This window comes from Brachionichthys hirsutus, chromosome 15 (assembly GCF_040956055.1).
Source record: "Brachionichthys hirsutus isolate HB-005 chromosome 15, CSIRO-AGI_Bhir_v1, whole genome shotgun sequence".
Lineage (NCBI taxonomy): Eukaryota > Metazoa > Chordata > Actinopteri > Lophiiformes > Brachionichthyidae > Brachionichthys > Brachionichthys hirsutus.
In genome coordinates this window covers 11,047,440-11,117,321 of record NC_090911.1, presented here as the reverse complement: position 1 = coordinate 11,117,321, position 69,882 = coordinate 11,047,440, and the positions used below count along the sequence as shown (strand labels likewise).

The 69,882-nt window shown below is 47.4% G+C and overlaps 5 protein-coding genes across 5 annotated transcripts in view; 3 read left to right on the top strand and 2 right to left on the bottom strand.

Moving 5' to 3' along the window:
* The window catches only part of rgs5b (regulator of G protein signaling 5b), a 1,356-nt gene extending 172 nt beyond the window's left edge, over positions 1-1,184 (bottom strand). Inside the window, exons 1-5 of the mRNA XM_068748578.1 lie at positions 1,131-1,184; positions 918-1,007; positions 766-827; positions 519-682; positions 1-434 (exon numbers count right to left, since the gene is read on the bottom strand). The exon at positions 1-434 is cut by the window's left edge and continues 172 nt beyond it. Of these exons, the coding sequence (XP_068604679.1) occupies positions 258-434; positions 519-682; positions 766-827; positions 918-1,007; positions 1,131-1,174 (537 nt within the window). The 5' untranslated portion in view covers positions 1,175-1,184 and the 3' untranslated portion in view covers positions 1-257. The remainder of the gene's footprint in view (positions 435-518; positions 683-765; positions 828-917; positions 1,008-1,130) is intronic.
* Positions 1,185-17,492: 16,308 nt separating this feature from the next.
* LOC137904528 (BMP/retinoic acid-inducible neural-specific protein 3-like) lies at positions 17,493-28,028 on the bottom strand. Its single transcript, XM_068748718.1, has 7 exons — positions 27,778-28,028; positions 25,320-25,522; positions 22,795-23,015; positions 21,336-21,441; positions 20,630-20,866; positions 19,482-19,704; positions 17,493-18,624 (listed from the first exon to the last, which is right to left on the bottom strand). Exons 1-7 carry the CDS (start codon positions 28,026-28,028, stop codon positions 17,493-17,495), a joined length of 2,373 nt encoding a protein of 790 aa, XP_068604819.1.
* Positions 28,029-55,329: 27,301 nt separating this feature from the next.
* rgs18 (regulator of G protein signaling 18) lies at positions 55,330-58,299 on the top strand. Its single transcript, XM_068749295.1, has 5 exons — positions 55,330-55,451; positions 55,862-55,954; positions 56,115-56,176; positions 56,763-56,929; positions 57,392-58,299. Exons 1-5 carry the CDS (start codon positions 55,330-55,332, stop codon positions 57,629-57,631), a joined length of 684 nt encoding a protein of 227 aa, XP_068605396.1. The 3' UTR covers positions 57,632-58,299.
* Positions 58,300-61,804: 3,505 nt separating this feature from the next.
* Positions 61,805-63,054, top strand: LOC137904750 (regulator of G-protein signaling 21-like; the record flags this gene model as incomplete). The annotated part of the gene is made up of 4 exons (XM_068748953.1): positions 61,805-61,873; positions 62,184-62,268; positions 62,345-62,511; positions 62,587-63,054. Coding segments are annotated over 4 exons (498 nt in total), but the record flags the coding sequence as incomplete, so codon positions are not given.
* Positions 63,055-65,379: 2,325 nt separating this feature from the next.
* LOC137904395 (regulator of G-protein signaling 13-like) lies at positions 65,380-66,634 on the top strand. Its single transcript, XM_068748574.1, has 5 exons — positions 65,380-65,505; positions 65,611-65,664; positions 65,735-65,796; positions 65,879-66,045; positions 66,134-66,634. Exons 1-5 carry the CDS (start codon positions 65,423-65,425, stop codon positions 66,317-66,319), a joined length of 552 nt encoding a protein of 183 aa, XP_068604675.1. The 5' UTR covers positions 65,380-65,422; the 3' UTR covers positions 66,320-66,634.
* Positions 66,635-69,882: the final 3,248 nt, after the last annotated feature.

The window sequence follows — 69,882 nt, the reverse complement described above, 5'->3', positions numbered from 1 at the left end:
CTGTTAATTCTTCGTTTGCCGCCCGTGCAGCCTTCTACGTGCAGTGCAGATGCGTCCGACGTCACCTGCAGCTCAGCCAGCATCCGTCTCTCCCTGCAGCTTCATGCTCTCTTGCTTCCTGATCAAATCCTCGAAATGAACTCCATCGCCCTGCAAGTGTCTCGGACTGAGGTATATGTTCTGTGCAAAAGCTCCCAGGCCCCGCCGTGCGTCAGTAAGCGTGCGCCCCTTTGGAGGACGGTCTTTAAAGACGTCTTTTAGCCTGTCTTGGCTTGCCTGCTGACCTCGAGGTACGTGGGCGACTTGAGGAAGCGAGGATAGCAGTCTTTCTCCATCAAGGTGTAGATTTTGGCTTGGGCCAGCTCAAAACTGGAGTCTTTTGGATTCTCCATGTTCTCCCTTGTGATGGCTTTGGTCGCATGGTCCAGATTTACCTGCATGAGGAAGGAGATAGTTTAGAGAAACCAGACGAGCGACAGAGGATCCGCTCTCGCCTGTGGTGGCTGCTGAGTATTCACCTCACGTGGCGCATCGGCGCCGATGAACTTGTCGTATATCTTCTTTGCTTTGGCGGCCAGTTTGGAAGGCTTGGTTGCCTTGTAGTCCTCGCAAGCCAAGTAGAAGGCGATGTTCTCCTCGCTGAACTCGGAGACCAGGAAGGCTCTGAACAGGCACAGCCCATCTGGAATAAAGGAAGGGAGTTAGCATCTGGAAAAGCGTGAGACGATTGGAATACTCGGCGGACTCGAAGGCAGGAGGACTCACTTTGACTCGTCAGCAGCTGGTCAAACGACTCCTTCCACTTTATAGGCTCGTCCACGTTCAACCTGCATCAGACAGCACCAGGAAGAGTTAGAAAAATCACACCCGAATGTGAACCGATGTGCTTGAAGAGAGAATTTGAACGCAGGCCTTACTTCCGTTGGTCGTTTTTCTTGGACTGGCCGGTCATGCTCTGGTCGGACTTTTGCAACAAGCTCCCAAACAGCGCTTTTAACTCCTTCGCCCTGAGGAGGAAAGCAAAGAAAGGAACGTTGAAAGCAGGAAATTCAGATCAGCCCCCATATTCTAAATGTAGAAGGAGACTTATGGCGTCTCAGGGAGATAATAAGAAGACGAGCAGGCCTCACCTCTCCAGGCAGGTGGCGGGCAGCGAGTCCAGTCCTCTGCACATGATGAGGTTCTCGTGGTATTTCCAAAGAATCAGACCGGTGCTTGTTTTCTTGCGGGAGACGGAGAGCTGTCTGGCTCGCGAGCGAGGGAGTCTCAGCTGGTCTGCTGTCTGAGCTGGAGAATGACCTTTTATAGGACAGCCCACTCGTGACATCACGCCTCTCAGCCAATGAAAACAGACAGTGGCAGAGGACGAGACTCTTCGACTGTGGTAACATGTATGCTGTTTTAGAGTGATAGCAGGAGTGTGTGTGTGTGTGTGTGTGTGTGTGTGTGTGCGTGATACATTTCAGTGCTTGTTAGGAAAAGCCTTAGAAGTAGGAACGTCGACAATCCTGTCCTTCAAGAGAAGACACGTTTAGTCGCAGAACTTGGGAAAGTGTTGAGGGGGGGATTCCTGTTGCTGCCAGTTTTCTGATGATCCATTATTCAGATAATCCAAAATTCAGATGATTAATACACTTAAACCAACGTTCCCTAAACAGCTAATTTTACATGGTTTTCATTGGACGACAATGTTAAGATGATTAAAAGTACTAAAAGATTATCAACTAAATTCAAAGTGCAAACAAATAGAATGTATTATTTATATTAATGGACAACAGAAAAGGACATTTATTATATATTCTATATATTAATAATGTACCTGCTTAAGAAAGCGCTCTATCTACTGCCAAGGGGGTGTTATAACTCATCATAGATTAACTGAATATCACCTCTTTGGGCTTAAAGTCACATTTTCTTTCTTCCTTTTGATTTATTATCTTCCATATTGTCCTGGAGTTTTTAGAAATCTTTCGAGATCCGTCTTCACTGGAACGGTCGTTTACTTCCTGTATGTGTCATCAGGAGTTTGCATCATCCCTGTCTGGATCATTATTGTCCCCAGGCTCAGAAAACTATTTGTCCACTAAATAAAAATAAAACCACAATCTGTATTTGGACGAGACAGAAAGGCAGCTGAGATTAATTTCCATCATTAGGTCCTTTCACGGGAAAACGCTCAGGATGGGAAAACCAGGCTGCCGGATGGAAAGACAGAGAACTTGTCTGAGTTAACTTCCTCCTCTAGCAGCCTTGAACAATGCGTTCATTTAGCGGACACACGGTTCGGCGTGTCAGCGGCGGGTCAGCTCACCCAGAAACAACGAGGGGGGGGGGGCCGTGGGAGGATGAAAGCACTTGCTGCTGTGTGTTGTGATATTGTTGGGACGAGGCGGGAAGTTCATTGGAATAGGTGAGGAAGAACCTCTTTAGACTTCTTGCAAATTGATCTGAAGCACATACAAGGAAAACGCCATTGTCTCAATGATTCCTCGACCCCGGGACATTCCTCTCTGTATCATCACTAGTTTATGATCTATAGACCAGATCAGAGCCACTCATAATTTGATGCAACATTTCAGATCAATTTCAAGATGATATTTCAACCCAAATCATCATCTCAGATGCCCCCCCCCCCCCCCCCCCCCCCCGCCACACCTTGGGAAGAAAGGGGACACAAGCATAACCCTCCGTATTAATGCCCGTCATTATCAATTTAGATTCAATGTAGCCTGTGAAGTCCAGTGAAGTCTCACTGGACTTTCCTGACCACGGCAGGTCAGCAGGTTGCTTTCGGCTCTTGCTTCCATCAACATGCAGAGATGCTATTTCTATCGAGCAGCTGAGCTTTGGAGGAGGTCAAATCCAAAGCCCATCATTAACGAGTGTGCCGAACTTTATTCAGCTCAAAAACTCAAGGTCGGCTCTATTGACCCAGTTTAAAAAGAATCCATTTTAGCAAATCACAGTTTTACAGGATCTTATGTGAACTCCAAGCTGTGAATTAAAAATAAAATAAAAGAATCATAAAAATCACTATCTTCATATACACTTGGGACTGACACCACTTCCTGCCCCTCTCGCTGGCCCCGGATGAGTTCCGTCTACTCAGCGTCTGGATTCTGGAAGGGTCTTTAGGATTTGGGAAGGACAGAGCAGCTTGGAATTCCCAGAGAGTCTGCCCAGTTCCCAGCTGACGTGACCCCCCCCCCCCCCCCCCACTTATAACTGGAATAGTAAAAAAAAAAAAAACCCCAGCAGTTTCTGCTATCAAAGTTTGGTCTCCTCCTTCCCTTCCTCCACTGAAGCTCACGTGTTTGGATTTGATCCTTCAAGCTTTAGCATCTTTAGCATCTACTAAATCCTTTCTAACTTTGGCAAAAGTATATTAGAATATTTTACGTCTACTGGATGATCATTGTTCTGCTTGTATGTTGGACTTTGCTTGACTCTGGCGGCAGACCGTTTGAATGGTACCATCTGGCAGCAGACAGAGAAGCTCTGATCTGCATATTAACTCGGGTTCCTATCTGATGGAGCAGGTGGAGCTTTATCTAATGCATCCCAACTAAGAAGCTCCTCTAATGGCCGCCAGTGGCGCACATTAACCTTTCTATGTTTTATCAAATGTCATCTGGCCATTGAACGCAAGAAGACACGGCACAATGAAGGAGCTCAATATTAAGTAGCCTTAGCTTCTGTGGAATATCAACGATTGTGCTACATGAAAGAAAGCTGCAGATGATCCTGCGACTTCGTATTCAGCATCTTACTGTACCTGCCAATGGGGCTGAATGCATTTTTAATTCAAGATATTATTCTTTGAATAGTTACAGGGTGTAGCTGGAAAAAAAAAGTGATTTCCTTTTTCCAAAGAATATACCCAGCAGGAAGCTAATACGTTTGCACCCATTAGCACCAAAACAAATACGCAACCAGCACCAGGGCAGCGGCACCCCAGCAGGACACGGAATGCACACATAATTGGGTACATTGCCAGGAATCCAGCAGCAAAACAGCTTGAATCTGCTTTATAGGAAATAATCAGGGATACGAATGTGTCTCCTCTTATTCTGTAATAAAGCTGTTCAGCAAGACAACAGCGGGAGGGGGAACGGAGGGTTAATGAGGTGCTTGCAAACCCGATGGATGTCACCGGTGGTGTGAGGGCGCTGCTGTCTTCTTCATATAGATCCATTATTACAGTTACTCGCAGGGTCAGCATGTCCTTCAGCAATAAATAAACTAGAAACATTAAAATCGATGACAACGTAATGAAGATGAGACGATTACGAGCGTCTTGTTTCCAAGAAGATGAATGAATGAATGGATGGACCAGATGTGGCCATCTAACCGGATGGGGGGGGGGGGGGGGGGCTTCTGGCACCGAGTTCCTCCTGGAGGACCCTTCCAGAATCCATAGTCCTTCCTTTTCAGATATCTCTTTTGATCTCCCACATCAGGATCAGGATCAGGATCCGGAGCAAAAGCCAAGTGCTCGTAATGGTGGAACAGTATTGGATGCAAAACCAATACCTGACAAACTCTGATATTTTATAATTACATTTGTGATCAATTTCAAATAAATTCAGTTTTTTTGAGGATTTGCAACACATTTTAAAGTTTGAATAAAGGCTGCTGAACATTTAGAAGCTGCCTCTTTCAGTTCCTTTTTTGCACATCGGTTCCACAACGGATCACCTACATGCCCTGCAAAGGAGTGCAAGGGAACGTTAGATCTGTCTCATTGCCATGCAGCACGGAGCCGGAACAGGCTTGCGTCTAATTACGATTACAGCTAACTTGAAGAAACAAAAAAAAAGGGACGGGGATGTTCTGGAATAGTAAAAGATGAAAATGCCAAAGTTTCCCAATCGGGTGGCGTCTACCGATGTCTGGGTTGAGTGACTTTCTATTTGCATAGCTACGGCTTTTGTTATTTTCATGCATGAGTGCATAATAAAGGTGCTTAGTCCTAAATGTAGACAGTAAAAGCCGCCGGACTAACGGCGGGGCGTGTTCCTGCTCAAGCTGACCGATGCACAGGTAAACAAAGCTGACCTTTAAACATCCATCCTGCAGCGGAGGCTGATTAAACGCGAAGCCACAACAACCCCCCCCCCCCCCCCCGCCTGATCCTTCAGTTTCTGAACCTCATCGGCGAACCTGTTGCCTCGTGTTCCGAAGGCCCGAGGAAAGCAACCAAGGGATCCCATTGAGGGTCGTTTTTTTTACAGTGCATTCTGAATTTTCCACATATGCAGTGAAACAAGTTGGATTTTTTCATAACAGAACTTCTTTTAAATTTGTACAAAATACAAATAATAAATAATAATGTTTTGGGCCGTGCACAGAACAAAACCAATCATCATAGGGTCCATCCGGTTCTGCGTTTGAACTCAGATTCCGATGGATGGAATCCGATGGATCGGATGAAATATTTTTACTCTACTACATTAAAGCTTTGAGAGGCCGACAGCATTTTGTTTTGGGGCCCTTTTGCCATTCGGCTGAGAAAAACGATCACCGAATTTCCCTTATTGCCACATTCCAGCCTCACTGCTGTTTCACGGAACGCCACAGTCATGTGTGGGAATGCTGCTGTCCCTGTGGGAGCGAGGCTGTGCATCACTTGATGAGACAAAGCATTTGATCAGACCGATAAAGACTTATGAAAATCATATCCGGCTTTCATCAGCAGTGAGCCCCACGCTGGTTTCCCCTTTGATGACGGAACATTCCTGACTGAAACCAGAACAGCTTCATATCCAAATGCAGATTATCTATCTATCTATCTATCTATCTATGTTCCTATTTAAATTTCTGCAGAGCGCTTAGTAAAAATCCAATGAAGGGTAATTTACCGTAAGAACATGTCGACTGACCATCAATAGAAAATAATTAAAACGTTTTTTTTTTCTGTAATCCTGCTGGCAAACAAACCAACTAACCAACCAGAATGGACCGACTCACTCACACTAAACCGGTGATACATCCTAAACCCTCATGCTCTGACCTGCAGGCGTTAAAAATACGCACCACCGTGCTTCACCACCTTCCCACCAGGTGGCAGCAGAGCCACGCGTCTGCCGCGCCGCGCGCAGCCTTTTCATCCTTGACAGTCCTGCAGCGGCTCTCATTAAAACGCCACTTCACACCTTCCACTTAGCGCGCGCGCACGCGCGCGCACAGCAACAACAACAGCCTGTCAGCGCCATTCAGCCGCTCAAGGCTCCGGGAGGAAGAAAAGACACACGAAAAGCTCTGATCTTCTGTGGAAACTAACTTTTGCCGTTGACACACAGACTCACCGGGAAATTTCTTTCAAATCTAACAGAGGACTTCTTTGAAATACGCAGAGCAGAGATGCATCAGGCACAAAACGCACCGGGACGATTACATTCAATGCCTTTACTGCAGGCTTTGTGCCATGAATAACAGGATTCTCTTACAGCTGCAAGGATAATTATGTATTATTTTAGGTCACAAATGTCTGCAGAGATGAGAGAGGAATGAAAACAGGCTGTTCTTCCTGATTGGTTTCCTTAGCCTGGCCTATACTGTGTTGAATGAACCCTAACCCAACCCCCCCCCCCTCCTCAAGGGCCACATTACCTTGCATATCTCTGCTGCATAAATGTTTTTTTTTAAATGCTTTCATGAGTGGGGATGTGTGTTTTTCTACCACACATGTAGCTTTAAATTAATTCAAGAGTCTGACCGAAAGTCAACGGGGGGGGGGGGTTATGTGCTCATATGAATCCAGTTCAGCGAGGCACGTTTAACATTAATGCACGTCTACTTTTCTGCGGCCTCCCGCCCGCCCAACCTTATTTTGTCTGGCAGGATCAGCTAGTGATTGAAACCTAATGTGAATGGATGACGGCCACGAGAGCACCTGTCTGAAGACGATGGCTCCAATCAGTATTCCCCCCCACGCTGACAAGTGGAAATAGGGGCTGCAGTTAAGGCAATAGTGATGTCTATCCCCTGCTCTGTGAAATGGCTCCGTCTCCCTGACCGCCACACTGTTTGATTTTTATAAATCTTTTGGGAATCCCATTATCTTGGCACACTCATTACCGGCGATTGTGATTCCGAGGCAGTGAAAAAGGACGGCTTATTTTCAAAACTTCTGAGGTAATGATTTTCAGGTTCTGCTGTGTTTTGCAAGTCATTTGTAAAGTATCTTTTATATATAGGCCTCATAAGCAGTTTGGAGGTGACAGGATTTTGGAACCCGAGGTCGTTGCCGCAGGCTTGAAGCCGGACGGCGGAACGCAAAAATCTTATGTCGTGATGTTTAACCCAAGATGGTTCAGTCCTTTGCAGACAGGAAGTGAAAAACCGTGTGCACGCTGGAACGGGTGGAGGAAAGTATCAGGTGTGCTCTGTGATAGGAGAGTGTCAGCGAGGATGAAGGGAAAGGTCTACGAGACGGTGGTGAGGACAGCCATGATGGACGGCTGAGAGACGGTGGCTCTGAGGAAAAGACAGGAGGCGGAGCTAGAAGTGGCGGAGATGTAGACGCTGAGGTTCTCCTTGGGAGTGACCAGGTTGGACAGGATTAGAAATGAGACAATAAGGGGGACAGTGAAGGTTAGACGTTTTGGAGACGAGGTCAGAGAGGACAGACTTTGATGGTTTGGACATGTCCAGAGGAGAGACGGGGACTGTATTGGTAGAAGGATGCTGAGGATGGAGCTGTCAGGGAACAGGGTTAGAGGTCGACCAGGAGAAGATGCATGGATGTAGTGAGGGAGGACACGAGAGCAGCTGGTGTTGGGGAGGACGATGCAAAGGACAGGGTGAAGCGGAGAAGGTTGATTTGCTGTGGCGAAAGGCTAAAGAGCTAACAGGCTAGCAGGCTAACAGAAAACTGTCAAATACATATACCGTAATTGCTGAACTATTATGCGCACCTGTGAAAAAGCCGCACCCACTGAATTAAAAAATATATATATATTGTACTAAAATAAGCCGCACATATTCGTAAGCCGCAAGTGCATTGAGACAAATGATATTTAACGGAACACGGCTCGTAACGATATCCGCAGCAGGTCTCCAAGGTGAACAGCCTCTGGCATGTTAGAATAAGGGAAGTCGGCAAATCAGATCCGTAACTTCGGGATAAGGATTGGCTCTAAGGGCTGGGTCGGTCGGGCTGGGGTGCGAAGCGGGGCCGGGCTCGAGCCGCGGCTGGGGGAGCAGTCGCCCCGTCGCCCTCCCCTCTCCGCCCGTCGGAGACTGCGCGGCGCGCGCGCGCGCCTGGCGGGGTGTCCCCGTCCCCCTTGCCCCCGTGCCCCTCATCCTCCGTCCGCGGGAGCGTGGTGCGGCAGGGGTGGGGATGCCCGGGAGGTCGAGGGGGTGGGTTCCTTCCCCGCTACGCGGCGCGTCCGACGCCGCGTAGCGGATGGCGGACAGGCGGCGGGGACCGGGTACGGCGGTCCGGCGGCGGCGACTCTGGACGCGCGCCGGGCCCTTCTCGCGGATCTCCCCAGCTCCGCGCAAGCGGGGCTTTCCCTCCGGGCGGGCGGGCGTTAATTTTGTAACGAAAATAAATAGGCTTTAACGAAACACGGCTCGTAAAGAAAGTGGGAAAATATACGCAAATTTGCCGCGTCGTTGCAAAATATTGGAAAAAAGTAGCGGCTTGTACACCGGGAATTACGGTACAAAGACATTGAAAACATGGCGCTGTGTTTATATTCTAATCTGTTTGGGTAGTTTGTGTCACATGACTACAACAAGGCCTCCTGCATGCTCGTAGGGCGCAGGAAGCAGGAAGTTACTTAAACATTGTGAAGAAGCGCATTAAAAAAATAAACTGCCTCTAAATATAAATCTACAACAACTTCTAATAGAGAAAAACTATTTTACAAATCATCCATTTAAATTTAATTTGGTTTTATCCAACACTGCCAATAAGTTTTATTCTTCTCTGTAGATGATTTTCGTGACCCGACTTTTATAAATAGCTAAAAGTGCTGCCTGTTATTTAAGGCTAAATATTTTAATGTCAATTAAAGGAAGAATTATCAAACAATATTAGAACAAAATTATAATTTCGCTCCACATTGGGCAGAATGAAAATAAACTCTTTTCCACTTTCCGTTTTAAATTCATCCGAGCACTTAGGCTAAAAGGGTAATTTCAGAATGAAGGGATTTGTCAGCCTTCTAAAGGAATTTTGATGAAATGATTACAGCTCCCTGTGTTTTCATGAAAGCTGCATCGGTTTGTTAAGAAGTCCAATAACCCTAAAAAAGCTTTTTCTATCATTAGCGGTGCGGCGGCGATGCAGAAACGGACGGCGAGCGTCGGAGGAGGTACAACATTCAGGGTCGTGCTGCTGTCGTGGAAGCAGAAAACGTAACGAGCCGTTCTAATTACAAACTTTAAATGTTTTAAGAAGAATACAGACGAGTCAGGATTTGCTTATATACATAACAACACTTTAAATGTATATTTTATATGTTAATTCTGAGATTCTGTCTTTATGATGCCTTTGAATAGTTTTCTCTCCGTCCAGACGCGTCCGTTGTTACGTTATTCGTCTCCGTCCGCCCATCTCTGGCTGGAGTTCTTGTAATTTTGATCCTTATAAAATATTTTATCATTATCGAGGCTCATTTAAGCGTCTGCCACAGCGGTGATAAAACTCGCATACAAGTCCGCGCCTTCGCGTGCCAAATTAGCATATGGGCGCTCCTATCGGAGGCCCCCCTTCCCAAAATGTGAGCCGGTTAATTGCCACGCGGCTTAAAACGTCGTGCCTGTTGAGGCCGGAGCGAGGCGAACCCTCCGGAGGGCCGTGGCGTCCGCGTCAGTGATTTTAATATACCGGTATGTTCCCCCCCCCGGCTCGCCGTGGCGTCTCGCCCCGGTGAGGATGGACTCCCGAGGACGAGCAAGGGCGAAGGATGCCCCCCCCCCCCCCCCCCTCCACTCATGTTAGCTCCCACTTCACCCAGAGGAGCTCTTAAGGCGTATCGAGTCTAAAGTGAAGACTTCGCCGGCGCTGATCAAGTTTAATTAAGAAAGGCCTCCTCTTGCGTGATGCGGCGCTAACAGAGGATAACGTGTCTAATAGGATCGGGGTCGTCTTGGGGATACGTCTCGCGACGGCGCTCCATAAATAAGAGCCTCGTCCTGATGTGGCGCCCGAAGGCGAAGGCGAGGAGCAGGTAATCATAAAAGTCCCGTCTTCATCGCATTCAATTATATCAAATACGTTCGTCTTTGAGTGAAGAACGGTCTGCGAGGGTTTTTGGGGACGTGGTCACATGTTGATCTGCACTTCCTTTCCTTTCCCTCCATTCCCAGTTGATCCTCCTGCTCCTGTGTTTTCCGGCCGGCGCACGGGAGGCGATGCCGGAGGAGGATTCAGGGGATTCATCCTCCGCGGGGCACAGATCTGTAGAAGCGCCATGGCAACCGTTTGAGAGGTTCGGTCTGTGGAAAGCGCGAGCTAACGTTAGCTGTGCTTTTAGCTCTCGCCGATCACAACGTACCTCGAGTTAAGTTCGCCTCCTCGGATCCGTCAGCCGGTAAACGCAGGCCAGAGGATTCGGAACGCCGTCCCCGAATCTCTCAATCGTCTTCCTGAGGATTTATGAGGACGGCGTCTCTGATCAGACGCCCCCCCGCGGGCCTTCGGTGCTTTACGATCCGTGAAATAGATCCTTGCAGATGTTAGTCTTTTGAGAGCCGGCGCTGCCCCCCCCCCCCCCCCCCCCCCCCCGTTTTCCCTCTGTTCTCCCTTTCTTTCCTGGCAGTGAACGGAGGCACTTGAGGAGCATGGCCGGTGACAGATTGAGACGAGATGAGGCCATCGAGTCTGTCAGACGCTCAGTCGGGATGAGTAACGGCGTAACAACGGCAGGTTAGCCCCGTCGCGCAGACTCTCGTTCCTGAGCCTCGTTTGTTTGTCTGTAATTTGTTTTCGCTATCCGTCACGTTGTCGGCGTGGCAACAATGCGCCGCACAGATGGAGAACGGGCATCCATCTATTGTCCCGATTCATCCGCCGTTCATTACCCAGATCCGCCTTTAGTCTGCCTCAGACTAAATATCGCATGCGGCCCCTCAGTTATGAGCACTCGAACGCGTCGCGACGGTTGTTAGAAGATCCGATTCATTCATCAAGGAAAGCTGCCCGAGAGAACCCTGCGGAGACGCACCGACCTCGTTCTGATGAAGAGCCGGTAAATAAAGAAGCAAAATAGAAAACACAGGAAAAACCAAGACAACACACGGAGAAAGGAAAGACCTCGGCACAGCTGACCCGGCAGGGCCTTTTGGAATGCCACTGATGGGAAGGAAAACGCTTTCCGTGTCATTAGACAGACGCGACCTTCATTTTTATACGGGTGAACATCTTACGAAGTTTTAATTTGTCAGATGTTGAGGCCGAGATTCCCTGCAAGGATTCCGGACGCTGCAACTCGGCGGTATTCCAACCCCCCCCCTCTGTGAAATCCAGCCAATTTGTCTCAATTTCCCCATCAAAGTTCTCCGAGCATCATTGCGGTCCTGCTTGGCGGGTGAAGACGTCTCCGGCGAGCTGTGGAAACGGGATCCGACAGCCGAGCATGGTGGGGGGGGGGGTTTGTATCGCGTCGGGCGAGAGCACAATAATGGAGGGAAGCAACACGGAGGAGGAGGAGAGGAGCGCGGATGAAACACCTGAATTGAGAGTAATGAATCCGCGGAGGAAGACCGACGTGTCTTTCATCTTCACGCAGACTCGAAGCGCTCTTTCATCATCATCGTCGGAAAAATGCGCGCGCTCACGGCGCCGCCGCCTTTACCTGCAGGGCGGGAAGGCACACTTTCAAAGAGAGAAACTCTCCCGCTTCCTTTCTAGTTATTGCTTTTCAGGTCCTGCAGCGTTTGGAGGCGAAGTCGGGAGTCAATAAAGACACGATGCACTTTCAGCGAGAGGCGGGTGACGATGATTTACGCTGAAATACGCCTTGTTACTTTCGTCCGATGAATGCATGCGGGGATCGGGAGCGAATGCCTGGAACGTCAGCGTCCACAAGTCGCGATTCCTCGAGTTTAAAGGCCGACAGGAAGGGAGGACGGCTTACTTCCTGTCCGGCTTGTTTGTTTGTCTGTTGGCAAGATAATTCAAGAAGTCATCTGGATGAAGCTCGGTGGCCTCTATCGAACCGGATTTCCCACGACCTAGTTAAGTGAGCTCCGCCCCCGCCGCCGCCTTTCAGACGACCTGGCTTCGCCTTACTAAACTCCCTCTTAATCGAGGCGACAGCTCGGCGAGGGAAGGCGCAGCAGCTTTCAAAGAGCATTTAGGCTGGTGGCTTATTTCCACTGGAGGTGTGCTGAGTCACCGTCTGACTCATCCGTCCATTCCCTTCCACTCCAGGAGCGCCGGACTGGGAATCAGCGGCCCCCCCAGTACGACGGGATGAACACACTCATCCGGCTGAGTTTTCCGGAGCGGTCTTCCGGTTACCTCCCACTTTCGGGGCCTGTGAGATTGCCGTTTGTCCAGTTGTGGCAGCTTCTGCTTTTCCAAAGTTCCCCACGGGCAGAAAGTGCTGATCCAAAGTGGTTTTAAAAAAAAACCCACGACGTCCCTCTTAATCGCAAAAATGGTCTCCGGGTGCCTCCCCGCCTAATTTTTCTTTTTGCAAGTCAGCCCCTGTTTGATTAATGCGATTGGGGAGCGTTGGAAAGGCTGCCGGGCCCGGAGGCGTCGCCCCGCGCTGCTGAATAAATGAACAGAACTAATTGTTTGTTTATCATTTGAAATATTAAAAGCATTAAAAATATGAGAGGCCGTCAGCTGAAATCAGCATTTGGGGGGAAACGTGCGGCGTGGCTGATGTAGCGGCTCGTCGCCGTAGCGTTGAGGCTACGTTAGCCGGACTTTGATGTAATCGTATTTATTCCCTCCGGGAACGACGGCTGTGTCTATTTATAATTTAAGAGGCTTATATAATACTTTCATAATGTTTTGGGGGACATTTTGAGGGGTAAACATTTGAAGGGGGGGGGGGGACAACCCGGAGATGGAAGCTACGATAGCGGCTTCTGCTAATGAGCTGATGAAATATCCTCCAACGGCTTACTGCACATTTCACATCCGCCTCGCCTTCCTTTGTGTCAGTCACCGAGAAAAACAGAAAGAAGCGCCACCGCCGCCGTTTTCTACCGCCGCAGGGACCTTGGATTCAAGCGAAAGCGGCCTTGACAATTATCAAGTCTGATTGCACTTCAAGGACCCTCAAGTTCCAGGCTGACGCCGACAACCATTGATTAATGCGACTGTTACGGAGTGTGTTCTGCCGGATCCACTTAGAGAACGCATCAGGGTTCCCACAGGCGGCGGCGGCGGCTAATGAGCGCACGGACAGCGTGGAGCTTCTGCTCCGGTCCTGGAAACCCAAATGGAGCGCTCCCCAATCAAGTGTTTCAGTTTGGAGCTCTGGTGGGCTTCATTAGGATTTCTGTTCCCCGGCTTTCTAAACGTCGTGAGGTTAAAGAGGGCGACGCAGAGTCTGGAGACTTAATCCCCCCCCCGACGGTGGAAACCCCGGGCAGGCTTTGTTTACACTGAGTTTTATCAGCGATCTGGGAAGCATCGTAAAAGCCTTTGCATCTCCTCTTTCATCTCCTACGTCATTAGCGCTGCGGCGATGGACAGAAAGCGGGTGCACAAATGCAACCTCCTGGTGTGTGTGTGTGTGTTTGCGTGTGTGCTCGGAGGTGGGCGGGTTCACCGGTGCTCATTACAGAAACACCTTGTGCCTATCTAATAGCTGCTGCTTTCATTTGTGTGAAGTTTATTCTCCTTTTTTATTACAGTAATTCTTTTATGTCGTACAAACTATTTCGGCGCAGTGAAATTTGCTTGCAGATTTACAGGTTGATTCATTTATCGATAATTTAATCTTTCATCGTCTTTGACTTGAGAGTTTCATCACCGGCCTCGCCTCAAATTCTCCAGAGCACGAAAGCTGCTTCTCACAACGCAGGTGAGACGTCGCTCCCGATTTAAACGTTTCTAACTCTGGACCGGTGACACGATTCCGTCGCCGCGTCGCTGTGGATTATCGCGCGTCACCTGGCCTGTAGTTCCGGGCGATTGAGAGACAAAATACTGGATTAGACATTCAATATTTGATGCGTTTAACATGAAAATGTCCACATTTGACACTGTGATCTTTTTTTCTATGAAGGAAATGCTTTTATTCCTCATCGAGAGCTGCTCTATCATCAAATAAAGGCGTGTCACGTCTCGTTTCATTTGCAAATGTCACATAACATTTCCGAATCGTTGTCAAACTGCCCGACGTCGAGCCGCCGCTCCGTCTTTCATCAGGACCCTCATTACTGCCGGCAGAACATAACTCCATTTGTAATTTCCTAAATGAACCCGCCCTTATGCTAATTGAATTGGGCGGTAATGGGCTCTCAGTCGACGGTGGGTAGAGTGAAACCGGCATTAGGAATGCCCCCGTCGCTCCTGCTGGAAGGAGGTTCTTTATTCAAGGCTGGCGGCGTCCGTGGCGGTCCTAGCGGGACGCCAAGACGGCAAACGGCAGCAGGAATATCTGCAACTTGCCATGCCAAAGAAATATGCTTTAATGAGTCCAACTTAAAGACGAGACGGATGCACGTGACCTTAAATTGAAAAAAGGCAGCGATCAATGAGATGTTTACCGATCCCTTGGCGGGTTCTGCTTCTCCCGCCGGCGCCCATAAAGGAGCGACGGCCCCTTGTGGCTTTTACAGCGAGCTGCCTCGCCGTTCTGACACGTCGCCGGCTATTATTCCTGATGCCTCCCGTGGGCGCGTCCTCTCCATAAACGTTTCCCCTTCATTGAGCCACAGCCTCTCATCACCAGCACGCTTGTTAAGCACACATTAGCGGATGTCGGCTCCATGTGCGTTTACACTGTATGTGCAGCCGCTCTTCATCCCTGCAGCATCCGGCTCACCTTCCGGGTCGGATCCGTTGGTTCTGAACCGACGCAGGTTTGACCCTCGATCCTTCAGCAGGGCAGCAAAAGTGAGTGTAAACAGAAACATCCCAGTGAAGAGGAATTCTATTCAAACCCAAATGTATTCAGGCGTAGCGGCACTGAAAGGCATTCCGTCTTTGACGCTTTAAATATGTGCAGGTCAAGTGGCGCTCGGCGCCAAAGGCGTCGATGCGTCGGCACAATCCTCAAACGCATCGAGACGGGGTGCGTTCAAGGATGCCGTGCAAGCCAGCCACCAGAAACAGAACAAACGCTTTTAAATCCAGTTCAGTCTGAAGGATTTTCTCATTGACTTCTTCATTATTTCTGGTGCAGGTGGAACTGCAAGTTATTTAGAAATCAGCTCTTGCTATTCTTTTTGAATAGGAATGCATTCCTGCTTTGAACAAAGAGGATTTATTTTATTCATTAGTTTTGACTTGCTGCAATTTAATAAGTTCAATAAAAACTATGCGGGAGCTGAATTAGTCTCTTTAAAGAAGACAAATACCACAAATCTGCTTGAAATCAGCTAGCATATAGCTTAAAAACAAGAGGAATAGATTCTTCATATTCTATTTGTTTACTTCCTACAAAAGCCAAAATGAGAAAATGTCACATTCGATAAATATTTCTGCTATCCTAACTATGAGCCGGCTAGTTTTTGTTTTTACAGACGTGTTAGACTTGAAAGTGTTTTTTTTTAGAGGCTGTAAACGTAACTTTTTTAATATTTCTTTTTTTACCGGCGCGGCTTAAAGGTTTGCTTCCTTTTAGCGCTTGCCGGTCTTCTGTTAATGAAACCCTTTTATGGATGTAAAACTTTTACCTATATTGTATCATAATGTGTAGGGTTATCGCGTTCTGCTCGAATATGCAAATTTAGCATCCACTTTCATTTAAATAGTTCCATCGTAAAAACCTCTCCAAGTTTTCAAGGAATTAACCTCAGAGAGAAATTCAGCGTAGAAAAAAGAAGTCCTCTTCATCAAATTGATGGTGAGGAGAAGGTGTGTGTGCCTCATAACACACACGTTCCCCCTTGGAGGTCGTTAAACTGGACGGCTTCCAGTAACGATGCGCCACATTTTCACACCCAGATGCCAGAATATTTGTTTATTAAAAATGTTTAAGCAACACACCAGATGCTCTCTTTTTGTTTTTAACCAACGGGCGCTAACCCTGTGCTAGGATGCGATCCAGCCACAATCATCTCTTCAACGCGCACCAACAATAATATATTTGTTACATTTCTAGCAGCTCACCAAAAGAAACCTGATGGTGTGCGTCCCATAATTGGTTTCTTCCTTTAGCTTATTTTCTGTTTACATTTTTAGACATATTTGCTCCGTCATTCTGATTTTATTTATAGAAATGGCGATCCATCAACATCAGCACGGATTCAGCTTTTTTCCAGCAGCGGCGGCGGCTTTTGCGTCCTTGAGTTTTCTCGTCTTGAATGAAAGCGGTGAAGCACGACCTTCAAAAGGTCACGCAGTTTGTTTAAGTATCATCGCAGCCAAATGCAGATAGCATAGCTGCTAGGTGAATTATTTTTATTAAAACACACCAGATGCTTTTGATCCACAGGTTCGAAGTCTTTTGCTGCAAAACTCTTTGGATGCTAGTCTAATAGAAGCCGCATCATGGCGTTGGCCTGCAGCGGCGGCGCCGCCGCCGCCGCGGATAGCCTTTGGCAGATTAAATGCTGATTTCCCTTTTGGTTGGATTCACCCCTGCGAGGGCCCAGATCTCCCCGCTTGTCACTGATACCTTGTTTACTGTCGTTTGATGCTGGGGACGTCTCGGCGGCGCCCCCGGCTCATCCATCACGGTAACTGTGAATGGCGGACAGGGGGCGGACGGGGGACGGGGGGGGGGGGGGGGGGGAGAGGAAGGCTGCTCAGACCCTCCCTTCTCTCGCTATAGACTTAGCAATCAGTGCCAAGGCTGTTCCCTCAATTGAGAATAGAGACCTTGTGTTCGGGGGCTCCAGATGGGCAAAAGCTACCCAGCAGGCACCAGAACGACTCCCCAGTGGGGTGACTGGGTAGAAACGATTAAAAATGATCAAAAATATTAAGGCTCCGTCATTTCCTTCGCTTGTCGTTTCCACCAAGGTCGGACAAGTTCCGGATAGCTCTACATTTATGGGTTGTGCTGTGATGCTAAGCTACTGCTAACGGTGACGCAACATTTGAGTCAGAGCACGACAGCAAGTCGATGAGACGATCGGGAATAAACGGAACGCGTTTATCCAAGTGAATATTCAAAGTCAAAAAGTATTTAAGATTTGAAAACAGGTTTTTAGGGTCTTTAATCCACCAAACTTCACTTCAGATGCTAAAAAAAAAAACTTAAAACTGAATCGCACATCGTGTATGCACAACAACGCCGGCACACCACAACCACACACTGAACACGATGGATCCAGCCGACAGAAGATGCAGGCCCGTCTGCGGCTCGGAAAAAACGGTACGAAACATCAAGCGGCGGCTCTTAGCTGCACAGTTTGTTCGCCTCGTACTCCACATTGTTCGGCTGTCTGGTGCCGAAAGCTTGCAGCGCGGCGAGTATCCTGGTCACGTCCGCGGCGGACAGCTTGAGTCTGTGGCGGAGCAGACAGGCGAACAGATCCACGTGGGGGGACCCCGGCGGGGAGAGGCGGTTGACCCTGTAGCGCAGCTCCACCAGCTGCAGCAGGGCGGAGTCCTGCGACCCCTGAGTGTACGGGTAGTCGATCTGCAGAATCAGGTCCTGGATCGCTTCGGGGTCAAAGTGCACGCTGTATCCGAACAGCTGCATGCTGTTCACTTTCATGTAGCCGACGTTGCTCGGCGGCTCGGCGGCCTCCAGGGGCTCGTTGTACGCCGCGGCGCTCTTGTTCCCTCCCGTCGCCCCCGCGTCCCGGATGCGACTCCTCAGATAGAAATGAACCGTCTCGAAAAAGCTCTTCCATCTGTTTCCCAGCGTCAACGTCCAGTTGTAGCAGTCCAAGGGGATACCCAGCCTGGTCCGCTCCCAGTCCGGGTACCCGTGCTGGCCCACAGGCATGGTCCAGCTTTCCGAGTGGCTGCCGCCGAAGGGGTTCACAAACAGAGCCAGTGCCGGCTCCAGGGTGCTGTTCCTGGTGAGGCAGAACTGGAGGCTGAGCCCGAGGAGCATGTGCACGCGGTTGGACTTAACCCGGTTGCTCTTGAGGGTGATCAGCATCCTCTTCCTCCAGGACGGATCGAACCACGTGTTGACGCGCACGTCGTTGCTCACGAACACGCCGTGCAGGGCGATGCGGGGGTCGCGCCGCTGGAGCAGGTAGCGCAGCTCCAGGTCCTGCAGGTCCCGGTCGCTTTCCATGCCCAGGTAGGGGTCTGTAGGGTCGGGCACGGTCGGCCTGCACGCTCCCTGGGTCAGGGTGAAGCCCGGGTTGCAGCCGGAGCACCGCGTGCGGTTTTCCGTGGCGCAGGAGGCGCAGCGGGGGCCGTCGCCCACGGAGCAGGGGACGAGGCCCTGGCAGGGCGGGCGGCCGTAGGGGCAGGAGCAGCTGCGGCTGCCGTCGCTGTACACGCCCACCTGGTTGCTCTCGCTGCAGTACAAGACGGAGAGGGCGAAGCTCAGCCAGAAGCTCAGAGGCCTGAGGAAGAGACGACACCTTAAACACGACACGTTCACGGCGGCGCCGTTACACGACAGCACGGGTTCTTTGGTTCCGTTCACAGCATCCAAACGTTTGCTGAATTCCCCTCCGTAATGCAGATAAATGACGGCGACACGTGCAAATAGAGGAAGTTAATCCAGCCTGCTAAAACTCCTACGGTGAACTGAATCCAGCGACAACGGCAGACTTATAAAATCCTCAAACACTTTCCGGAAAACCAGACTTTCCCCTTGACCCTCAACTGCTATAGAAATTTTTATCATTTTGTGTGTGTGTGTTTTTTTTTTTTACAAGCAGAAAGGGTGCGATAAAGACGTGTAATTGGATTGTGGACTCGTGAGCTGATTGATCGGGCCCATCTACTTAATTTCCCTGCCAGACATCAACGGAGTGTTCACAAGAGAGGCATAAATCTGACAGGGCCGTTATGGCCGCTTCCCTGAAGCAGGTGGGAGCGGCTGCTGAAACAAACGGCTGCAGTCGCCCCGCTTTAGTGTTAAAAGCGACGATTCCCATTAAAGGTGAGATGCTGAATCGATGAAGCAGCTGAAACCTGCAGACGGCGAAATGTCCAAACTCCATCCGGTTTATCCCCCCGCCCCCAGAAACAGAGGAGCAGCTTTTGCTTCCCGTCAGCACTTTTCACCTCAATCCACAACTCCTTCTCCTCAAGTGCCTTCTAATAAGTGCTGTCCCGCTCCGCTGCTTCCCTCCGGCGCCTGGCACATAAATCATTTCCATAATTATGCGTTTTTGGCGGGGGGGGGGGCGCTTTTGAGCCAGCAGACAGCGGTGTAAATATTCCTCCCTCTTGCTCCCGTCTCGCCTCCTACCTCGGCCTCTGCAGGACTATCCTGGGCTGCTTCCTGCACCGCTTGCTGAGGCTGAAGAGCTTGTTGGCGGTGCGGCGAGCCTTGGCGAGAAGCTGGCCGCCGGCGGCCTCCAGCTGCCTGTAGCGCTGCGGCAGGCCGGAGTCGGTCCGCCACAGGTGTTCCACGACGGACGCGTTCACGGCGTGATGGGTCGGCAGCTTCCGGACGAAGCTTTGGAACTCCTCTGAAAGGAAGAAGGAGAAGAAGAAGAAGACCGTGAACTCAAAAAGCCTGTTTGTGTTGTTATGATTTTCTTCAGAGGGAGGATTCCTGATCCGATCAGAGGACAAACTTCTTTCATATCCCGTTTCTGTGAAATGTGTTAATCGCCACCTGTTGCTGTCCATGCAGCGCGACGGGTCTCCAAGGCAACCGGTAATCTGTTCTCTGAAAGCACAAATGCAGTTTCCACCCTGAACAATATCAAAAGAAGCCGAGTTGGCCGGGTTTGCTGTGATCGCTGGCGTCAAACGAAAAACAATTCCTTGACTTTTGCTTTTTGTGTTTTGGATGTAGGAGGGGAAACTTTTCCGACTGCGGCGCATTTTCATTTGAAATGATATTTGTGGGTAGTTGTGCACAGCAGGGTGCGCGCTGCCACGCGGGCCTTTAAAGGCGGAAACAGGCTGAAGCAGGCTGAAGCAGACATCACAGGTGTCTGAGTCAAAGGCGCGCTCGAGTTCAGCATCATTACCGTCTGGATGCTGCAGCTTCATCATAGCCTAACCCCGGCTGCAGGTTCTTCCTTCCGGTTGGTGCCAGGAAACAATCACGTTCTCCTCAGATGCTTGGAATGCCGTGTAAATAGTCCGCTCATCCTCTTCACGACGGATTTTAGCTTTAGCATAAAGGCTATAAAGAGGAGTACCTCTATAAAGCGCGCTTTAAATTAGAATGTCACGACTGTGTTTGGATTATTTTACACTCGAGGCTGCTAAAATTGTAATTCATGCCTTCAAATAAAAAAATTATTTGGTGACAACAAATGTATTTTTAGTCCGAATTCCAAGGAAGCTTTTTCTTTAAACCCCGTGCCCCCCCCCCCTGTGGATTCCCGAAAGCACTCGTGCTGACATTTCAAATAACGGCAAAATGTAAACACCGCTCACCAGATTCCTCAAACTCCTGGTTGGTGAGTCTCCAGTTGTCTCTGATGCGCCGCAGGTTGCGTTCCAGAGTGTGCAGGTCGGAGCGGGGGCAGTTACACTCAGGAAAGCCCACGCCGCATTCGCACCAGCAGTCGCCGCTCCGGCAAACGAACCGACCTTCGGATTTACAGCCAACGTAGTCCAGAGCCGCCTGGATGAAGAGGTTCTGCAGGTATCCCGGCAGGATCACCTGCAGCCCTTCAGAGGGTCAAAGACAAGCGTCCACGTGAGAAAGATATTAAAGGTCAGCGATGTCTTTATTGCTGCCGGTGAAGCAATAACCCCCCCCCCCCCCCCCCACACACACACACAGTAATATCATCATGGAGGATGTGATAGGAGGCTTCTTGGGTATAGGATCCAGAAATGACCATATTAGGACAGGAGGAGGGAGATGTATAGAAATGTAAAGTCAAACGTTAATGTATTCATCCACGGCTGAAAATAGTCCCAAACAAAAGCAGCATTCGCTCCTTTTATAGATTAGCAAACTATAATCATCACAAACATTTTATATTTAATTTAGGAGCGCCTGTGTTGCAGCTGCAGCTTCAGATTTACATGAATCGCATTCCTCTGAAGACCAACCTCTTCTTCGTCCTCTCTTCAGAGTCATTGAGTCGATGCCGGACTAAGACGAAGACGAAGATGAAGATGAAGCCTTTACCTTGTAGTTGGACCTTGTTCTCTGGACTGTGAACCAGAACAGAGCTGACGGTGTCCAGATTGTCGTAGTTGCTGCATCCGAGGGGCCCGGTTCTGGTTTCCGTCACCTGCCAGCAAAATCAGGGAAAGAATGTTCAAATGTTAAAAAACAAATCCTACATATTTTACACAAATAAAAATGGAAAGCACTGATGACTTCATCGAATAAATTTCCCGTCTGACTGAAGGACTTTTATTCCCTTCTGTTTACGCGACTCGGCGTGTAAACAGTAATTTATCTTGATGTCTAAATTAGGCCACTTCGCTTTCCATTCACACACAGAAACACAAACACACACGCATAACTTTCAGCTCATTAGGGTCAATTTATGCTCGGAATCCATCTCGGTTCTGGAGAAACTCGAACGGCGGACATGATTTAATGGAAATCGGAGCACGTCACAGGTGCTTCACGTGCACGCCCATAAAATGTACCCCCCCCCCCCCCCCCCCGGCTTCCCTCCCTCTCCAGCACGCCTTCCCTCGCCCCGATAGTCAATCTGCTCCAGACACGCGGCTGCAATGCAAGGTGGCAAATGAATGTTACTCAGCCGGGCTGGAAATTAATGGAATGATATGTTTAATCCATCAAGCTGATGCAGAACCGAAGGAACACATTCTCTGTTTGCGAGGGCGCGGGGGGGGGCACTTGTCTTCATCAGTGGCTACTCACTTTAGCATCCGCATTTGCCCCTCGGGCTGATGAATGCATACACCCTAATAGCCACTTCAGACAGTAAAACGGATGATTGGTAGAACGAAAAACGGGAACGCCGCTCTGTTCCGTCTCTCTTTCCTCTCCAACACTGGGGGGGGGGGATCTGGCGGGTCTGGCTGCGCCCCCGGCGGCTATAACAGGTGAATTCTGCTCGAGTCAGGCCAAATCTGTAAATAAGCATGTGCTCTTAATCCAACCTGATTAAATAAAATGTGGAAATGAATTCCTTGAGCTGGATTTAAAGGATTTGTTGCTGCATGTTATCTTAAAGCTGAGCTGCTAAAGTGCCATGAATTTAAAACGTCCCCGTCAGTAAGGGCTAAGTGAACTTAAGTGCAATTCTGACTTGCTTGTACTTTACTTGAGTATAAAAGTCGGATGCTACTTAAAGCTTCTACTCCTCTCCTTCTGCCAGTGAGTTTTAATTATTCTAAGTTTGTAGTACCTGGTAACTTTTAGATATATTATTACCTCCGTTAAGAAGGTTGTGTTTTTGACAGCGTTTGTCTGTCTGTTAGCAGGATTACAGAAAAACTGCTGGATGGATCTTGATGGAGAAAAACTATTCTAAAGATGGGTCTTGGTCTATCTTAGATCCCATTAAATTTTGAGAGCGATCCGGAAACCCCTCTGGATACAAAAAAAGAAAAGAAACGGGGTGTTTGATTCGCTCACAGGCTTCTGCGGCTGACTTTCCACGTACCCGTATGGCAGTGGATGCGATCTGCAGGTGGTGCAGCTTCCGGAGGGTGCTCTCCCTGTCGGTGAAGTAGGAAGCAGCCAGCTGGTGGAGGGCCTCCAGGGTCACCGTGCCGGTGGCGCTCGAGTTCCCGCCACCGCTAGGGCTTCCCTCGGTCACCGTGGGGGAAGGAGACCCCTGGAGGAGCTTCCTCTTGTCCACAAATATGGTCAGGGACTCTTCTCCTGGAGACGGAGGGAAGGAGAAAAAGAGAGAGAATATCATTGGTATCTTCTCGGGATCAGGAAGTTGCAGGCGTGATTAATTGCTCCGGCAAAAGGTTTGAATAGAAAGGCAGGCGAGATCTCTTCATTTGTGCCAATCACCAAGGGACAGAAAGCACATTCAAGGTCATTGATTAAGGCCATTGAGCTTTAATTATTTAAATGCTCTTTAATTATACCCCTGCAAAAGTCGGATTTTTTTAACCAATCAGGTCTCAGGTGATGACAATCAGAGAGAGGGAGAGTTTTATTCTGCGCTGCGTTTCACCTGTAATAATAAAACGTCTAATTAGAAACACTCTCATGCCGTCTTTCGCACGTCGATGAATGAAAAGCCTATAACCTTGAACATCCTCGTTGTCTGACGAAGTAAATTACGCATCGGCACCATCTGCACCCCGCGACCTAACGCCCCAGGATGAACGCACCAAGGTCAAAGGTCACCGTGACCTCACAGGAACCCAAGGACAAACCGATGGCATGATCAGCGAACACAGACCCCACCCATTCAACAGTCATTTATTTATTGTTGCCTTTCATTCTTCTCACTTGCGTTGCTTCTCTTTCTGCTGGGGTTCCTTATATTTGCAGGAAGCAGCATTTTGAAGTCCAGACTGTCCACCGGAGGAACTCTTTAGCGAAACCTAACAGCATTAAACCCTCCCGTGGCTTTAATAGCACGCCAAGGCCGTTTTTGTCAAGACGCGTCTCATTGGCCCGTTTCCCCCAAAACGGGTCTCGAACCGGTCGGAGTTGATCGTCGGTGACGTTTCGCTCTGCACCGCGTTAAGCTGATTCATTCCAGCGAGGATCAATCATCTCTTGTAATAAGCCATCAATCAGAGTGTTTCTTTTTTATTCTTCCCCGTTTCTCTAAAAGGTGTGATTCATTATAATCAGAAAAACGTCGGCCTGAGAAGATTTATATTGATCGCACCGCTTCCTGTGCTTCCTAATTTGACCAGAAAAGGAAAACCAGACACACATAAGCATTCAAACCATTTAAATTCTACTAATTCCTGCCTGTTAATCAGCGCTAGCCAGATGGCGCCTCATTACGACAAAAGGCACACAAGTTCTCCCGAACTCAATCAAACCGCCTTCCAAAGTGATGCGAGTGCTTTTGTACGGATTTGGCAGCGCGATCCGTTTAAAAGCTAATAAATACCACTGGGGGGGGATTCGTGTGACAGTTTAATGACCTGCCGCTGATATGGCTGACATTTGTTTAGGTTTAGGCGTTGGAATCCTGCGAGACCAAGGTCAGGGGGGGGGTATCCGGCTTAAAACGACTGCTCAGATCAAACTCATCCGACTGGCGTCCGAGTTATTTGCTTTGTTGTCGTATCCATCCGCCTCGACCTGATCCCCCCCCCCACCCTGAAGCTTTACAGCCTCTCTGTTTTATTGCCTTTCTGAAATCGCAAGTCGCTCGACCTTGCCAGGTAAGGACGGATCCTATTAGGCATTTGAACACTCGCTCGCAGCCGACATCCTCTCCCGTCTCACCGCCCACAACATCAATCCTTGTCAGTCAAACTCCGAGCGGCTGGTAACAGCGAAGGATCAAGAGTCCTTTGAGGTGAAACATGAAGGTTTCACGCTCTTACTACACTTTCTCTTTGGCGTCGCACTGCTCTACCGAACCAGGGGGGGTGGTGGGGGGGGATGCTGCTATCTTTGTCTTCATGGATTTTTTTTTTTAGGTCTGGCATAAAGCAATCAGACTATAAAGAAGTGCTTTGTCTTCATTTCTGACATAATTACAGCCAAGCCATACGTTAGCCGCCTCGTTTTTTGGCCAGTTTTTGTTTTTTTAATTAGATAAAAGCGCAGAAAGCATCAAGTGAATCGTGCATCGCGGCTGCTCGCCAATAGGGGTTATAAACAAAATTTACAGTCGGATAGTTGCTTCATATGGACGTGTTTTGACTCGCGCAATCGCTACTAATGTGCTGCTTTGCAAGAAAGATTATTAGGGACGGAAAAGACGAGCCAAATGGAGAAAACTGGGAGCCTCAGGGAATCCTGATGTGGCTCAAACCAGACACCAGAGCGATCGGATATTATTTGCCAGCCAAAAAACAACAACAAAAAAACACTGATCCAGAAAAATTGTGATGGGCTTTGTTGTTTTTGGAGAGCAGCGGGCGGTAAAATCGGTGCCCCATGCGCAGAACTAAACAAATAAATAAATGAAGACGAGACGAGGCGCGGCGCGGCGTGGAGCCGGTTTCCCTTTGAAGCTGCACAAACGCACGGTACCTCCCAGGGTGGCGGCGAGGAGGAGGTGGGTGCCATATTTCTTGATTAGACTCTCTGTAATCGTCTGGAGGGTCGGCCGCCTCCCCAGCTGGCGGACGGCGTTCATGAAGTCGGGGTCGAGGGGCAGAGCCAGTCCGCCGCTGCCGCCGGGACTGTCCCGCTTCTCCGCCGCCAGGCTGTTGACCTTCCATCGACCAAACTCTCTGAAAACACACACACACGCGCACACACACGTGAAAGGTTTAGGTGCGTTAGGCGAGAAAAGCATTCAGAGAGCGCAGACCTCCGCCAAGCAGCTCAGTCCACCCCCCTCCCTCCAGGTGGCGGCTGTAGCGTTAGCATCGCTCCGTTCCGGTCTGCTGCATCCCTCCATATAAAGAGTTCCAGGTAATGAAATACAACGATTGTCATTTCCAGCTGATTGCACACTACTGGTAAACATAATTATGAATATTATGTTCTATACTTCCGCCTCTAATGCCCTCAGGCCGGACCAGAACCTTGGCTATCGGGTTAGCAGGAACGTTGTCCTGCAGGAGTCGGCGCTCAGACTACTTCATTTCCACATCGGCCCTTTCCCGGGAGGACGGCCCCTGATTGGGAGTCCGCTGTGGACAAGCTCATTTGGGGGGGTCAAACAAGAACTAGAAAGACGTCCCTCCTCCTCCGCTCCCCTCCAAGCATCGGTTTAATGTCTGCCGCTCTGTGGACGTCCTTCTCCTTCTTAGAGCCAATCAAATCACTGTCGGGAGAAAAACGATCGGCAGAGAAATAACCGGGGAAAGCAGCGTGGAGTGCGTCGTTACAGCCAATCATCGTAACGAGGGGACAGGCTGAGTGTCCGTCCCTCGTGAGACAGATGGCCGTCGTGGATCCAGCCCAGAGCTTTCCATCAACAGGGCACTTTACTGTGTTTGATATCTGACATGTATAAGGCTCAATCAACGTTCATCGTGGCGTTTCAGCGACCGGAAAGGTCAGAGGAGCAGAAAAGACTCCGGGCTATTTAAGAGGACGTATTAAAAAAGGGAGTGGATCTCATGATGACACATTTCCAACCATCCTCTGGTATAGCCGAAGGCCTAACGTTGGTTCATACAGCAAATAATACACAAAATCAAGCGGTGGAACTAAACACCGGCTCGCCCGTCACTCAGCATTAGTTGTTTTTTTTTTAAATCCTTGGTTGGGTCTCATTCCGGAGTCATCCCTAAAATCCTTAATCCCTAAAACTGCCTTTGGGTGAGAAATGTGAGCAGCGGCTTACAGGTTGCTGGACTGACTGCCGCGGGGGCAGAAGACCCCGGGAGTGGCAGGATGTCAGCCGGCCCAGCAGAGCGATATTCAGGCGACGCCACCTCCACCAGGGCCGAGGCCGCTCCTTTATCGTCAATGATTTTCACAGATTAAGGCAAAAGTTTAGGACAGAAGGAGCCTCAAGTCGGGAGCGCCTAGCTGGACATTTATGCAGCAGGGCTACTGAAAGAAAACACAGGTGCTACTGAGAGATAAACACCTGCAGCCCTAAAGATCCCCGGGAGGAGATAATAGGCTTATTGATTCATCCAGATCATAAAATAACCTTTTCATTGTGTCAAAGTCCACCAGAGAGACAAAAACAGGCTTCGGCCCGAAGTATTGATGAGTCACTTAAAAACTGATCTAAATACAGAGAAAAATCAAAGACATTCAGGCCACAGAGCGACAAAGTTAACGATAACTCGAAACCGATGATCAGCAATCAGGGAGACCCGATCAATAGCTGGAACCATTAGCGATAAACGGCTGAGTAAGTGAGAAACTTTTTAAAGAAGTGACGGGACTTCTTTAGTCGACGACTTTTGAGTTGCTTTTACGTCATACGTGAGTTTTGGAGGCATGAAATAACGATTGATTAGTAATCAATCATTGGTAATCTGACCCGACAAACAACCTTGTGAATAATCGATGCCTCCTGATGCAAAATATCCAACATGAAGGGAACACGATGGGAACATGATGAATATTAAAATGTTCGTTTTTAGACCAAAGCAGCGGCAACGCGCGCGCGCGCGCGCACACACACACACGCACGCACACACACACACTGCCACATTTAGAGACATGCTCCCTTGAAGGTAATACCCCAGATGATGGGGGTTCTTATAATTCGCGCGTCAGTCGGAAGCTAATTCGGTGCAGGTGTGCCTACCTGTGGGGGGGTGGGGGGGTGGGGGGGGGCGCGGTCCTGTGCCTACCTGTGGGGGGGCGGTCCTTAGAGATTTCACTCGGAAGGCAGCAGCTGCGTTTGCGCGTTAAGTCTGAGCTGTCGGTGAAACGACCCAGGTGGAATGGAAACGCGCTCGCAGCTGAGCGCAAAAGGAAGACGCGCTAAATGCGCCCCACACACGCGCGCGCACGCACGCACACACACACACACACACACACACACACGCAACTACAAGCACACCCATGTCACCTGTAGATCTTGTATCTGGTGTCGAAGCCCTGCTGGTACCTCTCAGCGGCTTCTGTGAACTCCAGGGACTGGTGGAAGGGCCCCTTATCCGACAGCAGCCAGCCCAGGGAGCCGGGGGCTCCGGGGGCTCCGGGGGGGTCCCGTCCGGCGGGCGCCCCGGAGGTCCAGCGGCAGCAGCAGCAGAGCCAGAGGCTGAGAGCCGCCCCCTCCCATAGCAGAGACAGCCGCTTATGGGTCCTCTGGCAGCTCATGCTGCACCCAGCGACACCTCATTCTCCCCGGACTGGGGGGGGGGGGACACACGAGACGAGGTTCGATCATTTAGCTCCTCGCATTATGGGATGTTTTATTTCTCTCGTCTCTTACCTGATTCTACAGTAAAGCCCAAACGATGCGCTCCGAGGGACGCGTCAAGTCTCCCGATCCAGAGCGCAGAAACAGACACCACCCCCCCCCCCCCCCCCCCCGGTTCTGTAACTAGTTCCTCCGCGACGCGCTGCTGGAGTCCTGCTTTCACGCAACTTTATTGCGGGATCCTACACCGCATCCGTGCGTCTGCCCGCTCCCCGGCGGGAACTTGCATAAGCGGAGGCGCAAAATGCAGAGCAGTTCAAACTGAGGACGTCCCGACGATCACACGCACGCACACACACAAACACCTCCAGAATATCCATCCATCCGTTTACGCAGCGCGGTCCTTAAAGTTGCCCCTTAACGCTGAAATGTTGCGCGGAGCGCGGTGGCTCCTCCTGCGCGGTGGGAGGTGCGGGATGAATGAGCATGCGGGGCTTCTGCACAGAGAAGTGAGACAGCAGGAAGGGGGGGCATGTGCATCACGATGAGGGTGGTGGAGTCTGAGTGGGTCTAAGTTTAGAGGACAACATGTGATGATGATGATGATGATGATGATGATGATGATGGCGGCGGCGGCGATGCTTCAATCATTCGCCATTACCTCCATATAATTCATCCCCATTATTTGCCATCACAGCATGTTCCTCTCTGTGAACATGGAACATTAAACGTGTTAAAAGGACTTGATAATAGACTAATTATCTCTCCGTGTTTGTCCTGCAGGGCTTCGGAGCCGGATCCACGCCGCCAAGATTCACCCGCGAGAATAATTACAGGCCATTTTCCTGAAATGTTTCCGTGCGGTTGGGATCATTTTCCACTACAGATTTGTTCCCTGACTTAAAAGGGATGAACTCGTATAATTACGGGGAAAGCAATGATCAATAATAAACCTTGAAGGCTCAGATATGTGAAATCACGTTTGCCAATGGGACTTCTTGGACAGCGATGCTGATGCTGATGCTGATGCTGATGCGGATGCGGATGCGGATGCGGATGCGGATGCGGATGCGGATGCGGATGCTGATGCTGATGCTGATGCTGATGCGGATGATGATGATGATGATGATGCTGATGCTGATGCATATTCCCTGCCGCTTCCTCGAAACTGCTCGACAGAAGCAGCCGAGGCGAAAATCTGACGGGCATCGCAGGAAAAATTAGCCGTCAGAACGACGTGGAGGAGCCGTGCGAGTCGAGGGGCCCGACAGCTACGGCAGATGAACGTCTAATCAGGCTCTTGTCTCGGCTCCTTCAGAAAGCGGCTGCATTTCAGAGCCAGAAGTTGTGTGATGTTGGCTGAAATGACACGTCATGTTTGCCAGGAGAGTCTTTTGTCACCTTCTTCCCGGCCACTGCTTGTCATTCACACGGAGAACCTGGACCTCACAAAGGCCTCCCTGTGCTAAACAGGGTGCGGGCAGAGAGCCTGCTCATCATGGTGGGGTTGGATGAATAGCCTGCGTCCACTTCTTCGCTTTAACATTTGGCCGGAGGCCCCCATGAAGACATCTTGAAGTGCCGTATCTGTGGTTTACAATCGGCGACGCCAAAAGGCCGGTTGGACTGACTTTGACTCTGCGACAATTTGAAATTCACCAGTTCCTCCGGGAATCCTCCGACGGGAGGATTTGCCTCCGCCGGTCGCCTGATCTGGGAAGGCATGCGTTTGCCTGTGAGACAAAAGGAGAAAGTTAAATACGCCGACTCGTAATTTGTGTGGAGAAAAGATGGCAGAAAGGAAGAGGGCTAAATGAGCCTCTCCCGCCGGGCTGGCAGACTTATATTCTCCTGAAATCTGGGTCTTTGTTGTCTCTGTGCTGTAATTGAAAAGCTGCACCCCCCCCCCCCCCCCCCCATCGCTCTGCACTTCTTTGTTTTCCTCTCACTCCATCTATCCTAGTTTCCCCAGTTTGACATCTCTAACTTCCCCCCAACCAGCAGCTTCTCCACTGCTCTCTCAGCGTCTTTCTGCTTCTATTTGAATTCTCTTGTCATATCTAATTTGACTCATCCTCTTCCTCCCTCTTCCTCGGCACCGCCCGCTGAGCTTCGGGACGAATCCGAACACAATATCCATCCGCTGAATCGGCATCTTCCAGCGGATGAGAAAAGGGGCAGGGAAACCTTCCAAATCATCCCCAGGAAGGCGACGTCAGAGAGCCACACGAAGCCAGACTTTGTGCCGGCGACTCTGTGGATGTAGCATTTCTGCACACGTCTGTTTCCTCCAATAAAACTGCAGCGTCCCCTTGACTGCAAATGCATTTAATTACCTGCTCTCTTGCCTTTTATTGTGAAAGGATGACTCATATTTGATTAACACGGTGTAGAACTGATCTTGGCTTCGCCGCAGCCGTGGGCCCATTGTTCTCCTAAATTCTCTCCAGGTATAGTGAACGCGAAAGAGCAAACAAAATGGGACGGACAGCGACGAGCTCTCAGCTTGGCTAATTGCGATTTAACCCCGGAGTGAATACAACGCCTCTGGTGCGAGGAAGCGGCCGTGAGGCATTGTGCGAACGATGCTTGGAAGCACAAAGGGCGACAGGCTTACCTTCATGTAACGCCGAGGACGCCTGGCACTCGTTCGCCTTCATTTGATCGTGATCTCGCTGCTGAAATGCATTCACATATAGCCCGGCGATTCGCTTTTCCTGTTTAGACTTTTGCTTTTTTAGTCAAACGGCGAGCGAACAAAGCTTTAGAATCACTTTTATTCCCAACGTGGGGGAGCAGAAAGTGCAGATGGGTGTGATAAGAAAAGCAGCAGCACTCTTCTCCGGCTGCTCTGGCGTCTTCCTGATTGTCGCGCAGCTCTCTTTGCTATTCAGGTCAGGGAACACGCGTGTCCGAGGCTTTGTCAAATCTTTGGCTTCAGTGGCACCGGCTGCTATTTTTGCATCTTCCCTGTACGTGCCCTTTCATTCTTGAGTCACACTGGAGCATTGGAAGGCTGACCTAGAATACCGAAGGCCCTGTCAGGCAAAAAAATGGACAAACAGATAACAAGAGATGAGTTTGGGTGGCATTTTGTTTTCTTAGAAGAGCCGATGAAGACGAGGGAGAAGCCAGGCAGCGGAAGGCGGTGAGTTCCGGGGTAATGCTGGAGCAGCACAGGCGGCGGCGTTCCAGCTACAGAAAACACACGTTAGCCAAAGCGTGAGGGGAAAACGACACGGGGGATATTTACTCAGCAGTGGAGATGCCGAGCGGCCGAGATGGAGGAGTCAGGAGGAACAATCTGGCAGGGAGTAAATGAAGAGCCATGCTTGTTATTCTGCATCGGATGAGCTGATCACAGTCCAACACGTGGACCGACTAACAGCAGAGGAGGAAGACGCAAGGAGACACCGGCAGGCGCGGCTGAAGCAGCGAGACGGACACGGCACTTAAAAAAAAGGAAAGGAACGCGAGGAAACGAGAGGAAACAAGCCGAAACGAGAGGAAACGAGCAGAAATAAGAGGAAACGAGCGGAAACAAGAGGAAACGAGAGGAAATGAGCCGAAACAAGAGGAAACGAGCCGAAACAAGAGGAAACGAGAGGAAACAAGCGGAAACGAAAGGAAACAAGAGGAAACGAAAGGAAACAAGAGGAAACGAGAGGAAACAAGGAAACGAGAGAAAAAAGGGGGAAATAGGAGGACACAAGAGGAAACGAGCAGAAGCAAGAGGAGGAAACAAGGAAATAAGAGGAAAGAGGGAAGCGTTCACTATTTGACAATAAACTTTCATGCATTCTTAGAAATGCAAATGAATTTTGACATAAAAACTCACAGCAAAAAGGTTCTGGGTTCAGATCCTCGCCCATGTTGGTTCGGGTTCCCTCAGGGAACTCTGACTTCTTCCCACATCAATAGCTGTTGTTCAGGCTCCAGCCGACCTTTTGAACCGGTGCACAATAAACAGCTTTGGAAAATGAATGCGTGTTTCTTTTTTGCCTGCTCCTTTGGACTGAGGTTTTGACCTCTGACTCCTTCAGCCTCTTCCTCACTAGTCATCCTCAGAGTTCACTGTATCGGATCTGACTCCAGGAGTGTTTCTTCCTCTTTTCCTTAGAAGACCTTTGATCGTTTGGTCAAGTTGGCTGATAACTTTACTGCATGTGGAGAATAACGAAACATTATAATAAAGCTATTTAATTGCTTTTCGGTTTTTTTTTTTGTTCTACAGCTGAACTTTTGGGTGGAATCAATGATGATGAAAGTTTTGTCACATTTTGTAAAGGGTTTGCAGATTCAAGAGGGACGCCCTTTGGCATATTTTAGAATGCTTTGACATAGCAGCAGATTGAAAGAGTAAATTAAAGGTCTTTTCTGATCAGAAGAAATAGACTCCGCTCTTAAAGTTGGTTGTTGAAAGAGACTCATCACTTCGGAACTTCAGTCTCGAGCAGCCGAGGGAAGAAAACCGCGATTCATCGCCTCCCTCTCCGGAAGATTTCTTTTTGTCACCAGGACGTTGCAAGGGAAGCAACCACCAGCACATGCTGTATGCATGGTGTTCACTCTGATGGATTATCGATCGATCAAGACTAGTAAAACACATCGACTAAAACTGCAGGGATTGTTAGCAGAAATGTACGTTCGCTAAAAACATGCAAATGTTCAATCTGCCATTTAAAATCCTTCTTTTTTTAAGCTGCAAGTTTCATTATGCTAAAAAAAAAAGTCTGACTTTTCTCCATCCATTATTTCAGATGGCGTCCGGATCAGGGTGATGTCCCCCCCCCCCAGCTGACTGACTCGGAGACGGCGAGCATTATTTGATGGACTATACAAGTCACCTTGCGCACATGGGAGAACAGTCATCATTCGATTAGAAGATAAATGCTGCCGCTGCTCTATCTGACAGGCTCATGATGCCCCTAATGCACAATTGCATATATTTGTAAGCCTAAACGGACAGAAAGCTTCGCAGGTCTGGAGTGAACGTGGAACGATTGCTCTGTCAGTGCTGCATCAACACGTGAAAGGAAAACATCATGAGCATTTTTCGCCAGGGTGGTGCCATTTGAATAAATCACCCCACGTCTGATTCAAACAATCGCTTATCTTTGTGCTCATGGTGAAACTTCGAGCGTCATAAAAAAAAAGTTTTGCTGCTCTCCTGAGCGCCGCCGACCTTTTCCTGACGGTACAGGTGGCACTTTTCTCAAACAAAAGCACGACCTTCAGATCTCATTAAATTAGGTTTTTGGCCACTAATTTGCTTGAGATGAGAAATTCAGCCCAAAACTCGTCTGCGAGAGACATCGGCTGGCTGATTACACCGTGAGAATATTTAATGATGTGTTCTAGCTGCAAGGTCAGAGTTAGCATGTATGCTATCAGGTGGACAGGGCAGATTGGTGAATCACTTTTTCTTCCGTCGAGATTAAGGTTCTCTTAGTGTGAATTTAATGATGCTATTATTATTGCCGAACACTTTTTTTTTTTTGCCATGCTAAACTCGGCAGCGAGTTTTGCCAGAGTGAAACGTGTTATTGATTTTCATGATTTTGGCATTTTGCAGCCTGAACGCCGACGTGACATTTGCAATGACCCGCTAGCTGTCGGGCTAATCTGCCCTGTCAGCTTTCATAAAGAACCCGAAGTGAAGCTAAAAACAGTTCTTGGGCTAAATATAAGCCTCTTACTTGGATTTGAAGTCTCTGCTCTTCGTCTGTGCCTCCTCTTCCTCACCCAAGGGCCATTATGTGTGTGACTGTGGCTAGTTATCTGTTATCCTCGGGCCTGGCCATGTGCAGGCGAACCTGCTCTAACCCTGACAACACACACCTTTGCTCGGCTCGTCTTTGGCCGCCTGCTCACCTGTTACCTGTGTGAGAGCTGGTTATCCTCATTAACTCCTTCACATGTCGGATGTTTGTCCTGCTAACGGTTTGTTTCTGGTTCTGACTGCATTGAAGAGAGTGGATGTCAGATTATGCTGTCCAGTGGATGAAGTGTGTCCAATTCCCTGCCTGGAAAATGGATCAAGTGTGTGTGTGTGTGTGTGTGTGTGTGTGTGGACTCGCTGTGTTCGCTTGTAAGTGTTATGTCAAGCTCTGTACTCTGTGCTTTTTTTTTGGGGGGGGGGGGGGGGGGTCACTCCTGGTCTGCCCTCGCTTCACTCCGTTCATTTTGGTAGTTGAGGATTAGGATTTTTGGATTAGGGCAGTTCAGGGCAATAAGGATCCACTCAGAGACGTCCCCTCCAGCAGATATCGCCGAGGCCATTTGCTCTGGTCTTTGTTCATTTATATAATTTTAGCAGGATGAATAATTCTCCTATAAAATTGTTTTGCCACACTTAATGTGTTTGAAACAGTCGTTGTTATTAAAATGAACACGATTCCCCGAAGAAGACGTGAAGACAGCGCAGCCGCAAACAGTTTTAATTTCATTTTTCATTCTTTATTCACCAGGATTCATATACTTCTTATTAAATGTAGAATTTCATTGGCGTGGTCCATGGGGGGGGGTTCTGTGACGGGGTGCTTTCATGATCTCCTGGGTTTTTAAGCATACCTGTAAAACCTTTTCTTTAGTGCTTTTATCTCTTTCTTTAATTCTGTTTCTCGCAAATGAATGAAACTTTTCAAGCCTCGACAGAACGCTCTTCAGCGGCGCCGACGTGACGGGGCGGCCCACACAGCCGAAGGCCCGACAAAAGTTCAACAGCACTTTGAGGCAACTCTCCGCTTCGCTTTCAACCTTTTGTTCACGTAGGCGCTCTCGTGATGCAGAAGTGCGTTTCAAGGAACCTTCCTGGCACTGAGTGCATAAAACCACGGACGTTTTTTAAGAGCGCGGTATCTCGTCTCGCGGCGAGGTCGCGGCACGGCTGTTTGACTCTCGGCAGAGGCGATGGAGGCATCGAGCGTGGGTCATGAGGCACGGAGCGCTAGCAGCGATCCCCCAGCATGCACCTGGGAGGAGCGTGGATGTGTGTGTGTTGGAAGGCGCTGCCTCTGTTGCATCGCCTGAAAATAGAATGGAATTCCTGGTGGGGGGGGGGGGGTTTAGAACAAATATTATTTCGAGAGGAACGTGACGCTCCGGGGCTCGGCACCCCCTTTGTGTTTGGAAGCATTGCAACTTGCAAATTTAAACGCAGATCAACTCCGCCCTGAAGGAAGCCGGCCACTTATCTGAGGCCTTTGTGCAAATGAAAGAAAATCTTCTTTTTTTATCTGCATTTTGCAATTGAGAAATCTCCAGTCGGAGCTCATCGAGGTTATCCACCTGGTCTCTGTCAACATGTTTCTGTTCCTTGCCTCTAAGCACCGTATCTAGTTTTAGTCGAAGCCCGTTTGCTTACACCTCATTAAGACCAAAAAGCCAAACAACCAGAGCCGAAATAACAGCAGAGACGCCCAGGAGCTCATCTGCATTCCAAATGCGACGTACAAATGGGAGCACGGGTCCCACGCTTCCCCGAGATGAATTAAAGAAGGCTTTCGTGTGTATGCGCGGGTTCATTTACGCACAAACATAAACCAGTAATCATGAATTCATCATTGCGTTTATGATAAAGGACGTGCAATCAATGGAAACACGGTGGAGGTTTTAATCATTAGAAAATGTGTTTATTTATTCGTTTTCTCAGCTATTGACAGCGTAAAGAATCCGTTTCCATCCCACTATTGATCAGATCCATCATTTGGGCTTCACATGTTGCATTTCTGAATGCCTTTGCGTGTTTAGTCTGAGTAAAACCAGCATCAGTCGAGTCGGAGCCTGATTCCATCGCTGTCTCTTATAGGAAGATAAACGATGAATTAATTGTCAAAAATCTGAGCAGGAAACGCCCTTTGAAAGGCCCGATCTCATCCCGGCACAAACGACAGCCAGGAGAGACGGATTCCCAGATGATCGGCGTTTCAGAAGAGAGGAGGAGGGGGGGGGGAGACGAAGAGGGAGCGCGAGAAACAGACGGCTTAAAGCGGGAGGGGAAACTCAAACAACAGACGCTGGAGAAGTGCAGTGTTTGCTAAAAGTTTACGTTTGGACGGCAGGAGGGACACGAAGTATGAGGACGAGAGATCAAAGATTCAAAGGCACCGCCGGAACCCACGATTAAACCCAAATGTTTGCCTTGTTAGCCGAATGTGCGTCGCTCCGTACGCATTCGTTCACACAGACACCATAAATGTGTGATTCGCGCGTCACGATTTAAAGATTTCCTGAGACATCAGAGGAAATTACATTAAAGCCGCCTCTCAGTCGCTGGGGGAAGTTGTGTGAACCCATTAGCAAACCCATCGCAAAAAGTTTTCTGCAAACATGCTGCAGTTTATTCCTTTTTTTTGTTGTTGCCATATTCCTGCCAGAAGGCAATCAAACAAACGAACAAACACAGCAACCAACACGGGTGGAAACACAACCTTCTTGGCAGAGGTAACTGGAGGGATGAGAAATAAATAGCTGCAAATAATTCATTTCAGCTAAAAGACGTTTCCGTCTCATCCGGGCTGACTCGCAGGCTACTTAGGGGCGTCTTCGGATGAGTGTGCGATGGCAGCAATTATAAAGCACGAGAGCAAACACACAACGGGGATCGCGCCCTCGGACTAACGTCAAACGGAAGCCGACGAGCCTCCGCGCGCCGTAATGCCCCTTCCCTTATTTGATGATGCGGCCTCATCGAGTTGCGTTTAAGCCAGATGTGAACGTCAGGATAAATAATGCCGACGCATTACCATTATGTTTGAGTCTTGCAATTTGCCTTTGTGATGCATAAACAGACCGTAGATGCAGCGAGCGTGGAATTATAATGAGCTCTGCGTGTGACTTATGCTCCCCGGCAGGGGGGAGGAACACTTTTAACGTGACTGATGTCAGAGTTCTCTTATTAATTAGCACATTGAGATTTGATGGATTTGATGGCTCGGCAGCAGCTTAGTTCAAGGCTCCATGTGTTCTAAGATCTCACGACCGCTTTCCGGCTTCAAGTGAGCAATAGCTGCATTTATTTTTGTATTTTTTTTTTATGTATACTTAAATAATTGATATTGCTGAAGATCTGGAACTTCCATCACGGCGGTTTGGTTTGCGTTTGGAGGTTGAAAAGCCACAGACACAAAGGCTGAAGCGACTTGCCGGCCGCCTGGACAAATGAACGACCTCGTCGGTGAGTTTGCTACCGGTTCGGGTTTGGGCTGTGCCAAAAAAATTTGTTTGGCTCCTACATTTATTAAAAACACTTCCTCATCATGTTGGTAGAAATTATAATTGGTCGGCTTTGCATTTCCCCTGTCGCACATAAATTGCATATGGAAGGCATTTATAATAAAAAGATGAAGAGCTTATTCTTGTGCGTGAACACTTTTAAATGCACACACACACACACACAAACACACACACACTGTATTTTGAGACGCTTTCTTGCCCTCCAGGTCCACTTCCCTTTTCTTCTGTTCCTTTCTATCATTATTCTTTTAAATCATTTAACATTTTAATTTGAAGCAAGCTGCTCTTTACTTTAAAAACAACAACAACAACTTTTCACTGCTTCTTCTGATTTACTTTTCTTGAACTTCTAATTTTAATTTCAATTCCATTCCAAAGCACAAACACTGGAAGAGCAGCTGATTAGGTGATTGGCAACAGGTGAGCCAGAGAGGGGGGGGGGGGGGGGGGGGAGAGCTGAGCGACGGGCCTATCAGCGGAGGAGAGGGGGGGGGAGCTGAGCGATGTTCCTATCAGCGGAGGAGACACACCCATAAATAGGAGGGGCCAGACGAGCGCTCTGATCAGATCTCAGTTCTTATTGTTTTATCTTGTCTCATTTTTAATCCTGGTGCTTATTCTTTTCGAAGTTCTTTATTATTTTCGTTTACTCGTTTTTACTGTGGGCTTCATTTTGATTTTTTTTTTACGCCATTTCATAATTCTCCCACTCCATTTTCTTCCATTCACCTTAGACAACAAAATTCCCTTCGCATCGAACACAACGACATCCAAACGACGACATCCAAACGGCTGGTGTCTTTCCTCGTCTCTGCAGCAACCGTTCGCCACATTGACCTTCCTCTCTTTGCACGGGGGAAAACAGTCTGACAAGTCATCCTCAGGCTTTTCACCAGTTCACGTCAAATACGCTCGCCTCTGTCTGAAAGGATAGAGGTTTAAAAGCCCTTGTTGCAGTGCCTATCATTAACTCCGGATCGTTTTGCGTATCTAAGGCCTCTATTGTTGTTGTTTTTTTCTTCAAGAAACGGCGTTATCGTTTGAAAGTAGCCACTCAGAGATCCCAAAATGTCAAACGCGTTCATGTCATGCTTTATTTCTTTCGCCGTGGATGTAAAAAAAACATTTAACAGAAAACAGAGAAAAGAAATGTGACATTTCCTCGTCTTCATAACAATGAATACCCGGGAGCGGGTAGCACTAGCGTGCAGCCGTGCAAATGTGCTGACCGTCTGCTGCACCATTTGCACGGGGGAGATAAAGCCCTCATGCATTTAAACATGGCCTCGTCGGGCAGGTGTCGCGTTTCGCTTTCCAGAACCTGAGGGCGGTTTCACCTTTGCCATCTCTGCTGCTCGCTTCGCGTTAATTTAGGCACCGTTTAAATCTCTGTGCTGTGATTGGTCAGAAAACGTAACTTCAGAGTCTCCCCCTGCAGCCCTTTGGCGGTCCACTCGCCAACTTCTCCTTCTTCCGGCCTACTTTCCCCACAACGCTTGACTCCGTTCCTCTTTGACCGGTGACGGCGAGGTGACGGACGGCGTCATCGGTCCCACGCGACGCCGTTTTGGAAATTGCAAATCCAGCTGACATCACAGTTATCGGTGGCAGGGTTCGAGCGAGGTGAGGGTCCGCCATGTTTTTTATGTCAAGTTGCGAAGCTGTGATGGATGGATGTCGAGAGAAAGCGCAAGGTCTGGCGCCGCTCGCTCTCAATGACACTCCCTCTCCGTGTTGCAGCGCGCGGGCGGCCATGTTGGCGCGCTTGGAAGGTAAAGCTGCTCGCAAACGACGGATGACAAATGATGCTGCAGTTGAAGGGCAAAGACGGCGTCCTTGCTTCTCCTGTTAATTTGACAGTTTGGCATCCATCAGCTTCTCGCGCGGTGAAATCTGCGGCGTTTACCTTTTCTAAACTTCAGTTTGTAGAGGAAAGTTAAACAAGGTGTGCAAAAACGTGCAGCTAATTAAATTAAGTATGATCATCGTGAGAGCTAATCTGTTTCCTGCAGCTTTGTCTGCAGGATTATATGTGGAACACTTTACACACCCAACAGCTGTTTCTGAAGACGCATCGTTTTCTGTACCAAAATAAAATCTATAGAAAAGCAATCGGAGAGCGCAGACCTCTGCCAAGCAGCTCAGCCCCCCCCCCCCCCCTTCCCCCCATACTGTGATCTACAGTTACTTTATCTGTATTTTTAGTTTCCTTAACCATGAAAACAAACCTTTATTAATTGGATTCACGTTGAAATCACTAAAAGCACACTTTCAGTAATGCCGGATTCTTCTGGATCTATAGAGGAATATATTTTGACTACATATGTCAGGTTTATCACCTGAAGCATCGGATTTGGAATCAAAATCTTTGTAATACACTATCTAGATCCGCTGGGAGCAATTATTGAGATGAAAACAAAAGCGTCATAATTTCCCACAATTCATTTACCTCCCATGCTTATTAAACTGGCGGCTTCACAGATAGTACTTGTGACGGACTAGCGGGTTAGCGGCTCGTCCAGTGGGCGGCGGCGTCTGTTTGATTCACACCAATGTGATCAAGTCCACGTTGCATGATGGAGTAGAACTCTTGCGTGTCTGCAAAAAGAAAAATGACACAACTACAGTGAATTATTTAATCATTCACGCCTTTGCTGGAGCCGAGGAGATGTGGGCCCGTTGCGAGTGTCTTCTGAAGCGGGGATGGCTGATCCCTGACGACTTTGAACGCCGGATGAGTGTTGAAGAACCGGCTCCCTGCTGCTCACAGACTCTTCCCACTTTCGTCTCCATGATCCAACCGCGTGAAACGCCAAGCAGCCAGACCGAAGAACACAAGCGCATTCCTTGTTCCGCCGGGTTCCTCGCTCTTTACGCTGCGATGCTCTGACATTTCCAAGTCTCTTACCGCATCCCAGACCTCGCTTCGAGTCTTTTGGAGTGCGAGAATAGACATTTTGCGGTTATGCGGGCAAACAGGAAGACATACAAGTACAAATAGACGTAACATAACCAGTGGACGTAAGAGCAAGTTTGTTATTGGCGGAATGAATAGATGGTGGCGCCGAGGTTCTCGGCAGGGACGAGACGGGAAGAAAAGAGAAGAGAAACGAGTGATTGGAGGGGCTACGATGGAGGTGGGATGAAACGTTTTCACCGTGCTGAAGTGAATGGCATCGGGGGGGGGGGGGGCTTATGACGAGGGAGATGAAGCATGAAATTATCGATCAACATGACCTTGGCGTCCGCGTAAGTGATTTGGCACGCCGGTACGAGCAGAGTACGTTAACGAAACGTGCAATCCTCAAACAGAAGGATGCTGTCAACACGAAGCCGTCCAGAGGCAGAACTACTTCATGTTAAACGTGTAAAGTACGATTACCGTGTAAAGCACGATTACCGTAAACCTCATAATAAAAGCACATTTTATATTACAGTAAGAAACGTTTCATTGTTATTTTGTGTGTATCTATATAGCAATTAAAATAGTGTTTTTTATATGTGAAAAATTGGTTTTACATACGAGCGACCAGTTTTGAGGAATGGATTATACTCGTATGTCAAGGTATTACTGTATATATGTATTGAGACATTTCCTAATGAATTGTATTGTTATAAAAATTGATTGTCTACTGACAAAGTCCTGGGGAGGAGAAGGGAGGACAAATGTTATTATGTTATTGTAAGAAATCTGACCCTTTTCTGTTCATCTGGGATTAAAAAGCCTCTGAAATATTTCCCCGAGTCTCCGTTTCATTGAGCAGTGATCCAGAATAAAATACATTCATTCATTCATTCAAAGTTCAATCAACTCTGTCCTTTCAAATCTCATTCCAAATTCTCTGAGCACTTTGAAAACTCACAATTATTTTTTTTTAGGACATTCCAATTTTCAAATTAATAACCTTATTACATTTGGAAGAACCGAGCCTCTTCTTCTCATTTATTTTCCTTCCTCAGCTGAATCTCCATTTCGATTTACCGCCCGTCGAACAGATGCACCCGCAACATCTGGAGGATGTACTTCCTTCTGGCTTTCTTCTCGATGAGTGGAAATCATTTCTGTTTCTGGTTTATCTGCCTGCTGGAGGTTTTTTTCCCTTGCTCTTCTCGGGACAGACGACGTGTTCACACTCGGCTACAGACAGCACGGTGTCATCCAAGCAAATAGTTTTAATGAGACAGAATGCACCAGGCGTTCGTGGGGTGACTGGATGCTGCCCGTCTGCCGGAGTGACGGTTCTTCCAGCGTCCGTGTTCATCGGTGCATGCAGGTGATGGCGGGACTGGAGTCCTCATTTCTAATTAATATATATATATATATATAGCAGGATTACAAATGTAGAATTCCTTTGCTTCTCCCACAACTGAAATAAATCGTGTGTTTTTCGATGCCTCTTGCTGGTTTTCTGCTCCTTGGGGGGGCTGCAGCATCCACGGGAGACGGCTCCTGATGGTTTGACAAGTGTGACATTTACAAATAAATCTCTGGGGGGCTGTTTGAAAGCGCAGACACATTTTCTTTCCTGACAAACTTTGATGAAAGCCGAGCAGACACGACTGATGTTCTCCCGCTGCGCGTCTGCTTCTCTTTGCCGGTCCTCTGGCTCGTCCTGAGCTCACCTCGAGGCCGGCGAGCCGATCTGCGTCCACGTAAAGCCGTCCTGGCCGTCCAGCCAGAGTGGCTGAGGATGAAGCCTTACTTGTCGCGTCACCAGATGGCTTTCTCGCCGTGAAGCAGGAGATCACTCTTCATCACTCCGCTGCTTTTTCTTCTGTCTATGTTACACTATTCAGGTGTAAAAGCGCTCAGGATAATATTTGTCGCTCCTATTAGAGCCTGAGAGTAGAAACCGGAGCCGGGGCACCTCCAGGATTCTCCATCCGGGAGATATTCCATCTCACCGTCCTCCTCGGCAGACATTTATTCCCCCCTTTCATAGATCAGGTCACGCGTCTCCTGGCTGAGGTCACGGTAATAAAGACAGCACTGCAGAAAGACTTGAAAATAGCCAGAAAAGAATCAGCAGAACGTCAAGATTCTCATTTCAAGAGCACAAAAATGTAACATTTTTTAATCCAGGATAGGCAAAGGAGCAGAAGCAGCTTCTGCCCTGACCCTCGTAAAGCGTAATTTACACGGCGCTGCAGCCGAGTCCTCATGGATGCCGGATCATTATCTGCCATAGATGCGAGTGAGATGTCTGCAGCACGAGTGGAAACGATGAGTGGAGACGCTTAAAGTCGCTGCAGAAACACACGACGAGTCGCAGACATGGAGACATTTTTATATTATGTCTCAACTTCTTTTTGAAAAACACCAGCGGTGAAAATGGAGAATAGTTAATTACTGACCGACATATTTGATAAAGACGGGCACAAAGTAAGTGTACGTTTAGCATCGTATCGCTGCAGCTGCGTGATCGACGGCGGCGCCGGTCTGCAGCAGTTTAACAAAGATAAGAATTACAGCTCAGGTGTTTGTCTATGATAGCACAGCTGGAAATAATGAGTGTAGCTCCTGTAGTGGGGAGAGGGGGGGGCTGGATAACAGAATACAGAATAAAAACAACACAAACTGTTGGTCCCATTAGTTTGTTCGTGCAGAAGCAGCACCGGGCGAAAGAAAAGGTAGAAAACAGAGTAGAAATTGTGCAATTGACTCATCTGGGGCTCTGAGGAACGAGTGACAGAACAAAGGTCTATAAATAGACAGAGGTTAGGGTTCAGGTTCAGGTCCCCCCCCCCCCGATGAGCCTTCAGACCTGCATTCAGCCCCGAGGCTCAGATGGTTTACTATATGAATCAGGGCAAATTAGGATAAGCCTGAGGCTAATTTTGTACACGCAGTTTTTCCCTTTCAATCTGTTTTTTTTTTTCCGGAATGAGAGGAAATGTGCGGCACAGATAGGAGGATTTGAATTCCGCTCAATAGCTGTTCAATTTTTTTTTATTATCAGGCAGGACTTCATTTTTAGGCGGCCATCTGCATAGCGTTAATTAGTTCCTTCATTTTATCCGGTTTAATTGAGTCATTCTGGGTCAGAAATGACATTTCATGGAATTCTTATGCCCATGAATCTGTTGTTCAGGTCCGTCGCAAGTAAACAAAAGAAAACTGCTTATCGTGCGGAGGACGGCGTCGTTGAAAACAACATCGATCTGCCGGAAAAGCCTTTTGTTGCCTACGTGATTTCCCAAGGCATGATTTCCCTCCTCCACCGCCGCACCACGCTATTTGATTATAGCTTATCAATCCTGCACAACATGGCAAAAATTAAATTGGATTGCGGTTTTATTGTTGGCACGGAGTCCACCTGCTGCACAAACAAACTTGCAGAAGGAGGTGGAACGGAATGACGCTCCTTTTCCCCAGCTGACCGGGCGAACATCGCCGGGAAGAGGAGTCTCAACTCTTATCTAGAGAGTTTCACATAATGACAAAAAAAGCAAAAAAAACACTGAGCTTAGTTTGCCTGATGGAATCAGTAATATACAATTCACTTGTTATGACATCGCATGAGAAGGCTGAAAGAGCTCATTACGTTTACTGTCATCTATTCTAACCCTCCTTCCAGGCAAATGCAACAAACGCCTACCTGACTTGATTATAAAACCACACTGCGGCATCACAGTTGCTTAGAACCTTATACTGAAATGATAAGTTAAGACTCATTTATTTCCCATTTATTTTTAAAGTGGCGCCTACACATTGTAGAGCTCTTAAACTTTGCACCTGATACTTAAATACAGTCTCCAGCGTGAGCTTTAAGTGAAGCAACGACCCGTGATGTTAATATTTGGCTTTCAAAGTGATGCGGACTTTAGAGATTGAATATAATCTGCGCTACAAACCGATTGATCAGTTTTCTCTCGTCTTGCACATATGATGTATTCCTTCAGTTCAGCCTGGAGTCTATGTAGGGCAACGGGAAAGCTATCAGTCACAGGGCAACACTCTTTATTCCCATTTTAATGCAGGAAGAAGCGGGAATGGTCCAGTTAAATGTCTGCAGATTGGTGCGGTGGCAGGAAGTGGGTGGAGCTAGACAGTGAACCTAACAGGTGTGTGACTGGGTGTGGCAGTGGGGGGCGGGGGGGGGGGGGGGGGGGGGGGGGACAAGGGAATGCCAGAGCCATCTGGTGGACAAACGGAAAATTACAATGACCGTGTTTGAGGACGTTGGAAAGTGGCCGGAGGAATGGACGAAGACAAAGTGTGACAGGATGAGGTCACTCCTCCCATCAAAACAACACGCTGTGTGTGCGTGTGTGTGTGTGTGTGTGTGTGTGCTCTTGGCCGTTGCAGATCATATTTCAGCATTGTGTCTCATTACTATCCCTGCCGGTATCACCACACTGTCGGCCCGATGCCACATTACCCTCGGAGTCGCCTTCTGAAGCTCCCCATACATTACATGTTCCCAAAACCGGCGGCCTTAAACAGATGAGATGTGTCGCGCCTTTGAACCCACCATGGAGCTGCCACCTCTCGCCGCTGCAGCGTGGAGAAGGGGGGGGGGTGGGTAGGGAATAATGGCGTGTCATCCGGTAATGAGTGCACTGCGGATGAACTAGCCCTTTTAATGGATTTATAATTAATGCCTGTGTGTTTGGCCGATGCCACTGATGGCTGCAGAGAGTCAGGATAATGTTCTGGAATTACAAAGTCATTTCAGATCAGCGCCGCAGATCAAGCCGAGGCCACAGAATCAGAGATAAGAGGTGCATTTTTTATTCCATGAGAGGTGCTGCTCCGGCAGCTTCTGTCCCTCTTCTGCCTCCTCTTCATCTCTGGTCCATCTCGTTCCGGGCGTTAAGAGTCTGATGCTGCCTCCGCTATAAGGGATGCTTATTAATGCTCCACTTTTGAGGGTCAGAAAACACAGCTGGGGGGGGGGATCTTTGGTTCAATAAGCCTCTACATCCATATTTCTCATAGCAGAGATATAAGCATGGCGGTGCGAGGTTACGTTTGGGATGAGGCAGAAAAGGGACATTTTTATGGACATCTGGTGTCTTCGCACAGATTACAGTAGAAAGACTCAAGAGGTTGAGATTATTAAGATCAACATCAACAAAGAGCGGCCGACGGAAAGCCGCAGGTTTTGGAAAGTCTTTGCTGATTTATTCGTTTTAATTTAACCTATTTATGTTGAGACTAAAAAAAACAATCCACCGAAATGTCCTCCTTATAAATTCACTTTAATACTTAAAATGGAAATAAAAAAGGAATATTATTAGTTTCCTGTTTGTTGTGCATTTAATTATTTAATGATGCTGCCAATGAAGTCAAAGACAGTTTTGCAAATGTTTCCTGCCTGTCTATCGTTGACATGTTCGTCTTTCCACGGAACACCGTCTTCCCGATTCCTCCTGAAATGATGAGGCTTGTCTGGGAACTCAAGCTTTGGAACATTTGAATTAAAATTCTTGGCTTTTGCGGTCTGATTTCATTTTTAATGTTTACCCAGGCTGCAGGCACAAACAACTGGCATGCTAAATTGTATAGCAACGACTCCATCGCGTTCCTGGCAATCCGTAATAGAGTTGAGATGTCCTGTGAGAGCGCTGTTTGATTCAGACTCCTGCATATTTAAAGTCCACTTCCTGATTTAAATGCTGCAGGTATCGGTTAAAGTGTGTGTGTGTTACAGTCACACACACACACACACACACACACTTCATCTGCCTCACATCGGAATCTGAATTTCGCCCGGTTTGAACGATCCAATCAGGGAGAGGTCGAGAGAGGGAGGAAGAGATGGCAGGAGGAAGAGAGGGAGCAAGGACCATTATGGGCCTGGTTCTGAAACACAACAGGTGGATCCATTTAAACGTGTGTGTGTGTGTGTGTGTGTGTGTGTCTGCCTTACATCCCGGCTGAGTGTTGGATCAGACGTCTTCGGCTTCTTGGAGCGTCTCTCTCTCCTTCAGGCAGCCGTCAGTCATCTGCAGCGTGTTTTCTATTCATGGATTCACATTCCAGCGTGATGCATGCAGGATGCTCCCGCCGGAGATCCTTTCTAGGACGCTCACGCCTTCCTGGATCAAAAGGATGAGCACATAGCGAGCTCGGAAATGACTTTTCTTTCAACTTCTCCCGTATGAAGAACAAAGGACAGAAAACAAGCGTGGCGGGAATCCAACTTTAGCCTATTCAGCACTTTCCACAGGCTGACTTTGTTCTTTGTTTTCCAACAGTAGTTTCCTTAATTGTGTGTTAATTGATCCCCTTGTGCGCCGAATATCTTATCTCATTGTGGAAGCCTGCTAAAGTGTCTCTTCGAATCGCTCCTTTTCTTAAAATCCCTGAACTTCAGTTCAACTGAAGAATCAGACATTTCCCTCTTGAGTTTATACAGGAAGTAAAACAAGGATTAAAAGAGAGTGATTATTGGATATAAATATATATATTCTATTTCCTCCAGTTTCCTTCAGTCCATTTCTCCTCCCTTTTATTGATGGCGCTCCGTCGGTTTTTATTCCGCAGTAACATGAATACCAATGATAAACTTCTTTGAAGCGATGAAGAATGACTCACATATCTAATTTCCTGTTTTTTGTGACTGGTTTTCTGGTTGAAATCCAATGAATTGTGAGCCCCCCCCCCCCCCCCCCAAAAAAAATCATATCTTGTCAAATATACATTCAATTCACAGTCATAAAGGGGTCCGATATGAACTATCATGCTAAATATCTTCTGGATCTGATCCGGAATGAGGTCAGGAAAAAAATATTAAATATGCATGATTCACTTTAACTTTTCATGGTTGGTGTATAACGATATACCAAGAACCATTTAGAACCTACTGATGATGATCCAGATCACCATGTGGACGGTGTGAATCCAATTAGGAGGGGAACGAGCTGCTTGGAGGAGGTCTGTGCTCTTTTATCGTTGACTTAGAACCGAGAGGATTGAGGCTGACTCTACTGGCTCTGAATGAAAGACATCACTTCATCTGGGCTTTGGGGTTCAATCTAAGTGGGCTAATTTCGGGATGCAAAACATCCCGACTTCCACCGGAAAGAACTTGCCAAACTTTCACTCTTAAAAACTAAAGCTTATCAGTAGCACACGCTGTAAATGCGCGTGGTCCTCACTCAACGTGTCACGTCATGACGCCGCAATCTACATTCAGCAGTGGGTACGGGGAGGAGCTCCTCCACCTGCTGCTTCCTGTCCACATGCTTGCTTTACGTATTGATCATTGCACTGTAAAAGGCCTCTTTGTGTTTTATTCCTTTCCTCGAGCGGCTTCGTCTGCCTTCATTGCTAATCAGCCATCGGCCATTGTGAACCATCGGGATCTGGTTCTGTCACACGGGCCTCCTGTTGTGAAGCCGTTGCTAAAAAATAACGATCCGAACCGCTGTTCCACCCGCTTCAATCTTTAGATCACGCCGTCTACCTCCTGGGATGAAAAACCTTTTTGTCCTGTTTTTCCTGAATCGTGTCTCCAAAGTGTTTGATCCTATTGATCTTAAACTCCGACCTTGACAAACCCCCGGCTCCGAGGTCCAGAATAGATGAATCCAACGCTCAGCTGCTTCCATTGTTAGCTTTAAAGGGGGGCAGTTAGCCCCATGTTTAGTCTGCCTCAGAGGCTTTTCAGTTGTCACAGCAATCAAAGTTCCAAACGCAGTAAAAGAGCAACGACGCAGCGTTCGCCGCCTCCACCTCTGATTAGCCGAGCATTTAAACTTCTAATGGCGCCGCCTCATTGCTCTGTCTGAATAGGGGGAAAGTCGCCTGTTTTGACAGAACCCTGTAATCCAATATTCAGCAACTGATCAATACAAGCTCATTTGCTTCTGCACCATCACAGGAGGGCCTGTCTTCTCCCAGCCGTGGAACGAACGTGCAGTCAGCCTGCATGTCTGCTCTATAGCGATGCCGTCGCATCCACACTGCAGCAGGTAAACCCAGCCTACGAGCGGTCGCTGTGTTGTAACACAAAAGGACAACGGTTGGACGGACTTCTGCACAATCAGGGAGAGATTAAACAAAAAAAAAACATTCAAGGTGGAACCAACATAAACCTAATGACTTTCTCTACAGGTCTTTCGTACGTGCACTCATGTTGATGGAATGAGATTAAATTGAGAATGTCACAGATGCAATCTAAATGTGAAGAGTCATGTTAGCATCAAAATAGAGAGGAATTTAAAAGTTGACAGTTTGCAAATGACTCGGTTATTAGAAACGGTTCGTAGTAATTTTACTTTGAGTCTGGGTCAAAGTCCGGATTTGATACTAAAAGAAATTATGAAGCAATGACACAGTAATACATCTTTAAATTAAATCAATTATATTTTCGTATTTTAATTCTGTATTGATGGGCTATTTTCTGTGCTCACTGCACCTGTCAATGACAGCTGATTAATGTCGTTGTTGACGACGTTTTCTCAGAACAATTGTGCGCAAAAGCAAATATAAGTTTTGACTTAATCACTGAATAAATTATACAGCATTTACACTTTCAGATCGCATCCCCAGCTGCAGTTTAGACGCTCCCTATTATTAAATATTTATTCCTTAATGTTTTACCAGAAGCCCTTATTCAGTGGTGCTAATACTCCGATGTTGATGCGGCGTTCAGACCGGCGCAGGCGTTCCCCCCCCCCCCACACTAGCGTCCACAGTTGTTCCTCTGCCGGAGTCTTGAGTTTGAATGATGGATAGTTTTATCTGTGACCTGGTTTCGTTGCATATTAATCACACTTGCATCCTCGTGCACTCCCAGGCAGAGGGATTTCACAGATAACAGTCTGTTTATAGTGCAACCGATAATTGGTGCAATGTGTTTCAGACCATCATCCAAATACTTTGCCCTAATTAGACTCGCCTCATTCCAACTAAGAGCGCGAGAACTGTAGGTTACAGGATGGCAATGGGGGGTGGGGGGGTGGGGTTACAACTCCTCGAGGCTGTGACGTAATCCAGGAGGCACAGGTGCACCCACTGGGATGGTGATGACCTCTGAGGGTCGATAAAGCTGGGATAGGCTCCAGCAACTCCCGTGAACCCGGGACAGCGTGCAAGGAAATGGACGGCTGCACAAAGGCACGTTAGCCATAGAAACACTGAGCGCTATGCCTCTGGGTGCTACTCTGGCTTCTCAGCTCAACTCACTGCTCTTCTACAACACCGGTTCCACATGAAGACTTGCACCCCAGCGTAGAACCACAACAGGCGTGGAACCGAACAGCTTGCTTTGAGACCCACCGAGGCAATAAGCAACTCCTGCGCGTAACATTGGACATAAGATTCTCGGAAATAGAGAGCTTTTTCTTTCTCTCTCTCTATTCCTAATGACATTCTGACTGCCATTGAGATCTGAGAATCGCTCCAGTGCCTCATATAGATGTGCAGCTGCTACGTCTTGTAAAATGAGCCACGTCATCTTCCAGGAGCAAACAAATCCATCCCTGATGCGTGGAATAACGCAGCTGGGCGAGGGAAACAGTCTCGGCATGAGCGAGAACTGAAACTCGGGGACAGTCGAGCTATTGGATGGCGGATAAAAGAAGCACTGAGACGAGGAGGAAGGGAACGAGAGCGGCCTCGGTGATGAGTCACGAAACAGGCACATCTCCAAGAGAGAAGAGCGCTGATGCTGCGACAGCATTTCATGATTTACACTCTAAAACAACATACAAGCCTGTCCCCTCTGCAATTACAGATGTAATAGCACACAGGGGATGACTGTAACTTGTGTTCTCGTACTACCCCCCCGGAGAGCTTTCTGCGCAGGAATATCATCGGATTTGGACTTCTCTGGGAATGTGGTGAAAATCCCACAAGCAAGTGTGGACAAATCGTCTTTATTTCATTCCTATGAGGACACATATAACACAACGCCATTACTGTCCTTTCATCTTCAAATCAATGAAATGATAAATAATTCCCAAATATCGCCGAAGGCCTTTGATGCGTCTGCGCGTGTTTAGGAGAGGAGTCGCACAGGTGATTTGTGGACGGCAGGCCGGCCCATTAATCAAGGCCACTGGCTTTAACGCGAGACGGACTCAGCAAGAAACGGTCTTTCCAAAACGTCCTTGAGGGTGACAATGAATTCCCCCGCCCCCCGCCGCTTTCAAGACCACTGGCCTGTAGCCGTCTCCGACCTCTGACCTCCCTCCAGCCGGGAGGAGTAAATCCAGAAAGTCTCCCTGATTTTGGACTCGATGCGCTTGTCTTGTCTCCCAGCTGTACGGGTGAGATAGCGGCGCGGGTCAGCGGCGCCCAGACATACGCGGGAGCTCACAGAATTATGCAAGAACTTTGCCATTTTTCAGACGTCTTGCGTTTCTCCTCTTAGAAATGGGCACATGAACCTAAAATACAGCTGACACAAGGAGAGAGAAATATTCATGTCGACTTCATTTCTGGCTGTAATCTGTTCACCTTAGTGTAAAATCTATCGTAACGGAGTGTGTGAGAAACACACCATTTGTCTTTATTATTACACATCATTTCCATATTCTTTATTAATTTAGCCAAGATTGCTAATTGTTGTAGCTACGGTTCTGTCGTTAATCGGTAACTTGGGAACACATTTTGTCCTGGATTTGTTTGCGTCCTGTAATTTGATTAAATTAAACATTCCGTCAACATTTCTGACTTAATATCAAAACACACATTAGTATTGTTATAAGTTTTGTTTGGTAATTATTCTGCTACAATGCTCGCTTTATGTTCCTGAGAGGAAAAAGAGGAGGGGCTTGGCCCGACCAAGCCCCAAGTGTTCGATAGCGTCAAGCAGTTTCCCTGCAGGAATGGGTCGTCCTGGACTGGAGTGACTGCTGCTGATGGAGGAGTCTGCATATGCTTTCAGCTGAATGATTAATACAACTGTACTTTACAGTAATATAATTACCTCCCTTATAATTTTGGAAGCTGTAGAGAGACTCTATGTCTTCTTACATCTCCTGACAGTAATCGCAGTCCGTTCCGAGTTCTGAACTAAAATAAAAACAACAATACATGGTGTTTATTTGCATTGACGGAGAGGCTTTCCCATTTCTGCAATTTCTCATACATCAAAAGGAAAGTGGGATCTGATTACGAAGACAGGCTTGCAGATGCAGCGTCGCCCACAGGAGTAAATGTATATTGATCAAGAAAGACTTGGGCATGTAAATTCTGATTTGTGTGTGTGTGTTGTCTGGGCAAAGCAGTGGCAGAGTCGAATCCATCACTATTGGCATGCAGACCTGATTACTGGAGGGACACTGAACGTCTCATAGACCTATGATAAAGAACTCTGTCCAGGCCCGTTTACAACCGCATCACTCAGGCTGTCTCCACAAAGAAACAGTATACGGTGCAGTGTGGAACAAAAACCAACAATCCACAGGCCTGGTCTCGGGACAGTCGCCTTAACTCGGCTCGATCCGGGCAGCTTATCTTTGTGTCTGGACCGCAGGAATACATTTGAACTCCCCAATGCCACAGAAGGTTCTGAAAGAGATGAAAACACTGAGGAGGATGCTCCTGTTCCAGCCACTCCCTTCACGCACATGAAAACCGAAGCAATCGTGTCCAACTTGCGGTTCAGCGTTGGGCTGTATAGAGATTCCTCTCCTTGTCAACAGGGGGCGGCATTGAGCCTGCTCGCATACCGTTTTGTTGCACGCTCAACTTTGAGATGCAAATCATTTTGTTCCACAGCATCTTGTACTGGAGCATCTGATTGTTCTTTTAGCAGGTAATTGATTTAGCTTGTTTTCAGTAATTCTTTTTCTTTTTTTTTGCGCTATAAAATGTTTCGTAAAGCTTCACGATGAGGCTCTTGCTGCTTGATTTAATTTGGGCAATGGTTCTATACGTCTTAAGATGATTATTTTTACATGCTATAGTTTCCTGAATCTAATGCATTTGCTTCGCTGCAGGAGAGGCAGCACATTCTTGTATGTGCCGATGAGTCATCTCCCGCATCACAGCCGCCTGGCCTTGAATTAAACTGAAACGTTTCCTGTGCATTCCCCCGTTCGCTTTGAGACGCGAGCCGACAACCCGCACTGAAACACCAGCACGTCTTTTCTTCTGTGAACACAGGCAACACCGGTGCGACTAACCGACAAGGGAAATGACGTCGCCTCTCGGCAGCCATTTTTGCCGTGAACAGGCCTGCCTCTCAAGACAGCAAAAAAAAAAAACACGTGGCGTTCATTTCCTGCAAGCGCTCGGCCTTCTTGTAAAGACTAAATGAGGGAGATCCCGCGGCCGATCGCGGCGCCGTGAACCAGGACCGTTTGAAAGGTGCTGTGTGTCTGCAGAGATTTAATCAGCGGAGCCAGCGCACTGCATATGCATTTTGAATTAAAAAGAGGTAAGATAAGAAAGCAAATCATTCTTTTCACACAATGTGTCTTTTTTTTCTTTTTTTCTTAATTTCACGGCGCTCAGGTTTGTGAGAATATACAGCGTCTCATCTGTTTTGGATTTGCACATCGATCGGGAATAGAAATCCTGACAAAGTGGAGAAGCTCCAAAATTCTCCGAGTATTTTGTGACACATTGATTTGATATATACAAGCAGCTCGCTGCTTATTTGGTGCCACAGCAGCTCTGATTAAGTTTACATTGGAAATCTTTCAGGAAATAAACTCGTACAAAATATTAGAATCGCTGGAATTTGTCTGTTCTGCTCCGAAACAGTCCAATATCGTGAAGTCAGCGCTCCATGAACGCAACTCCTATCGCAATCACACAATTCCCTCTCATCCTCGTCCGAACCGAACAAATCCCCGACCCAGATCTCCTGCTCTGCAACATTCGAGCATCACAAAGCACGTCGTCAGCCCGCCATAGCATAATGACAACCAACCAATCACTGAGCTTCTGCACGCCGTTCTGGTTCTCGCAAAACGTTTGACGCAAAAAAAATAATCCACCTCCTTTTTTTTTTTAAATGAAACATTTAATTAATTAAAACGTCGTTCGTCGTCGTTGGCTTTAAGCTCTTCAGTCATCCATCCTCGTTCGACATGACTGCGCCCCCCTGGGAGAGATCAAGGCCTCATCGATGCCCCGGCTCCCGCTGACGAGCTGCATCTCCGATGAAGTGTCCCATTTCTCAGATGAAAGCGAACCCCGCCGAGGCTTATTGTTCGTGTTATTTGTGTTTGAAAGCAGGAAAATAAATGGAATACTGGAAGCGATGTAAATTTTCAGGACGTTTCAAACACCGGCTTTGTTCCCGTGTTTGTCCTCGGTATCTCTGTGGGATCTCGTTTCCATGGTGTCAGAAAGCGTGTTTCTCTTTTCTTGTGTGTGTTGACTGATCAAAAGTCCAGACTGTGGGACCGCATTTCTGTCAGAAAGGAAGTGGCAGAAACCGCCCCCCCCCTTTGCCCTCATCAGCGCTTTGCAGTTTCAAGTCCGTCACTTCCCCTTTTTCACCGACAATCGTGAAGATCCATATTTGCATATTATCATCATGCACAAGATGCACAGCTCGGCCTGGCTGTGCCATATTACAGGAACAAAATGGGGGGGGGGGGGGGGGGCATGTGCAACCGCCATCGACTGGAGATCACGGGATATTTTATTCATGATTTAGTTGATGCTCTTCAGTTTTTCCTGCAAAACTAAAACGCCAAATGTGAATAATGATTCAAAAATGATGCCACAACCCTGTTCTTTAGTGCCCGGGTGGCGGGAGAGCGTGCCCAGCGTATTGATTTGCTTTGTTTCTCTCATCCGCCCCTGTTGTCAAGAGGTAAACGCATGTGAGTGAAGCTAAGTAACTTCTCTTTAATTTGGTTTCAAAGATTCAGCAGTCTGCCATTTAGCTGGAGGTGTGGGGATGCTGCGGCTCCAGTTTGTCGGCCCACTGGTTTGTCTCTTTTCATCAGTGGGTTCTAATGTGAGCACGGAGAAACGCTTCAATTTAGCCGGAGGCGGAATGAATGACAAAGAAAGAAAAATGTCCACCGTGCAAAGTGTCCACCGGTCAGCAACTCATCAACCGGCTGGAATTTTACTCTGAAGCTTCTTCAGCTCTCGTTATTTTGAGTGGGTGGAGGAATTTTTCCCACAATTTTTTGAATGTATTTATTTTTTTCACTTCTTGTGAAGTTTTGAACTCAAAAAGTGCATGAAAAGTTTGTCTGAGAAAAGCAGTGGGAAGGGTTCGGGTTCGGGTTCGGGGCCTTGAAGTTTACGGATGGAGCCAGAATCAGGGAAGCTTCGGAGGAAATGCTCCGCCTTTTTATTCACCAGTGAATTATTTATAACGTTAACACGTATAACACGTTACAGGAGCTGACAGACGTACATTTCAGTGTGATTTTTACCTTCATTAAATAAACCGGGCTGATTGATTGACTCATTAATAATAAGACAAACACTTTTAAAAACAATTTGGTCTCTCCCTAACAGAGACATCACATTTGTCTCCATCTGCCCCACAGTGGACCAATCCCCCCCCCACTGCTTTCCACCGTCACAGTCCATTTGTCTCTCTCCATTAGGGCTCTGATGTTGTGGAGAGAGCTAAGCTCCGCCTCTGACACACATTTTTTATTATTCATCACATTTCATTCTTTTCATCTCTAGCAGTGTCTGGCCCTGAAAACGGAGTCGCAGAATAAGTTCTCTCCTGCCATGCTCTAAAAGCGAGAGCTTCACTCAAACAAACTCAAAAAGGCGCTTTGTTTTTTAATGCGTCAATCCTAATGTCAATAACGGTTAATCATGTGCTTTAATGATCAGGACAAGACCTCGCATTCCAAATGCACCCAAACCCCCCCCCCCCCCCCCCCTGCTTTCTGTTTCGATCCGCGAGGGGACGCTTTGACAGGATGCTGAACCCAGATTGAGGCCGTTTGCAGGTTGTGGTTGAACCCTCGTAGGAAGTGGAGCCACAAGGTGTGTGTGCGTGGGGGGGGTAGAATGCAAACGGGGTCTGTGGAACCATGATGCGGTTCTGTGAGCGATCGGTTCCCATATCCCTGCGAGCCGTCAGCGCCCCCGGCACTTTGTGCGTCAGATGGCAAGAGAACAGCATGGAGACACTTCTTTTTCTATTTCCTCAATTCAGCTACATGGCCCCGAAGGAGGAAGCATATTTCAAAATGCTCGGCCCAGACGACTCGCAGGCACCGAAGATGAAGGACGATAATAGCAGGTTTGTGTCGGGACCTTTGTGACTTTCATTGATTTGTGAATCAGCAATTTTATGCTGGGCTTCCCATGAATGCTGCAGCGGACTCCTGAAGTCTGAGTTGTACAATTTTAATCCAAAGTAGAGAGGTTATACAGGAATTTCTGTGTGTGTGTGTGTGTGTGTGTGGGGGGGGGGGGGGTAGCATAGAGATTTATTAATTACATATCTATATATATATATAATTGGTGGCTAATGCTAAGCTGCGTTGGCCTGCATGTGCACCACCAAGGTATTGTCATGGGAGCCGCTTTAGCTTTGTTACTGTTACAGTTACCGTTTTGCCTTCATGCTGCTTGTGAGAATGAATGAATTAATTAATTAATGCATGAATGAATGAATGAATGAATGAATGCATTTCTCTCCCTGTGCAGGCAGAAAGACAACAGGAAAAGCCGTCTCAGTTTGTTTCTGGCCAAATCAGGCTCTCACGAAAACGTCAGCGCCCATAAAAGGATACCGAGCAAGTGAGTCAAAAGCCAATTAAGTTCACACGCACATGTTAATGTCGTGCTTGGTGAGCATCGCTCACGATTAACCTCGGTGCTAGAAACGCGGCATCGAGACGGCATCATTGGGGGGGGGGCACACCAGCTAACCGCGTCCCGTGTCTCTGTCTTTCTGCAGCATCTCACCAGAGGCAGCTTTGCGGTGGAGTAACTCCTTTGAAGAGCTGCTAAAGCACTCGGGTCAGTTAAATACCCCCCCCCCCCCCCCCCAAAAAAAAGACTTCTTAGGTTGCTGTCAGATCGCTGTTAAACACTTTCCTCTGCTGTCAACTTCTTCTGCATTGTTACACTCTTCGGTCTCGCTGAAGGCTATAAATAGTTCACCCGGAGAGCAGTTTCACTACATCTTTTAATGTTTGCTGGGACAGATGGTGATGCAGAAACCGTGCAACTTCCTCATGAGCGTCGAAGCTGCACGTCGGCGCCCACGGGGAAACGGCGAAACCCGCCTATGTGCTCGTTCCGTTATGGTTACAATAGCAAAGGTCATGCAGGTGTAATAAATAGATTTTTGTGTAACTTTGCCATCTATATTGTTGTGGCTACATTTAGCAACATGCTCCTTTGCCACTGAAATGAAGGTCTGTAAACTTTTCAAACAAGCTTGTGCAAGAATCTGGATTTTTTTTAAAGCCTTCTATGCACATAATTCTTCCACCTTTTTTTTTCCTTTCGTTTCTATCCGTGGGCACCGACGCGCCAGCGTTCTGTCTTTCAAGCTCTTTGAATCTCATCTAACAAGTAAATCTCTGTTCCTCCGCGCCAGATGGGGTGGAGGCCTTCTCTCGGTTCCTCAAGTCAGAGTTCAGCGAGGAGAACATTGAGTTCTGGTTGGCCTGTGAGGAATACAAGACCTTCGACTCTGACACGAAGCTGCTCTCCAAGGCCAAATATATTTACACGGTTTTTATCGAATCAGACGCTCCTAAAGAGGTACGACAGCTAATCTATCAGCAAATGTGATCCCACAAATTTCAGCTTCAGCATCGAGAGCTGGATATGAGGTCGAGACGTCCGTTGCTGTGAAAGGAAGTTAAAGTTATTCACGGCGCTTGATGGTGCGGCTCTTGCTCAAATTAGCATGACTTGCTAATAATCCAGAATCTGTCTAAAACCGAGTTCCTCAAGTGAAGGAGCGTCAGCTATGTTCCAGGAGTGGACGTCGCTTTCTATGCGTAATTATGCAGATGTTTGGTTTTCTCCACTGAATTTGCTTTTGCACTTCTTAAATTGGATCTTTTGACCATCTGGTGCGTTTGCAGCTGGTAACAAGTCTCCTAGTCGACCCCGTAGGAAGCCCATATTGTCATGCTGTGTGGGTGTGAAACACAGTTGTGTCGCGTCGCTGCTGATTTACCTCAGGCTTTCGTTATGTTCTATTTTTCTGTTGCTCAGGTCAACATTGACCACGATACCAAATCGACGATCCAGAAGAACATTGCGCAGCCGACGAGGAGCTGCTTTGACGCCGCCCAGATGAACATCTACATCCTGATGAAAAAGGACTCCTTCCCTCGATTCCTCAACTCTGACCTTTATCTGCATCTCACCAGGAGCAAAGGCCCGGGCGCCAATATGTTTCGGAGGAGGTCGCGCTCTTGTGTGTTTAGCGAGAGAGGCGAAGCTACGACTTAATCGGCAGCCCGGTAATAATATATGTTAAGCAGCACAATTGTTGAAATGTAATATCTGTAATATCCACAAGATTGCTTCGTGTATATTTTTGTAACCACAGGGGCCACGGGATTTTAATATAATATATAAATATATAAAGAATATAAAGCAACAGCCAGCAGGTAGTTAGCTTAGCTTATCTTTAGTTTCATTAATATTAGCTTTTTTTGATTAATTTAATTCTAAGTGGAATATTAAGTTGAAGTCTTTAATAACTTTTTACGGTTCAGAAAACCAGATTATTCTGCCGCATCTGCGGAACAATCGATCTATTTTTAGAGTAACCGGACCGGCTGACGGTATAACCTCCCTAGATGGTTTTCATATTTTTCTAATTCATGACATACTTTAATGGGACGGCTGTGGACAGAATCTCACCTGGCGCCACCTCAATGCTGACAGTTTCCATCCAGGGAGACACCCTAAGGTCATTCTCCTGATTTCGGAAACATTCTGCTTCAGTTGCTTTGTCTTCCAATCCTGCAGAAGCATCGTATTCCACTTTAAATCATGCAACATAATTCGACCATATCTCATTAAAATGGATTTGTGATTTTATCCTTCGCACTGTCCAACCAACCCCCTCTGGACTAACTCGCGGCGGAAGTCTGCAGGCGTGGTGGCTGCCAAGGCACTGAAACTTTTTAATGAGGGATATACATCTCCCTTTTCTGTTATTGATTAAAAATAAATCACATTGTTCCCCATACAGAAAAATGCATCTCATTTAAATACTAACATTACATCATTACATTATGTTATTCAGTTTGATGCCATCACATATGATTTATGCATTTCTGTCTCATTAATAAGACAGAATGACCCCATCTAAATGTGACAAATGCAGCTGTAACATTACACTAGTCGGGGAGTGTGATCGCGTGTAGCTCGCTATTCCATATCACTGAAAAATTAATAGACCTTATCAACTCCCACCACTTCAGCACGGAATAATTCATGTGTGGATATGTATGCATTTTGCAAAAACTAATACATATTACCTCGAGACTATCAGTGATGCCACTGAGTCTCAACTCTTGCACATGCATGCAGAAATAATACAACAGCATACGTGTGCATGGGTGTGTCCAGCATAAAGCTGCACAGCGCTTGGATGGGCTCATTAGCACAGATGTCAGGGTTTCTAGTGGCCTTCAGAACCATTCCGGATCCCATCCCAGCCCAAGTTACTGCCGTATTACATAGACCTGCGTGGAATACCGCCGCACGTTCTCCATTAAATATGCATCCATCTCGACAGCTGCAGCGTGTGTAACTCGCCTTGGCCTCTCACACAGATAATCAGGCAGGTAGGCGCTCAGCATGCCTGACAAATTCATCACAGTTTAAAGATGATTTGGTTTCTTCCTTCTTATAGTCTGTGTTGAAAGCAAAGATGCATTATTGCACACGGTCTGAAGAGAACAGCGAGAAAAGCCGTTTGCCTGGGGATATGATACCGTTAAAGCAGGACCGGTCCAAGAAGGGTTTAAAAGAAGAGCTAAGCAAAGTTTCTATTAACGGACTTTTACACAGAGATCCTGATAAACTAGCGCGATCATTTATGGGAGTAGGTACTTTCGGTACTTCTTCACTCTTGGGTCCTGTTATCCAAACTTACATCCAAACTTACACCCCACATGTTCCCATTTTAAATGCCAGGCTGGTCCTATCGCAGAAGCTTTTATCTCATCTGGTGAACCAAATATAATAACGGCTTTTGCTGACTCCCAGGCGCAGACGCCGAGTCGTGAAATTTTCCCTCCACAAATGTCTCTGCACTCGCTTGCTGTTGGTGTCGACAGATGTCGACAGGCCTAAATATATTTACTAAGTGCATTTGCAAAAAAAGGGAGGCTGTGCTCATGCTGAAAACCTCAAGGTGAGACTGAAGCAGAGTGGCACCTTTTTATGTGAGGGGACAGAAACATGACGCACAACTCATCAATAAGCAGGGTCAAGTTTTCCAGAGACAAATGCGCAAGAACTCGAGAACTTTCTGGCAAACGAAGGATGAATACTCCTCAACCCGATTCTGTTAGACAAGCCCGAGTGTTTGTTAGCTTTCCTGCAGATAATTGCGTACTCTTTTCCTTTAATTTGTAGAAACTAGAGTTAATATAAAATGCTGTTCAGACAGAGGAAGGTCGCTGCTCAGTGTCTTCGTCATGCAAGCCGAGACAAATACATCTCAAACTTTATAATTAAACAATTAGTTACTCAATTAATTCTAGGACTTGGAAATAAACTTTCGATAGGATTTCAAGATACATCTGCAGAACTGAGTGGGCAGAGAAAGGTGGACACGTTGTAAAAACCACATCGGTACCCTGGAGAGGACAGGAGTGCCATCCTGTGTGTGATGGAAAACACTGCAGCGCAGCAGGAAAACAAATCAGAGCTCCATTACAAACGGGCTCCAAACCGAGATGCGTTTCAGCCCAAAGGATACAGCTTTTTATTCGAGAGGAAAAACAAAGAGGACATCAAATCCCCCCCCCCCCCCCCCCCCCCAGGATGCTGGAAGTTCTGAGATGTTTTCTTTTTTTTTTCTGGCAGCACCTTTTTTGAAAAACAAATTCCTGGACCTGATGCATCTCATGCAAATAGGGGCAGTCCGGGTGTTTTCCATCGCCTGCTATGATTTACATGCTTGGCTTGTTTGGGTCCATCGCGTCCCAGCCGGTGGTCAGGAGGGTGAGGATGAACCGAAATGCACTGAACACGATGAGCTTCCATAATCAGAGTGTGTGACATGGCCTGCATGCAATCAGCAGACCCAGAGGAACGGCGGTGGTCAGTCCTCGGCATGTCGGATCGCCATCTGCACCGGGATCAGGTGCTTCTAATCCAAATTAGAATCTAGATCCCTCTGCCTTCCAAAAACAGGGGAAAAAATGACGTTTTCCTGTGTAATTTAGTAAAGTCAAAATCAAAAGCGTTCAGTAGAATTTTAATGTGAAACTACTGGGTTAAATTTAATTGTGTTGTAAATATCTAATTGTTCACCTTTCACATTATCAATGAACTGAAAAAATGAATAATTCCCATCAGCCTTTGCTGCGTTTTATTACTAATAAGTGCTCGGTTAGTATGCGGTGGCGTGAGGCTGAAATGATCAACAAGGTGAGTTCATGCATGCATGTTCATGCATTCATTTCCACTGACCCCTTGAACTGAAATCCGGGTCACGCTGGCGGCAATCCCAGAAGTCTACGGGCGAGAGGCGGGGTACACCCTGGACAAGCCGCCAGTTCATCGCAGGGCCATATATAGAATATACAAAGTGGAGTCCTACTACCAGGGCTCCTACTCCAGGAACATGTGGGCTTGATTGATTGATTAATTATTTAATTCATTAATTCATTCAATCATTGTGCAGGAATCTCTCCTTTCAGCATAAGAGCAAAGACACAAAGACCTGCTGACTCGGCTTTAAATGTTTGCCCACTCTTGCTTCTCTGGATTACGGCCGGTACAGATTTGAATAAGAGGTTATAAACATGCAAAAATCCAAATTGCAACCTTCCTGTCTCGGACGAGGCACATGAATAAATCACGGCTTGTTTATTCCTTCTCTCACCTTGATGAATGAGGAGCGCTACAGATATTCAAATGGAAGCGTGGCGGGCCATTTTTTTTTTTTGATTAGTGAATTAGTTTATGCTATTTGCTTATGGTCAGAATCTCTCCCAGAGCTTCCTAACCATCGCTAATTGGTTTAGTGAAATCTTGTTCTGAATCTGAAGCGCCGTGGGAGACCGTCCCGGGTACACCGCTAAAAAATGAGATGCTAATCTTTATGAGTATTCAATCATCTAAAATCTGACGCTTTGACTTTCCTTAACTTGCTTTACTGCCCTGTAGAACCATCCGTCTCCTGGATCCATGGCACTGATGGCCAACGTTTGGGGCAGGTGGTGCGCTCACCTTTCTTTTCGATCCGGGTCTCCTTGAGTTGCAAGCAAGAGACATGGAAGGATGTCCCGTCGGCGCCAGCAGCAACACTTTGCATACAGATTTCCATATATTCCATTCATGCCAGGTGTGTGTGTGGGTGTGTGTGTGTGTGGGGGGGGGGGTCATTTAGATTTTTGCTCGGCCACTTGACTCCCTTATTTCCAAACAATCACAAACCCGTCTCCAGTTTGGCAGGATCTTTCATCTGGCTGTCTCCGTAGAGGACGTGGCGATGGCGATAAAGTGAGTTAATGCGTATTTAGTTTTTGGGGGCCTTAGCCATTTTCGGCGAGCAACGGGTTGCGGCAGCCATGTGGAAAGTACCGACGAGGTTTCCCTTCGCTGTAAGTCTCACCTTTCCTTACGCCTTAACGTCTCACATCTCCCGAAGACGCTTTTATTGACAGGCGACGGTGGTGATCGGTCATTTAAACTCATCACGATTGATAAATTATTTGCAGTTTCTCCAGAAAATGTGTGGTTTGCGTCCCAACGTGTCGCGTGGCGTTCAGGGACAACCGGGCTAGTGATTCATCTCAATGCTCTTTTCAAGGGTAGATTGTGTTGCTTCCCCAAAGATCCACTGGAGGACGTTGAGACTTGGGCTGAATCTGTGGATAAAGTCCTCGCCTGTAAAGGTGAGAGCTCTTTTCGGATTGCGTTCGGTTGTGCGGTCGACTCGCCGAGCCGCTCACTGCTTTCTGTGACCTCCAGCCGGACAGCTGGCTTTCCGAGAGTTCCTCAAGTCCGAGTACAGCGAGGAGAACATCCTGTTTTGGCTCGCCTGCGAGGAGTACAAAAAAACCAAGACAGTCCCGGAGATGATCTCCTCCGCCAACAGGATCTACTCAGAGTTCGTCCAAACCGAAGCACCCAAACAGGTAAAACGATGGCGAGCTAAATACCGATAAAATAAAAAAAAAGAGTTGCCTACAGCCGATATTGTTTGATTCCAGATCAACATAGATTGCAGTACCAGAGAAAACATAACAAAGAGCATCTCCCAGCCAACAACGACTTCATTTGACGCGGCACAGAAGCTGATCTACAGCCTGATGGCGAGGGATTGCTACCCACGGTTCCTCAAATCCGGCATCTATCAGGGACTCCTGAGGCGGAACGATTCAAGGTGACTGTTTTAAAACTGAAGGCGCGGAAACATCTGATCTTCTGCAGCGTTCTCTCTTTTCGCCGTGCATGACGGCTTCATGACACACAATCACGATCTCGTAGCGGAGGTAGCTTTTCTCAACCCTGTGTGATCCAATAGGCCGTTACCGCTCGAGGGCATTTGGGGCTTGTATGGCACTTTGTCTCTTTAATCACGCTAAGCAATCATTCTTTTTTTCTGTCACCCACCCTTTGAAGTTAATGATAAAAATGAACACCCTTTATCTGATTATTCACAAAGGATTTCTGATTTTCTCTGAGATATTCAACTTTCAATAAATAAAATGTGAGTCTCTTGTTCAAATCTGTCTTCATTTTGCGTTCCATCAAAAAAAGAAAACACGAAAAGCCAAATTCCGGCTGGGTGCGGCCCATTTGAATGTCACGCAAATCACCTTGGAAGGAGTCCGGAAGGGTCCGTGACGCAGTCAGTGTTCAGACGATGCACCAGATGGCAACAGAGTTCGGCGCCACGGCTGCAAAAATAACAGAGTCCGGCGCCACGGCTGCAAAAATAAAAGGAGGACGGAAACGCCTCGCTCAGTCTGGAGTTTAGAATCTCTGGTGGTGATTCAGATGGACCTCATGATGTCATCAAGCGGCTTCATGCATCACGGAAAATAATCTGAGGGCACACAAATCAACTATTTGAATCTGATTTCTTATGTACTTCTTAAAATGTGGACTAGTTTTCACTCTCATTTGGGAACGTTTGATCAGTTTTCTTGCTATTTCCAGTTTTGTAATTCTAAAAACATGAGCACAATGTTCCTAAACTTGACTTTAGGCATAAAGTTCATAGCCCAATGAGGTCCAGCTGCTGCAGGGTTTAGCATAAAATGCTATACAACTACATCCCCCCCCCCCTTCGCGTGTTCATGATCTGATGCTGCTCGTGTCTGGAAAGTAGAAGTACACGCAGTTCCTCCACGTGACTGCTTCGTGGCAAATATTTTGTTCTGTACACGTTGGCAACAGCGAGGTTTATTTTAACGCAGACAGGGCTCGCCGCAACTTCCTCTAGATTTGGTAACCCATGGTTACAATGTGCTTGTTGCAGGACAGGAGTCTAGTACACCGCGTGCATGTCGCATATTCATTTGACGCCTGAAGCAACAAAACAACTGCAAAACACACGACCAGCAGGAAGCGAGGGAGATAGTGATGCTGCAACTGATTCGCGTAGCAGGGATAAACAGCGTATTTCACTTTGTCTACGCTGTAAACACCCTGTCAAGGACAAACAAAGACAATGAATTGATTACGACATTTACCCCTGGGTCAAAAAACCTTATATCGGCAACGCCTTGTCTTCAATGGTTTCTCTGCAGGATGAGAATCAGCTCGCCTGAGACGACGGAGGCGTTCATCACTCATCGATGCTGCTCTGCACTGGCAGGCAGGGAGATTACACGAGTCAGAATAAAGTCAAATTAAAGGTTATTGCACGAGCCTTCAAATCGAAATTGTGTTTCGCTTTGTGAGATGAGGAGATAATTAATAAGCAGAGTCTGATTACTGTGACCGGGAGACAGGCTGCTGGGGATGAGAAATCCAGTGGAGCATACTTGTAAAGATGTAATTATAAAGCAGACAAAAAAAAGAAAACTTTCAAATTAAATGTACACGTAAATCTAGAAAAGAAGGAACCTCCTCTGGAGGCATTTATGGAACCAACAAAACAAAGGATTGTTTTCTGTTCTGTTCTGTTCTGTTCTGTGGAGCATTTTTTATGTAGGAGTCAACAAGTTTAATGTTCAACATGAACGTGGAAGTGAAAGCACTGCGTGTCACATCTGGTCCTCAGAGGCCGAACGCAGAACCACTGGCTGGCTTTTTATAGTTCAATGACTTCAAGAGTCTCGAATCTTCAGAGTCTTTCCATTCAGTCTTTTCAGATTACCATGCCCTGGATGAGTAAGACCCAAACACACGCTTGCTCTTCCTCTTCTGCTGCGCCGCTGTTTTTTTTGTTTTTCTTTTATAGTCCCAAATGCGACATTCAAAGGAGGAGTCCCCAACCAGATAATCGCTCAGTGAAGAGTCTCTATGCAACGCTAGAATATTAAACTGTTGGCCATCAGGTCATTGCTGGTGAACAGACGAGACAATAATGTTGACGCTCAGCAAGCAAATACGGACATTTTCCCATTCAAAAATGTTTTTATATTGCTATAGTTAGCTTCCTGAAGCTAATGTTTTAACCAGGTAAATATATGAAAACAATTCCCTGAGTGTGTATAATTTAAAAAGGATGACAACAGAAAATAAACATTAACACGACACAATACGGTAATTCAAAAAGTTCCCCCAACTGGAAGCGTGACACTGGTTTTTTCATAGAACATTTACCATCAACATCTGCAGCAGAATTTCCCACTGCACCATTTGCATGCCCAGAACCAAACAAGCGGCGTTTTACAGCTGCGGCGACAGTATCTGCTTAGTTTATGTCATACCGGGCTTCCTGTCTCTGTGGTTAGCTGTGACGGATGTTGTGACACTTGTCGCCAACCGTAGCTCAGCCTCCCGCCGTTCATATATAAGCGAGCGTGGGTTCAGCGAGCAGACGCAGAAGAGCGAAGCCGACGCACGACTGCGCATGAACGCCACGTTTCTGAAATGCCAAGTCTGACCGAATCGCCTCTGAGGGAGCTGCGGCACCTCGAAAAGGATGCGGACAATAAGAAGAGGGCAGTGAAAAGGTAAACGCCTTAGCGCAAGTCGTGGATCTGCTTTTTTTGGTTATTGCTCATCCAACTTTTAGTTTAGTCGGCGAAGTCAAACTTTGTGTTTTCTTGCTTATTCAGGGGAGGGATCTTGAAGTGTCAGTTTCGGTCGTGTGAAGCCCCGGATGCCGAAGGGTGAGCGTGAAAAGAAAACCGAGCCCGTTGACACCCAGCTTCACGTGAGTGACGCCCCCCTTCTTTGCAGGCTGACTTTTGAGGAGATGTCCCAGTGGTCGCACTCGCTGGAGAGACTTCTGTCATCTAAGTGTGAGACGCTTAGCCCCACGCTCAAGGCTTCCTAGTCGAATTTCTCCCTGAACGCCGGCTAACGCTGCCCTTGTTTGTCCAGATGGCGAGAAGATATTCCGATCCTTCCTGAAGTCAGAGTTCAGCGATGAAAACGTCGAGTTCTGGCTGGTGTGTGAGGACTACAAGAAGATCGGGTCTTCGTTCAGGATGTCCTCCAGGGCCAGAACCATCTTCAAGCGCTACGTCCAGCCTGAGGCTGTGAGAGAGGTAAGCACACAATGCAGACGGACGCTTCCATCTTCATCTCTCCTGCTTTTATAGCCCTCGTCTTCTTCGTTTCTTTTATTGCTTCCAGATCAACATTGATCACAAGACCAGAGACTCGATCAGGCGAAACGTCAAGGCGCCCACCGCGGTGTGCTTTGACGACGCCCAGAGGATCGTCTACAGCCTGATGGAGAGGGACTCTTACCCACGGTTCCTCAGGTCCGACATCTACCGGGCCCTGCTGGACTCCAAATCAGAATCTGCGGAGCTGTAAAGGGCGCCATTGTTTTTTTAGATACTGGACTGCAAAAGCTGAGCCAAACGCTGGGCTTCTCAAGAGGAGCTGTGTTGGGACTTTTTTATAAAGGGGACGAAAAAAAAGGATGAAGATGTTTTGTCCCGATCCAGCTGGCGTACTGGGAAAGGCATGGCACTCCGCAGACGTGACCTTTAGGGAGTTGCATCGCCACATTATCGCTGACAAATAATCCATATGCTGCATGTAAATTAATCTGTTATAAGTTATGTGTTGAAATGTCAATTTGAAATGGATTTGCACATATTTAATAAACTAACTACGAAGCTCAAACCTCCGTGAAGGCAGCTGTTCCACGATGTGCCTGAACGCAAAAAAGTGGGTGGAATCACACAATAATATGACTTATTAGATTGATAGCCTCAATATTTCAGTTTTTTTCTGGATTGAAATCAATAATCTTTGAAGAAGTGAGCAGCAATTCTGTGCAAATTAAAAGTCTGTATGGAAATTAATCATGTACACGTGATGCTAGAAGAAACATGCTAGAAGAAAAAATCCTGCAATGGTTAAAAAAAAAAAACTATTATTAAAAATGTCTAGATCCAGAAGATGATCTGGATCCCCCCCCCCTCCCCCCACCCTACAGCCTGACAGGAGAGCAAATGATCACATTTTAGCTAGTCCACGGTTAATTGAAAATGATGGGATGTGGGTTTTGTAGTGACTGGTTGCCGAAGCGATGCTAAAGCGACACAAAGCTCCCGTCTATGCAGACTCTGTTCTCGCATCAGCCTCGATGCGTCACTGGCCTTTCATTCATTTTTCAATGTGTCTCAAGCACCTCTCATCCATTTTAGACTTACTTTTAACATTCAGTCTGACATTTATCAGCGAGGCAATCAGGCATGAACAGGCCCTTTCTGGTTTATCACCCCCGCCAAAATAGGACGGAAGCCACTCAGTATCGCTCTGTTAATAGCCACAGACGTTTAAGCCACTTCCTCTTTTAATCGCTCGCTTACATCACAGCGTTTGCAGGTGAAACACACGCATTGCAACGGATTTGCATAGTATTAATGTCTCTGAAACTCTCCGGTGCTTTTGGGGACTCTCAAAAGTAAATTGTCACCTCAATGTTACCGAAGTAAATTTGTCTTTAGACCAAAAGAGCTTCCAGTCGGAGTTTAGTATCTTCTTTATTTCTCGAATGCAGCTAAGGGTGTAGGATCTTTCGCTTATTTTACATTTTATTATTCATTAATCATTAGATCATATGATAGATTAGACAGAAGTTCCCAGGAGGCTACAGAAGCAATAAGATAAAGATCTTATTGATGAGACGGAGACGCTTGAGTTGTTGATGACGAAGACGTATCTAAGAATAGCCTAATCCCCCCCCCGGGTTCAGCTGCTGTAATGCGTGTCATGAGATAGAAGTCATCCTTTTGAAACCACGTGGTCCTTTATTCAGCGGCTCGTGGAATAGAAATCCCACGCTGCTCAAAAAAAAGAAGGCTTTGTTTCGGCTCTATTTCAGAAGGAAGCTGAAAAATGTGGAAAATGTCGTACCGATAAAAATCTGCTTCAGTCAAACGTGCAGCTAAAATAAAGTTAGATATAGGGGGTGGAAAGACGGTAACATATTTTGATGTGTAGACCGCAGGGGCCGATGCTTGGACCGCCAACTTTCTGATTGTCAAAGATCCCAAGTCTTTTCTGCTAAGATTCAGTTGGACTGTCCCTTCTTTCTGACTTTCCACTGATTTTTATCTGTGGAAAAATCAGAGAGAAGGACAAAAATTTGGCCTGCAAGTAAAATTGAACTCTAGCAAAAGTTCCTTTGGGAACACCGTTTTTTTGTCACTCGTTCCATCCTGTCTGTTACAGCCCCAGCCGGCGCTGTTCCCCTAGACAGGGACGTAACGCTGTCATTCACAACTCTGCCGTGCTCTCCTCCGTTTCCTGCTGTCATTGTCTGGGATCGTTAATTGTGATATCAGCCATTCTTCCTGTAACACGGCGACACGTCTTCATCATGATGCATGTCTTTTTAAATATGATATCTCTATATCTTTCCTTTCTTCGTGTTGCTCTTGAACGCACTCACACGTACTCCTCTTCAGCAGCTTCATCATTTCATTAGCCTCGTCTGTCTGAGCAGACTCATCGACCACCACCGCCACCAGTGTGTTGACTTTGGGTGTGGGTGGGGGGGGGGGGGGGGGGGTTATCTTACCATAATGTGCTCTAATGACTTTCTTTACTTCACTAAGTAAGTAAGTAAGAAGAGCACAAACTTGAACGTTTAGCTAAATCACGCTCAGAATTATTCATTCCACATTCACCGTGGAGAATGTGGGGGTTTGCCAAGGCTTGACGTACTTTGAGTATTTGTGTAATTACCAAACAATCAGGCTGTGTGTCAAGCGAGGTTAAAAATAGGAAGGCTAAAGGGGGGGGGGGGGGGGGCTCTGAGACCTGTAGCTCATGATGATGTCTCGATCACAGTCCACTCCTGTTGGGACCATCTCCAGTAGAAACACACAGGATCCAGGCCTGAGCTCTAAAGCTGGAAGGAAAGCAGAACATCCTGCATCCTGGGAAAACGTGGTCAAACCGGAATTCATGGAGAAGCTACAGTGATCGGGATTCAACGATGAATAGCCTCTCTGCAGCATCTCTGGAACTCCAGGACGCAAAGAGACTGTCAGTACAGCGTGTGTCGTTTTCAATACAGTGAAATTAGGGTTTCTAATCTTTGTTAACGATTGTCCTCTCTTCAGATGTAACGCATGGAAGTCCAAAATAAATACATTCGTGCAGAGTTCGGCATTATGGAGGAAAAGCAACAGGTTTTATTTTTATTTTATTTAAACATGCTGCTGTCTTTTGTTTAAAATATGTTGGATATAAATCTTCCCGTTCTTCCGTCTGCAGGCAGGAAACACACAAAGAAAGACTGGGGGGGACTCTGGAGACACTTCTTTCCCAGAAGAGTAAGTTTAATCACCTTTTAAGAAATGCACAACTAACAGCAAGGTTTTTAGGATTTCTTTCTGATTATGTCGTGTCTTTGCACAAAATAGGCGGACAAACAGTATTTCGGGACTTTCTGAAATCAGAATTCTGCGAGGAAAATCTCGACTTCTGGTTCGCCTGCCAAGAGTTTCAAACCTTGAGCAGCCAGGAGGAGCTGAGGAAGAGCGCATCACGTATTTATGAGGAGTTTATCGAGGCTAACGCTCCCAATCAGGTAAAAACACAGTAATAATCTTTGATAGATATTTGATGAACAAAAGGATAATATTTATGTGAAATCTAACTTGCAATTAGTCATTAGTTATTTTTCATCGTTCTTTCTTTTAGATTAGATTTACAGGGATAACTTAAATAATTTCTCTCAGACTGTCTTTCTTCAGTGGCGTGCACGTGGCGAGGGATCCTCTGTGTCTCCTGCCGCTCACACATTTGCATTGTCGATGACTTTGGCAGGTAAACTTAGATTTCAACACAATAGAGAAGATAAGCCGGAGTCTTCGTCGACCCAGTCCATCGTGCTTTGCTGTGGCGCAGAGAAA

What these genes read in the sequence shown, in the direction of transcription:
- LOC137904528 (XM_068748718.1), bottom strand. Translation starts at nt 28,028, where the DNA reads ATGAGCTGCCAGAGGACCCATAAGCGGCTGTCTCTGCTATGGGAGGGG. An exon ending in CCAGGAGTTTGAGGAATCTG is followed by an intron (nt 19,705 to 20,629) that starts GTGAGCGGTGTT and finishes TCTTCCTTTCAG; the next exon opens with AGGAGTTCCAAAGCTTCGTC. An exon ending in ATAGTCCTGCAGAGGCCGAG is followed by an intron (nt 18,625 to 19,481) that starts GTAGGAGGCGAG and finishes TCTCTTCCTCAG; the next exon opens with GCCTCTGAGCTTCTGGCTGA.
- rgs18 (XM_068749295.1), top strand. Translation starts at nt 55,330, where the DNA reads ATGGAGACACTTCTTTTTCTATTTCCTCAATTCAGCTACATGGCCCCG. An exon ending in AGAGCTGCTAAAGCACTCGG is followed by an intron (nt 56,177 to 56,762) that starts GTCAGTTAAATA and finishes CCTCCGCGCCAG; the next exon opens with ATGGGGTGGAGGCCTTCTCT. An exon ending in AATCAGACGCTCCTAAAGAG is followed by an intron (nt 56,930 to 57,391) that starts GTACGACAGCTA and finishes TCTGTTGCTCAG; the next exon opens with GTCAACATTGACCACGATAC.
- LOC137904395 (XM_068748574.1), top strand. Translation starts at nt 65,423, where the DNA reads ATGCCAAGTCTGACCGAATCGCCTCTGAGGGAGCTGCGGCACCTCGAA. An exon ending in AAGAAGAGGGCAGTGAAAAG is followed by an intron (nt 65,506 to 65,610) that starts GTAAACGCCTTA and finishes TTGCTTATTCAG; the next exon opens with GGGAGGGATCTTGAAGTGTC. An exon ending in GAAGCCCCGGATGCCGAAGG is followed by an intron (nt 65,665 to 65,734) that starts GTGAGCGTGAAA and finishes CCTTCTTTGCAG; the next exon opens with GCTGACTTTTGAGGAGATGT.